This window comes from Dromaius novaehollandiae, chromosome 2 (genome assembly GCF_036370855.1).
Source record: "Dromaius novaehollandiae isolate bDroNov1 chromosome 2, bDroNov1.hap1, whole genome shotgun sequence".
Lineage (NCBI taxonomy): Eukaryota > Metazoa > Chordata > Aves > Casuariiformes > Dromaiidae > Dromaius > Dromaius novaehollandiae.
Window position 1 is genome coordinate 143,770,183 of NC_088099.1, and position 71,840 is coordinate 143,842,022.

Below are 71,840 nucleotides of genomic sequence, written 5' to 3' on the forward strand. Positions count from 1 at the left end.
AAATTCCCTCAGTACACTGTTTTCTCTCTCTGACTATCTCTGTCTTCTGTACTGCTGCTTGTGTACATTGCTGAGAGGAATCAGAGAGAGCAGAGAACCAAATAAAAAAATCCCTCCAGGAATATAGTGTTCGATTATACAGAGAAAACCCACAGTTTAGATTGCTCATCTTTATTTCCCAGAGGATACCTCAAATGCCTTTGTTCTTTGGCTTTTTAAAAAGATTTTCCTTTTCTGGTAAAATCATTTTACCAGTGAACTGCAAGCCAGGCTTTTGGTCACATTTACCTACTCTTCCATTATCAGCTCTTACATACTGGTCTTTTCTATGCTCTGCCTCCGACAAACAGATCCAGGGTGACCCCATTAGCAGCACTCCCTCCCCATGGCTTTGTGCCTGGGGTCCAGGACCCTCCACGAACTTTGGATTTTCTGGAGAGAGCATGGCTTCATACAAACCACTAGCAGGTTTTCCTCACAAAGTGTCATAAATGCATTACTATTGATAACGGTGATGATGAGATCCCTAGAGAGGCCGGGACAGGAATGAAAGGGGGGCCCAAAGCCTCCTCTCATCTCCTAACGTGCTGTACCTGCTTTACGGACAAAGAACAACTTCCACTCCCAGAGCTGTCAGTCAAAGCCAGTTTCCTCAGTGCTAAAGTTACTATAAATAGCCAACAGAATAACTCTTAAAAACATAAATGGTAAGTACAGTAGGAGATATAATTCACTAAGCATTTAAAGCTGTGAGTTTCCTGCCTCTTTCAAAGTCCATACATTTGTATTACTCAAAGCATCATGCATATGTTATATGAGCATGTATACACATGTTTTCTGTATGTACAGTATTTTGCTCTTATCTAAAAATAAAATTGTAATAGGGAAGATGAAAATGCATTTACCCCCTTACACTTTATGCTGGGAACCTGGCATTACTTCTAGTTTGCTGTCTTCCCAGCTGGCTAGATATTGTATCGTTTATGTTGGATGTCCTCCAAGATTAATGGCATCATCTGTATATTTTAAAACTCTGATCTTGCTAAATCTCTTTGCTTTGAAATTTGATTGTACCTGATCTTCATTATTTTAATTGTTTAATGTATGATAATTAAGGCTTAATTAGATCTAACAGATCCCAAGTCAGCCCAACATATTCACATTCATCTGAAAGCTGCAGGAAGCCTAAGACAAAAGGGTTGATTCTATGCTGTTTATTCAGCAGGAGAATACCAGAGACCAGGTATTATTTTTGCCACTGACTTATGTTTGACTGCAGGCAAGTCATTTATCTTTCTGTTTCTCCAAGGGATTCCAGCTTGCTGTGTGTATAGCCTCACTCAGACTCAGTACAGGTTGACATCTTTACACACAAGTGTTATGAAAATAACAGTAACAACCCACAGGCCATCCAGTATGCAGCTGTCTTCTAAATGGAACTGGCTGCTGTTTATATAGAGTACATGAAGTAAGACCATGACCATGGCAGCCTCTAAATACGCATGTTGTCTCTGCATAAAACAAAACATAAAACATCCCTCCTGAACCCCTTCATATCAAGTTCTCGCAAGATTTTGGTACTTCCTGGGTGACAGGCTCACAGCCTATGCAGAAGAATACCTTCCACTTTGGGTACACTACACAGCCCCATCTGAGCCATGCCAGTCACATCCTGAAAATGCTGTTCCTGCAGCATGTGCAGGCCTGGTCTCTACATCCCCAGCAGCAGAACGTCTTCCCAGAGACACAGCCAGGGCCAAAGGTACATCTCCAATTTTGCCAATGTCCCAGTTTCAAGGAAGGATCTCTCTTTGCCTTGGCTTAATTGCCAGTCACCTCTTCTGAAGATGGAGCTTGGACAAGAGCAAGCAGCTATCGTGTTTTCCTTTCAAAGAGCAAATGAGATTGCCTTCCTTCTCTTCTCCATCACCTTAACCCAGTACTTCAGTGAATGCTTAGAGCATTCACCCAGGACGTAGGCAACCCAGATTCAATTCACGCCTCCATCTGAAAGAAGATAGACCCATTTCTACAGGGCATACTCTAGCTACCACGAGGGCTTCACAAGGGGACCTTCATCTCCTGCTAAAATGTTGTCTCTTTGTCCAAAATAAAAATGACAGAACATTGATCCTGAGAGAAATCACAGCTTCCCGTCTCCTGGCTAGGGCTATCACCTGAGAGTGAGGAGACCTGGTTCTCCTCCATGTCCCAAGGACTACTTCTGTATCCTATCCAGCAATTTTTCTGTGTGTGTAAAATAAATAAGTTCAGATTACCCTTCTGAGGAGTATCAAGGTTGCAGCAGCAAGTGGTATGGTGAAAGACTGAGACCACCACACAGATAACAAATCCAACCTTGACTTAATTCATCGTAAAAACAAGATGGGAAGAAACAAACACATGTAGAAACCTGCCATTTTCATATCTAAAAGAAAAACATACATGTTAATGCCCCTCAACCCGATAAAAGCCTTTCCCTTCAGCAGTACAGGCAGCTGTGTGAGGCTACTCACTTGACATTAATGAACATATGCTCAAAGGAAGACATAACAGGTGTGATGAAAAGAGCACATGCATTTGGTCCAGCAAAAATGTCCTGTGCACATGCAAAATGGATAAGTTACAGAACAAGCAGCCACTAATAACTATACTTTTCACAAACACAGCTTTTTGCAGCAGGAATGGTTTTGTGGAGTCGGCAGCCAGCCTTCCCTGAAAATGGTTCAAACAGACTAATTGAAGACCAAAGAAAAATCCCAAAAAAACCAACTCCTTCCTTAAGAAAAAGCCAGTGAAAAAGAAGCAGATAAAGGATTTCTAGCAAACATGGAGATAAACATGGAGATAGAATTTAGATTTTAAGGCCTCAGGAACAAAAAGAAAAAAAAAACTCCTTTATTTCTAAACCCCTTTGAACTTTTTCAGATCTGTAAAAATATTCAGCTAAAACTACTGTAATCAAAATAATAAACTGTATATTTTTGTAACCTAATTTGGACATTCTTTGTACTCCCCAAATGTAACACAGGCTCATTTTAAGGCATAAAAACATTTTTCTTTTTGTTGTCAATTTTTTCGCTGAAGAAAATACAGTTTTAAATTAAGTGCCGGATGGAGTCATAAATCTGAGCTAATTTACAGCTCTTAAAACCTGAAAAATAATTCGAGAGTTTGCAGTGTTCACACTAGTCTCACATCCAGCCTTTTCCATTGAGCCTGTACTGATCACTGAGCACAATTCAGCTGCTGCCTTGCTCTTTGTTATGCTTTCAACAAAGCTGCTGAGCATTTCTGACTCAGGTGGGCAGACCACAGCACACCCCAGTAGCCATGACCACAGACAGGGAGGATCCCAGTGGGAGCTAGTGTTGCCAAGGGAGAATTTGTCAGAGCAAGAAGCTCCATGCGGAGCCCTGGGGAAGGGAGGAGCAGGCCCAAATCACCAGCAACGTGGTCTGTGGGAGGAAGAACATGGTGGGAATTTTTTGGTTGGTGGCAAAGCACCAAGGCAGAGGAAAAGGGCGCTTCAGTGCTGTGTGCACTCAAATTTGAAGAGCCCTCTGAACATCCTTTAAGCTGTTTTGTCTCATTTACTTGGAGAGACAATATGTTTGAGATATAAATTGTTCTGTGAATGCTGGAATGGTGCCAGGAGCTGTGTGAGCAGGGCAGGGGGGAAGAACGTGCCCTGCAAACTCCCAAATCCTCCTGGGAGAGGCACGCTGCACATGTGCCAGGAAAGGTTTCTCATTTTGCAGCAGAGGTACAGGTATGTCAGCTTAGCTTCTTCCCAGAGAATCTGAAGAAAAAATCTTCTGAGTTTGTGCTTAGCTATTCTGAGGGGTTAGTTTGATATTTTAAATTGAGTGCCTGTGCACTAAGAGCTTAAAAGTGTTTCAGCAAAAACTGAACACTTAACCAGGTTTCTCTCATCACCAGATAGCTGTAGGAGATGGAGAAAATAAATAGCTTGGACAGCTTGTTCAGTGCTGAATAGCTGTAGCATATACAGCTCTGACTTGTTGATTTAAGTATCCTCCATGGAGTTCAGTATATTTGGAAAATTTCTTCCTGCTTGACACCAACCATAGTCCTAGCTGGACACCTGAAAATCTTCACCTTGTTTTCTAATGTGCATATGACTCCCCCCCAGTCTGCCTCTCCTTTTCAATAGCTGCTGAATGCAATACAATCTTCCAGTTCTTTAAGACCATCTATGAATTTATACAAGAGATTGAAATTGTAGCCGCAATTTCAACTGCTTCCTTTTCTTCAGACAAATTCTGAAGCTCCATATGCCTCCAACATCTTTTTTCCCCTCCTTCCTTTTTATTTTCACAGCAGGTGGAACATTTTCTACACTAGGTGTTGGGGGCTTAGATTTTTTCCCCAAATCTTGTCCCTCCAGCTATCACTGCACATTGGCAAAGACTCCAAATTCTCTTTACCAAGTCTCTGCTTCTTGCTTCTGCATTCCTGGTGCAAATCATCTTCTCCGAACCTTGGTCTTGGTATACATCTGAATCCGTGGCCTAGCAAGTCCTGTACATTGCTGTCTCCATACAGTTTCTTTGTATTTGCAGGCATGAACTGTAACAAGCTACAGTGACACTTTAAGTACAATAAAAATGGCATTGTAAAAATCTGGAGTAGATCAGCAAATTTGTTTGTGAAATTTAGAGAAACTCACAGCATTCTGAAGTTAGTCTACTGCTATTATTGCTGCTTGCATGCCACTTATCATTTCATAGAGATCATTTGGTCACAGCCTAATTGTACTCTAATTAGCCTAGCCAGAAGCCTGCCAAGTTTGAAAAAAATAAATGTTTAACTGAGAAGTGAGACATTAACTATTTGAGAGATGATAACATCCATAAACTTGTTAGTCTCCTTCAGTAGTTTAACTTTCTTCTCACATAAAACTGATTTTCAAGTCAGGTAATAAAAAACATCATAGAGAATCCAGAAGTTAGTCAAAGAAGAGTAGCTGCCCTGTGAGACCTTAGGCCTGGAGTTTTTTCTTCAAAAATCTTCCCTCAAAGCTTAGGCTTTCAAAGCCTGCCCTAAATAAATGAAGAGAAAGATTGGTTTGGGAAGTCTGGCCCTGGCCTGCAAGGGACAGAGTAGGAGCTCTGTCCCTTCCTTGGCCTCACGTTTTCCATACAGCCACAGGCACATCACGCAGACATTTGCCCGAGAGCTTCGTCCCCACAGAACCTAATCCTGCAGGACTGGGTGTAGATGTCAATTTGCTGCTGACCTTTACACGACTGTAAAACTGTAACCTGGCCACACTGCAAGCACTCCTACTAATTTTACACTTCCTCGGGCTTATCTATTATGCAGAAACAGACAGGTTTCACAAGCTGGGAAGTTGTGCAGAAGAAGCTGGGAAGTTGTGCAGTTTTTATCACAGTACTGTAGTATGTACGTATTTATGTATTCTTTATTTTGACATCAGCCCAATGGTATCCTGTTTAGATAACTGACTACAGAAGATCTACAGAAACTTTCCCGCCTAGATAAGCCACCCACCTTCAGGGAGAACCTGACAGCCAAAAGACAAAAAGGAGACAAGTAATTCTTTTTTTTTCTCTCCAGCTAAACTAATTTGTAAAATATATAACACTCACATTATTTTGCAGAGCAATACAGATCCTGCTGGACAGTCCTAAACCTCCATACATCATAAGAATAGTCTAAAAACTTTGCAATGTTGGGTTGGTTTGAAATGTGTGCATAAATTAAAAAATCCATTTGCTTAAATATAGTTAGCTTCTTTTAAACAGGATTTACTAGTCCCATCACACACAACTGGATCTTTAAAATGTCAGGTAGCTAGGAGGGGGACATATAAGAAGCCACAAATATCTGATGGGTATAAATACCAAGCAGGAGATTCTCCAGTCAGGGGGGAAAAGAGTCTGTACCAATTAGTTTTGTTACAGCTGTTGACATGAGCATATCTAAGAGCCTGGCTGAACTTTTTGGATGAGGAAACAGCCATTTACTGGCTCCCAACAGAGTATATCTGAGACCTCATTACTAAATCAGACAAAACCCTTATGTTATTACATGAATTGATACAGAGCAAAGAGAGCAAGGGGACTGCAAAGATAGTAACAGACTCTGGAGATTCTGAGAGAAAAAGAGGTGTTCAGGGTGGGAAGGAAGAAGAGGCAGGACAAGAGAAATCAAGTTGTTCTGCAAGAAGTAAAACAAGTAAAGTGGTTTTTGATTGATTGTTTTCATGGACTTATGGTCTTTGTCTTCTGAAATCTCCTTTGCCATGATAACTACAGGTTCTCTTCTGAAACCCACCCTCCATATAGGGCACATGCCATGCTCAGTCAAAATCTCTGAGCATACGTTGGCTGGCTGCTCTCAACTGCTATATAAAGGCCAGCCTCCACCTGCCTTTTCCTCAGTGCAGGCATTTAATTATGCTCTTTGTCCTCTGTACAGCTGCAGTTTTTCACAAACCTTATTTATCTTGAGATTTCAGCTCGTCTTTCAAATTGGTTGAAATTGGGTTCCACAGTTTTTAAGGGGAATTGCTGAATGTACAGAGAGATAAACAACACAATCTCATAAACTTCATTTCAAAGGCAACCAGGCTAAAAAATGCCAGTTTTTAATTTCTGCTCCTGTTCATGCCAAATGTTGTCTAACATTTCAGCAGCAATCTGTGGCCCTGAGAGCCTCTTTCAATATCCTATCAAGAATATAAAATAAATTGTGATAAATGTAGTCAGTATAAAATAAAATGAGACGAAATTGGTTGCTGGGGTGCAAAATTGAAGTTGACAGGCAGCTGAGAGGAGACTTGCAAGAAAATGCTTATTTTGTGTATTTCTTTGGGGCTTAGCAGCCTGGAGCTGTCAAGATGGTTTTGCACATGCTCAGCAGCAAAACAAGGGAACTGAGTGATTTACCAGTGGAAAATGTAAGTTCCTACTGCATTAAGGAAATGTTGAGGAGGTGGGAACAAGGTTGGGAATGCCTATTAATACTTGTAAGATGAATAAAGTTGTTTAAATATGCATTTAAGGGTCTAAGCTTCCCTTGTAAAATTACATCCCGAATTTCTTCAGTAGCCTGTTGTAAAAAATTTTACTAAAAGCCTTGTGAAAATCTAAATAAATTAATTAGTTCTCCTTCACTCATATCTCTATTAAACTATTCAGATGACTGTAAGAGATTAATGAGACATTTTTCTACCATAGAAACTGTAGTTCCTTAGACCATCTCATATAATAATCTCTGAGGTGCTATATCATTCCACTTTTAAGTATAACTTGAAATGATTAGTCACATACACAACTCACTGGATTAATAATTCCTTGGATTACCTGTTAAAAATAAAGGCTCAGTACGTTACTTATTGATCCCTGTAACAGCAAAAGTTAAGAGTCTGCATATTTTATATAGCAGCTAAGCTATTTCATTTTTGAGGTCCTCCAGAAATCCTCAGGGTGTACCCTATAGGACTGGTAACTTACATTCTTGCAAATTATGAGTTCACTTTAGCACTTCAAATGCCTTCAACTGATGCCTTCAACTCTAACAGCTATTATTTATTGCTAAAGAATGTAAATAAAATAAATAATTTATTGTTTAAAAAATAGCAGACAAACTAATTCAGGATAAATGCATACAAGACGAGAAGGTATGAAATTAAGTGGCAGAAAAGATTTCAAACAAGACTTTATGGAGCCTTTTTCCTGACAATCAACATTAAAATAACATTAGCTAGTACATTCAAATAAATAAAAAATAAGTCCAAAAATAAATCAAAGTAGATATAATAGAATGATGTTAGTCCCCAGTTTGCTTCAAGACATCCTGTCTCTTCTGGTAACACTTTTTAAGTATTATCTTGCTCACTCAAGAACAGTAACACATAAAGGAAATGAATACAAGCTAAAGAGAGTTCCAAGTTGCCAAATCCCAATGTCTATTGTTTGCAAAAAGAAAAGAACTGTTTTCATTTATCAGCCAAAAGAATTATTCAGGATTTAGTAATTCAGGGTGTAATTCAGTCCTGTGTAGTGGACCAGGATAAGGCCAATGCACAGTTAATTTATGAATGCTGTATTAAATTCACTTAATTAAACTCAGACTTTCAGCCCTGGAGGTCCCATGTCTGGTCAGTGCTCTCAGGTGAGGGGGTAGCCATCACACCTTCACACATCCCAGGACAAAGCATGCCCATTTCAGCACCACCCATCTTGTTTTCTGTAGAGAGAAATGGAGAAGAAAACATATGTGATATGCTTTTTCAATATATCTTTGGAAGACATACAAATACCTCAGCTCTGGGCAACGGGTTTAAAATATATAATAAAGGAATATATATAATAAAAGAATATAATAAAATCTTAATATATAAACATGTATATGCCGCTTGCAGGCCTCTGTCTAGCCAAGTGTTTTCAAACACTTATGTTAAAGCTCCTTTTTGCTGCTGATGGCTGGGGATATTTCATTCTGATGTTTTCATGGTTCTGATGAGTGCAGCAGCATTCCTGAAATGTTCCTTAGCTGAATCTCAAAATAGTCTGATTAATCAACCTTATTCAAGAGTATTGAACTTTGTTCTTCCACGTAGATTTTGAGTCTGCATTTAATATTGTAAAATCGGCTCAGGTACAACACAGAAGTAAACCGATTTTTCTATGGGAAACTAAATACACCCAAAGCAATACTAACCTGCCTGTTTTCAAAATCAGCTCTTGGCTCTTCGAGAATTTGCACACTTTTACACTTAATATATAGGTACTCGAATGTCACTGACACACTCAAACACTATAATGAGAGGAACCAAATGAGATCCATATATGGAATTACATTTTACACATAATAGTTTCATCATCTCGGCCTCTTAAACCCCCCTCCTAGTTAAATTGGCTACTGAAATTCATTGCAACCCTTCAAATACAGCCAGGTTCTGATGTTCTATCCCATTTCATACACAAGTATCAGCAACAACATTCCTTTAGATTATATTAAGCTTTCAGTGACACTTGTGCAAACTTACTGTTTTTCATACCTTTATGGAACTTCTTCTAAACAAGGAAGAACACAATTTAGCTTTCTTTTCAGAAATGTTAGTAGGGAGCAAAAAGCCATGCTAATTTATTTTGATCATTTGATGACAAGTTCTGTGAAAGAAGTTGACATTTTAAATCACTTCTTTTTAGACTCAAAGAGCATGCTACCTTACAATTTATCAGTTCTGTGTTGTTTATTTGGTGAGTATTCTGACATTCTTCTTGGATACCTGTCCCTTTGGTGACTAAATGTTTGCAAACATTTTAAATTATTTTCATGAAAATGACCTTTGCATTTTACTGACAGATAGCAGAATCTGAGGAATCATTCCTGGGGACACTTGCAGTTATGCACTCCCTCCCTCCCTCTAATATATATATTTAAACCAGCCCATACCCAAAATCATTTGAAGATTTTAATCCGAGGTACAGGATTACTTAGGCAGGACTTGCTGGTACTTTGATACTTCAGTTGTGTCATTTTTTATAAAACTAGACTATAGACAGACAGGAGAGGAGCTGAGAGCAGGCTCTAAGGAGAAGATCTTCGATGAAGCAGAGCATGTGAGATCCAATAGTTCAAACTACTTTCCATGCAGTGATGGAATAGCAGCCATATCCACAATTTATATTTTTTTATATTTTATATACTAATAATATTTATATTTATATATTTTTACTGCTGGCACCTGACACACAGTCAGAACCCATCTCATTTTTGACCACTGCAAAAGAAAAAAACAAAGAAAGAAAACTCTAAAATTTATCCTTCCTGCACTAAAATATCTCAGTTTGTCCTGAAAAGAAAGTGTGACAGGTGACTCAAAAGCACAATTAGACTTAACAAAAGAGAGGAATGAAATATATACCTTCTCATCCACTCATTCTATGAGTGAACCTTAAAGTTGGACTTACAATCAGAGGCTGTGGCCAAAGAAAGAAATGAAACTCACTAGGAGATCTTCCTAAAAATTTTGATGGAAGGCAGTAACACTCCAAAGGTCTTGCTTTTGTCAATTAGGACCTGAGCCCTTTGGAAGCTCAAAAAGACTGTCCTATATACAAAATAATCATGTAACCTGAGTATCAGCATGGAAAAGTATATAACAAATTAACAACAGTTAGGATTTTGAGAAAGCAGCTTTCAGAAAAGTAGCTCCTGACAGCAGGACACAGGACAGCAGAGCTGCTAGTTGTTCTTTTTTTCCCCATAGGCTATAGATTTGCAGAATCATCTCCCCGTCTCCAGAGAAATGCCCTTTGATGGACTGCCTTTCCTCATTTTCCCCTTCCCAGGAATAAACAGTCAGTCAGAACATCTCTGTTTTCTAAAAGCAGCCCAGAAAGAAAACAACACTGTGCTTTCCAGTTCCTGACAGGATTTACCGTCTTTTAAGACAGCTATTCCTACTGACTTCCTGGACTGCCTTCCCTGGCCTGTGTCAGGGTAACCCCCTCCCAAGAAAAACCTGTTGTGCTCCTTTTGTGAGTGGATAAACCTTCCTTGCCACCCACCCCCTTTTAATTGGATATGATTAGGCAGAGGGAGGAATAACTAAATACCTACGGGAGAAAAGATGAGAGAGAAGAAAGAACTAAATGCTGCATTAGGAGGGGGAATGAAAGCTATCTGAGGTCATTTTCTTTTATTTCCTTCCACGTCTTCCTTTCACAGAAAAAAGAAAATACAGTGAGAAGCAACGTACTTAAATATACATATATATACTTTTGTATGGAAATGTGTCTAGCTCTGCAATTGAGTTTTTGCTTCTAGATGTTGACAAGTATGCCTGACAGTCTGAGATAGTGAAAGTGCAAGTCATCGAACAAAAAGCTGTGTGGAAAGCAGCAGAGAAAACGCATTTGAAGAAAAGGGAAACTGCTTAAAGCATATCTTTTCAAGAGACTAAATTCCCTGGTCTAAACTGCAATAAGCAAGACAAAACACAACATTCCTCACTGGGGGAAAAGTGCAGGAAATATAAGAATAGAAGACAGCAGGCGAGTATCTGTTCAAGAGACAGCATATGCAAAGGTGAGTAATGTCTCATTCCTTGGATCGGTTTCAAATGGCAGCGTTCATGAAATCCAGAGAAGTGGAAATGGTGTTTGGCAAAAATAGCCTACTTAAAGGAGAATGAGTGCAGATTCTATTGACATATGGGGCTGTTAGCAAACAAAAACTCTGGTTAGTGGCAATTAAGGTTGTTGCAGGAGACATTCCATTCACTCCAAAAACAGAAATAATGGAAAGAAGTGAACGGAAAGACGGATGTTTTTCTTCCACAAAACTATTAATACTGCCTATAGTATTATCAACAGTCTACTTCACAGGGTTTTCACCTGTATTTCCAGAGACATCAAAAAGTAATACATACCTATGCTTCCTCTAACATATGCTCCAGTGTGGATTCTTTATGTACTTTTAAGAATTATTATTTTTCCCATATCAATTCATTTTTCATCATGCTACCACAAAATATTCAAGTAGCACTCAAAACTTATAGTCTATATTTGGGCTGATGCCATTTCAAAGAGACTTTTCTACAAAATAAAGGTTTAAAGCTTATGTTAAAAATGAACTCTGTAACATAACTTCAAGCAAGTTGCAGCAAATGCTGTGCCATGATACCATCTGTGTTCAAGTACAGCTCTCATCCTATTGCTTCCTAAAGTGGAAAATAATGATAAAAAATAAAAACAGATAAGATGAAGAATTGTGTATTGGAATACATTATGAACCTGAGCCGTAGGATGCTTGTTACAAAAATGAACCCCCCCTTTATCTGCATGGCCATACAAAGTTGCCATTGTGGAAGCAGAAAGGTTGTATTCTTCACATTTAAATTAAGCAACAATGGTTTTCTCACCTGACACAACTAGTAAACTATGGTGAGCTCTGCTTTACCTGATATCGCCCACCACTCTGAATACTTTGCTTTTTTCAGCTCCCTTCACAAGTGTTCCAGAAATACTCCACAGGAAAATGACTGAAATTCTTTAATCCCTGGAGTAAATGGAAGGCACTAGAACTGAAGAGAAACCAAAAGAATATCCCACTGTTAAATCGATGTCTAAGACAACAGAAGTTTCTGGACAAAACTCATACAGAGAAAAATGTACATTATGACAAACCTCAACAAAGCTCTTAGGCCATGAAAAGTGTTATAAGAGATCCATAAATGCTACAGGTAAAATGGCACCACAGAAAATGTAACTGTTCTTTGTATGACAAAATTTTAGAGAAAATTTTAAGAGTCCTATTCTTAGAAAGCCACCCTTGCCAAAAGGAACTTAAAGCCTTTCTGAAATTTGGTTAAAGCACAGGATAGTTCTTTTGAAGATTTAGAAAAAAAATATCCCATTTTTTGTGATTTTATCACATTCTGAGGCCTACAGCCATTTCGTTAGTTTAGGGAAAAAGACAGACAAGGAGCATGCCAAGAAGCTACCCAGGAGTGCATAGATGGAAAATACATAGAAAAAGCCATGTAGGAAAGAATAGGAGGCACAACACATAAGGCAGTAAAGTTTACAGAGCCTTCCTACACCGTTTTCTCCCATACCATAGCAACCTATTCCTGACCCGGAGTAGGTCACTTGTCAAGAATACATTTGTATTTACATTTTATTCATAGCTTCCTCTTTCTTTCCCAGAAGCAAGTACCTCACTCTTCCTATGCTATTCCCACATACCGTCTAACTGACAGATTTTTATGACTCTCTCTACATAAATACATGTCCACCCTGTGTTTTGGCTATTTCTGCATGATTTGTTTTTAATGAGTAGTCAAGCAAGTATTTGTGATCCAAGCATGAGTTGCTCAAAGTTACTGCTGACTGATTACCAGTTAACTCTCCACAGCTAAGATACTGTAGCCAACCATGTAACCATGACTTAAGGATTTATTTCTTGCATTAAAAAGGAATAAGGTGGAGTGCTCACTGCAGTCTCCTACAAATACAAGAGCTTCAAATAAGTCCATAAGAGGGAATCTCCCTCTCCCAGAGAAGATGTTCATATTCCATCACATTATCAGATGCAAGATAAATCTGTGAGAAAAGAGTATCCCCATCCCATCCTTTGTAACCCACCATTTTCAAAGAACAGATGCTTTCTCCATCTTCCCCTGAAGGCATATAAACCACAGAAGACAAGCCTCAGCATCCTGAAATTGTTCCCTAGCTCAGGCTACTGTTAACATACCAAATTTACGTTCAGGTATCTCAGTTGCTTCCACTCAGACCCCAGTGTCAAACTGAGGTCTTATTTCCAACTCTGTGAGATGGTGCAGATCGCAAAGTCCAGAAGAAAGCACACGAGACCTTAGGACGCAGCATACCTGAGATAGCTAATCAAGCCGGGGCAGACTCTTCAAAAGAAGTAAAGACAGACTTTTACCACCTTTAGGAAACACTTTAAAACTCTTCTTTTGAGAGAGCATCTCCAGCAACAGCATGCCCGTTTGTCTTCCCAAGGGCGAGGAGCATTTGGCACCCATGGACCCCTGTCTGTTTGCACACCGGCGGCGCCCGGCGCCCTGCCGCCACCCCTGGGAGCTGAGGGTGCCGTCCAGGCCCCTCCGTGCCGTGTCCCGCGCTGGGTCTGCCGTTCTGAACCCCCACCCCCTCCCCGCTCCTCCTTCAGGATCCGCGTCCCCCCACCCCGCTCGGTTTGGCGTTACAGAGCCTGAAATTCCCCATCCCTTTCGTCCCCCCAAGCACACCCTCCACCCTGCCCATCAGAGGACCCCAAATCACGACCGGCCGTGGAAAACGTGCCAGAAACTCAGAGGAAAGCGGGGGGGTGGAGGGGTTGCACTTTTTTTTTTTAACTGGGGAACCTCAGATCCCACAGCCAGGAGCGGAAAACACAAAGCCGCGGCGACGGCTCGGCCCCCGCGCGCGGTTAACGAGCGGCCCCCACACGAGACCGCCTCGGCGCTGCCACCGCCCCCCCCTCCCCACCCCCGTTTCCGCCCAGACCCGGGACAGCTCCGCCGCCGCCCCCCGCCTCCGTGGCCTGCGGGCAGAGCCGCCGCGACCGCGGCCAGGCGCGGGGCTTCCCGCCGCGGGGCGGGCCTGCCCGCCCGGCCCGGCCCGGCCCGGCCCGGCCCCGCCCCAGCCCCAGCCTCCCGGCAGGCAGGGGGTGAGAGGCCCGGGCGGGCGGAGGGGCGGGACGGCGCCGCGCCCCGGCCCTGCGGCAGCGCGGACGAGCCCCCTGACGGGCTCGTCCGGCCTCTGCAGTCGCAGGGCGGGAGGCGCGCGCCCGCGGGAGGGGCCGCCGCTTCTGGGCGTGTCGCCGCCGGCTCGCGCGCCCGCGCGCGCCGCCGGCGCCCGCGGCCGTTGCCGAGGCCTCCGCCCTGTGCAGGGAGCGCCGGGGGAGGCGCGGGCTCGTGCTCGCGCCCTCGCCGTTGCCATGGCCCCGCTTGACGTCACGGGCGGTGCGCTGCCCGTGCGTTGCGGCGCGGTGATTGGTGGAGACCCCGTGTGTGGCGCTGGGAGAGAGGCTGCAGCGAAGCGAGCCGCGAGACAGGCACAGTCCGCGCCGGCCGCCCGCCCCGAGACACTCGCCGCGTCGCTCCCGCCGCGCACAGGTAACGGGGCCCGCGGCGCCGCGCGGCCCCGCCTCCCGGCCCCGCGCCGGCCGGCCGGCGGCGCCGGGCCGCGGCCCCCCGCCCCCGGGCGCCGAGGGAGCCGAGGCGGCCGGGAGGCAGCGCGCACCGCCCCCCCCCCCCCCGGCCTCGCCGGCGGCGGCAGGGCGGCTCCCGCCGGGGCTCCGCGGGGAGGGGGCGGGGAGCAGAGCGAGGCGGCCGCAGAGCCTCCCCCGCGGGGCCGCGGCCCGGCCGCTGCGGAGCGCGCAGGTGAGGCCGCGGCTGCCCCTCCCTGCCCGGCGTCGCCCGCCGGGAGGGGGGAGGGGAAGCGCCGCGGCGGGCGGGGGAGGGGGCGGCAGGTGAGGGCCGTAGGGGCGGTGTCCTGCCCTTGGCGCGGGGGCGACCCCGCCGCCGCGCCAGCGCGGAGAGGGCAGGGGAGGGGGCACCGCCTCCGGGGGGCGGGGGCGGGAGCCGGAGCCCGGCCGCAGTGCGCGGGGCGCGGGCGGCTGCCGCTGGGTGTGGTCTCCCGCCGGGAGCGCTGCCCGGGCGCGGAAGAGCCGCAGCGGCCGCCCCTCCATCGGGCTCGCTTCCCTTCCCTCCGCCCTGCCCTTCCCCCCCGCGCCTTCCTCCTCCTTCTCCTCCTCCTCCTCCTCCTCCTCCTCCTCCCCCCGCCCGCCGCGGCCGAGGGGGTCTCGCCGGGGCTTGCGCGACGCCGGCCGCAGCCCCGCGGGCGGTAGCGGCGGTTCCCCCGGAGCGGGGGCCTCCTCCACCGCCTCCCCCTCGTCCTCCTCCTCGCTGCCGGGGCGGCGCGGCCGCGCCAGCGGGCTTCCCCTCGGCCGGCCGCTGTCGGGGCGGGGACGCTGCATCCTCCTCCTCCTCCTCCTTCCCCCCCGCCGCCCCCCGGCGCTGGGCGGAGGTGAGCGGGACTAACGCGCGCTGAAGTGGGCTGGGCTCCGGCGCCAGTCCGCCATGACAAAGGCGGCAGCGAGGCGCTCGGTGCCTGGGCGGCTGCGGCGGGCGCGGGGAGGGGCAGGGGCGGGGCCGGCCCCGAGCCGCCGCCGCGCGGGGGGCCGCCGCCGCCGCCCGCAGCACCATTTTATGCTGTCACCCAGTGCGCCGAGCAGCCCGGGGCATCCGCCCGCCGCGCTCCGAGCGCGCCTCTGCGCCGTCGGAAACCGCGGCAGCCTGGCTGCCCGGGAAGGATACTGCCGTTCCCGCCTGCGGGCGTCGGGTAGCCTGGTGGCCGCATAAGCTGGCGTTCAGACAAACGTCCGAACCGCATTTGCCCTGATTGCACTGGGTGGTGAAACAACTGTAGCGAAAACCTTTCTTTAAAATGGCTCCTTAACGCACCATTTATAGTGCGGTCAGGACTTCGGCGCGTGTCAGCAAACACTATGGAACAGCCGCCGAGTTTCTGTGTGCCAGCACTCGGGGAAGCAGCTGCTAAAACTTTCACCTTTCAGGTGTCTAGGATGTTAAAACGTGCTTCATTTATTCTTAAATAGAAGATACTGCAGTTACTGCTTGTGGTAACTTTATGTAGAATGACCAAGGTTAAGCTGCTGAATTACTGTGTGTGAGATTGGTAGTTGGAGTGTGTAGAAATAATAAAGCATATATGACCAAAAAAGTCCTGATGTGATACAGGCTACAAAGTATCTCAGCCAGCTCATGCTATCTCAGATGCTGATGGTCAAGTAATATTTTAAATAGTGAGGTCTCTTTTTTTTTTTTTCCCCTTGTGGAAAGCATAGCCTCTCAGGATGAGGAGCACTACCTAGGTGAGAGGGTCTAGCCTATCCCGTTTTGGGAAAGGAAGCTAACATTGTCCAAGGCTGTACTCCTTGAAACTCCTTGAATATTCGTGGAGCTCTGACTTTGTAACATCCAACGCGGGGTTTGATTTGCAGATCCTTATGGCTAGTCTTTCTGCACATAAATGTAAGGTTCTATTAAGGCACAGCATTGTCTGATACTGTTTGACCAGCCTGTATTTTATATGTTTCTATGAAAAACTTAGCGTTAGCTGTTTTCCTTTTTAATCTTGTTATATTGGTAATGAGATGCAGCTGATGCTACATCTTGACTGTAGCCTTATGAGAAAACTGAGTGATGGCAAAGGACTGCAATTGTGCATATGCTTGAGACGTGAACTGAAAGCAGATCATTCCTATTTGGATGCTTATGTTTGTAAATATTTAAAATAATATTCCTATAAAGGTTAACAGTTTCTTGGAAGGAAACAGTGACTTGAAGTCTTCAATCCATGTATTCGAGCATTGAGTGCTTATCTGCTTTGTATTCTAGATTTTGATTGTACATCTTACAGTTTCAAGCTTCTTGGAAAGTGGTTGCTCTGCATATGACATTAACACATCTTTGTCCTTGATAAATGTCTGAATAATACCTCCCTGTTTTTCTTCTTTAGAAAGATCAGCATGGATAAAAATGAGCTGGTGCAGAAGGCCAAACTGGCTGAGCAGGCTGAAAGATATGATGACATGGCAAGTTGCATGAAGTCTGTGACTGAGCAAGGAGCTGAGTTGTCCAACGAAGAGAGGAATCTTCTCTCTGTTGCTTATAAAAATGTTGTAGGAGCCCGTAGGTCATCTTGGAGAGTCGTCTCAAGTATTGAACAAAAGACGGAAGGCGCTGAGAAAAAACAGCAGATGGCTCGAGAATACAGAGAGAAAATTGAGACTGAGCTAAGAGACATCTGCAATGATGTGCTGGTGAGAAATAATGAAACTGTTGATCCGTTTTTACTTAAAGTTACAGTGTAAATGGTGCTAGCCCTCTCAGACTACTTCTAGTCTTTCAGTAAATGTGGTCTCTTGTGCCATTTCTGAAGGACAAGATTTAACAAATGTCTGTCTTTTCTTTCCCTAAAATACATACTATAAAATACATACTATACTTTTTTTTAAAGCATAGTTAGTGCTAGTGTATTTAGAAATATGTTGAAACCTTATTTTATATAAAGGTAATAATTACGAAAAAATTAACATATTTATTTGTGACTGAACAAGATATAGGTTTAGTTTTGAGTCCCCCCACCCTACCCCTTATCCCAGAATGCACTGTTTACGTCCTAGATGGCTCTGATTTCTAGAATTTTAATATGCTCTACTGGTTGTAAGAGGTAGTTCTTACTCTACGGAAACTGTGCCCCTCCCTGGGTAAGATGATGTAATGTTAGTTATGACTCAGCCATGCAGAAAATTGTCTGCAGGAAGAGGCAGTAGAAGTGCCGTGATGCCCTCTTAAACTTAAAATTTTTAGCAGCAAACTGTAAGGGGGCCAGAGTTAGGCATTTTCAGAGGCTTGTGTTTATGTTGAAACATGCATGTATCTGGCAAATAGCAGTATATTTTCATTAGGAGACTGGCTTATAAAATCCAAGCCTCTTCCAAATGCTTAGTCCAGATTGTCAGTTTTTTCAGTTGCATATGTCAGTAGTGCTTCAGTGAGCACATCGTTAATGGTTGTCTAGTCCTGCCACTAGTGTGGTAGATGTTACTGTCAGCAGTAAAATTTTACGCTGCAAAAACATAAACTGCAAACTCTGCTGGTGTGTTGTCCTACATGTTACAAGGGATCAAGTCATACCTGGCAGTCACAGAATGACATATGATACGTGGAAGGTGTTAAGTAGCTGGGTATGTGGTTGAAGCCCTGATGTCAAACTAAAATTAAGATTAGTGACTAGTAGAAGCTTAGGTTGCTGTGTAATATAGCTAAATGAAATGGGTGGTGATTGCTTCTGGAAGACTGGTTCTCCAAGGGTGTGTAAAAGTCGGCATGAATAGCCCTGAGCCTTGGCTTCCAGTTTAGGTTGGCTTCCATGGTTATTGTAACACACCTAGTTTCGTATGTTTTGTTATTTTGGGTAAGGATAACCTACAAGCTTCCACTATAAAAGTGGAAATACCAGTGTAGAGGGAAGAACTAATTTACTAATTCTTAGGTTTTTAAGTGGTGGCTCAGCTATTTAGGCCATGGAAATAGGAATATAAATCTAAAGTTCTACTTCCATGTCTTTTTTGGTGTTTTTTTTTGTTTTGTTTGTTTGTTTTTATCAATGGAAAGTCTTAAGGCAGGGAGGGGGATGCTTTCAGTTCAGTGTGATATGTTCTTTGTAAAACTAAGTTTGGTTTTAAGAAATAATTTTAATTAAGCCATTGGTTTTAGAAAACTTTTTTAGTGGAACTTAACAAAGTGTTTGCAATTAATTTTTTTTTCTGATGGTGGAAACCAGACTGAGACAAAACTAGCTTGTTATTACTGTGTGTGCTAAAAGCAAAAACGAAAACAAGAGAAAATAGTTTTCAAGTCTGGTAGAGCAAGTGTGTGCAAGGGGTGGGAAATCTTGTCTTGGGGTTTATGATACAAAATGGACTCGTATTTCTCTTTGCTGTGCTTAATGAGAAATATATAAATTATTTGAATAATTTATTGTTGTTTTACATGCTGTAACTTTTAGGCAGCTAATGTCTTACTCATTTTTAGTGTTGCCAGTCCAGTTTTTCTTAATGGATTACCATACAGCTGAAACAATGCCTTAGGCAATGATTAATAATAATAAAACTACTTTTCTAGACTCAGATTTTAAAAAAAGCACTCATAACTTTTCTGTTATCCCTTTTGTGTTCAAGGGACAGGATTTAAAAATGTTTTCAAATGGCATGCCCCGCATCCATGTAATTTGATAATTACATTGGAAAAAAAATTTTATTTAAAAACATATTCCTATTTCTTGGCTGGAATGTCCTTTTCACATGCATTTTTTTATTCACCTAGAAATTTGAATGACCATATTGCTTTACTTGAAGTCTACTTCCCTTTACCAGAGAAAAAGAATTGCAATAACATATTTAGTTTTTTCCTGTGAACAGGAATCTGGACAATGCTACATGCAAAGGTAGAACTTTTTTTTTCCCCCCCCCCCGGTATATTTGATGTAATTTTTGTGCAGTGTAGTCTATAACTGATAACAGAAATGAAAAATAATGCTTGCCACATCTTGATTGGTATGAAGTATGTCATTAACAGGATCTGAAGTGTTGACAAACATTCAAACTTTTAGTTGTGAGCCTTGTCAATTTCAGTACCAAAGCAACTGGGATACTTTGATATCTTTCATTAAGAGCGTGGATCTCTTTGAGCTGTTGCTGTGCCTTCAGTTGCCTGCTAGGCTCTTAAGTAATGTTTAATACCCTGGAGTGTTACATCACAGCTGAGTGTGGAAGTGACTGGTGTCCCAACTTCTGCGTTGAAGGGAGGAAACCAGTTAAGAGAATGTGTTTGTGAGTAGCAGAATGTAGCCAAAGCTGACTCCTCTGCAGCTTCTTGCTCTTTTCCCTCAATTCTTGAAAACAATTTGTTAGTGTTTAGGAAGAAACAGACCTTGTAATCCAGGGGACGATGAGTATACTAAACTGTTTCTGGGTTCTGTTCCTCGCTCTTACACTAATTTAAGGGGTAAATGAGAGCAGTTGCTGGACTTCTTTCTTGCTTCATAACTGTTAGGAACTTGGTGATTGAAAAATTTGGTAGTTAGGTTGTCCAGGTCCAACCACTTAGTTTTTCTCTCTATACTAACCTTGCAGCAGTCAAAACCAATGTGTACATCCTTGTCCCTTCCTAAATCTTCCCCCGCTTACACTTGTTTTGAGGCACCTATGTTGCTCTCCAAGCAGACGAACTTTTGCTCCTGCTTACTACAGCCTCTGAGTGCTGCTGCACAAAGAGGAGAGCCCCAGAACCTCTGATGCAGCATGAGATCTATCACCAGATCTGTCAGATATACACTAAGCTGAAAGATATGTCAGTGTAACAGACCCTAATTTCTAGTACTGAAAAACTGCAAATAATTACAACACATCATGCATATTACAAGTTATTTGCAGTGTAACAGTGAAGGTTGAATTACCTAATTCCTCAAGAAAAACATAGCAAAAAGTACAGTGCTATACTCGAGCATCCTAAATGTACTTGAGTATTATAAAAAATTTCCAGCCTCAGAAACTCTATGTTGATACAGGAAATGAAGCTTTTTTAAAGTACTTTTCCTCATGTTATTGAGTGTGTGCTTCACATCCTGTTTCACTTTCTATAGTAGAAGGAGGATCTGCTTGAAATACTGGTAAAATGGTCCTTTTTTTGTTATTTCCATAATAAAGGATGATATTAATCTAACAGGTGTGGATTTTCTTCAAAATGCTTTTTGCAGCTGATGAGAAACAGAACTATAGTTAAAGTGGTTCACATTAAGTCTGTAGTAGTATGAATCTTCCAGCTCATGAGGATTCTGAAATACAAAGAAGAAAGTGTGGAGAGGTCTTTGAATAGCCAACACCTCCTATTTCTTACTGCTTGCATATTAGAAGTTTTCAGGAGCTCTAAACTACTAGTAGCTTTCAGGCAATCTCTGACACAAATACAAACTAAACATTTAAAATATCACTGGTGACCTTCAGTTTACTATGAACATAATTCTAGATAGTTGCACTGTATTCTGTAATCTAGCACATGCAGCCATGGTCCCTTGTATTTCCTCTAAAATGTACCATATGTGATTTTTCCCATGTTCTTCTCCCATACCCAGTCTTCTGGGTGATCTGTCTTCCTGCCGTAAGCCTCCCATCAAAGTCATAGCTTACCTTAAGGAAATCTCTTTGTTTGCAGTGCCCAAGCACTATTTTTTTTCCCCCTTCTGAGCCTGTGATTTTCAGTTGTAACCCTTAAGGTGTGGAGTGCTTCCTGAAACCTTGGCTCTAGTTAGCATTCTAGAGTTACTGTTGCTTATAGATGCTACACAGCATTTTTCCTACTCACTCTCTGTCAGAAAAGCTCAAGGATAATGGCGCTGTTCAGGACCCTCTCAATAAGATGAACTGTTTGCTTGCTTTGCCGGGTCATTAATTCCTCCTAATTTCATGCTCAAAAGCATAAAATGGTACTCCTTATATACTTATACTACTTACATTACTTTGCACTTGTTATGGATGTTACTTTTCAGAAGTGGTAATTGTTGTGGAAAGAGGAGGTGAAGTTAAATCTTAACTTGGTGACTTCAGGCTTGTGATTTGCTTGTGCATATTGTTTTTTGGGAGGTTGGGGTAAAGTTTAGCAACCTGTTATGGGGCTGCAGCCCTCTGGGGGGAGGGGAAAACATAATTCCATTCAAAATGCTTTTAAATGGTTTCTTATTCCTAAAGAGTATACTGCAAGTTTATCCTTGTTGCCTTCACATTCTCAAATTACTTTGCAGGCGACTAGAAAGCAGTCCCAAACACCTGGTAGGTTACCAGGTTAATAACTATTAAGCCCTTTTCTGTGCCAGTTCGTAATGACAGGATTAGGAAATTTAGTCTTCCCTCTTTCAGCAAGTCATGTGCCATTTAACACTCTTGCAGACAGACATATACATGCGTATTTATTTTTTTTTAAAGCCAATCATTGTTTGCTCCATTAAAAATGTCCTCTTGCTGGTGGTAGTCACGAGCAGGTGAATAGATTGCTTGTGAGCCCCAGTAACTCATTCCATACCACTTTGAAATATTTCCATAGCATAAATATTAACCAAAAGAAATGCAATGCTCTGATTTAAAATAGCTGCATTTAGTTCTGTGGCTCCTTCAGAATTGCCTTTTTTTTTTTTGGCTGCAGTTTGTTTCTGTCTGAGATTTGTGTCTTTTATTTGATGATTTTTGAAATACATAGGGGGAGGAGTTTGTGGAAACTTCTGTCTGCAGTATGTGGTTCTTCAAAGGAGGATGGTTCATTTTTTGAAACCTAAGAGGGGGATGTCCAATATCGTTGTTATGAAAATCTCAGCCCCTAATTTTTAAGCTGTTTTCATCAAATAACGTAATTTGGAAGGGGGATCATTTAGTTCAACTCTGCTCAAAGCAAGTCCAGTGAGATCAGGTTGCTCAGTGCCTTGTCCAGTCAAATTTTGAATATCTTGAAGGATGGGGATTCCACAACCTCTCTGGACAGCCTGTACTAGTATTTGACTAGCCTTATATTAAAAGAAGAAAAAATCCTTATATGTGATCAGAGCCTCCTGTGTTCCAAATTTGCTGCTGCTTCTCATCCTTTCACTGTAGACCTCCAAGGAGAGTCTGGTTCAGTCTTCTGCAGGTAGCTGTAGGCAGCAGTAAGATCTCCCATTTGATCTTTTCTTCTTCAGGCTGAACAAACTAAGCTCTCAGCTTCTCCTTTTGCGTCATGTGCTCCAGCCTCACAGTCATGCTGGTAGTCTCCGCCAGACTCATTTCAGTACATTCATGTCTGTCTTGTACTGTGGAGCCTGAACCTGGATATAGGTCTCCAGATCGCATATCACTTTGTTAGACTTCATATAAAAGATGGTAATATGCTAGTGACAGACATGAAAATATGTTAGTACCTCTGATTTGCAGATATTTCTATGAATGTACTTCTATATATTGCAGAGCAAAATGTAGCCAGAGTTTACTTAGTTCTCGAGATGGTAATAGTTTAACCGTTTGATCAACTCTCCAAATCTAGCTTTCCTAATTAGGCTTTAGCTGGTATAAATTCTCAAATATGTTGAAGGTAGGAGGCAATTTCCTTAAACCTCCTGATTCAACTCTCTTAATCCTTTAATCACTTCCCTTGTTGTAACTACACCCCTTTGCAGTTTATCTTACTGTAGTGGTGAAAACACTGCCTAAACTAATTTCCTGTATTTACTAACAAATATGGTGTACTGGGAGTGTTGAAAAGCTATTGAATCACAGAGAATTGAAAAACTATTCATGGATCAGTTCAAATATGAGATGGCCTGTTAGATATCAGTAATGGGGAATTAATGTGTTATTTTTATTTATTCTACGTTGTTAACTTAATTCTTTGTGAATGCATGAAACTTTAGCTCATGTTTGAAAGGGTTTTAGATGCCAGCATATATGATATAAATAATTTGCTGGTAGTGGAACTTCATGAACAAAAGTGAGCCAGTAGTCATTAATCTTAGCAAGAAATTTGTCCATAATGTTGATAGATATCATCATATTGGCTAATGTGCTCTGCAGGAACACAAACAGAAACATTTAAATAGAGTTGTTAGTGATACTTCTCATAGCTACACATGCACACACATGTACACTTACTTGTCCTCTTGTATTTGTTGGAACAAATCTTTATTATAACCAGTTGTCTGCTGTCTTAATTTCACTTGACATTGATGCTTCACAGTTGGCTTTGGCAAATAAGAACTACACATAGTGCTTGTACTGTTCAGAGTCATCTGAGTAACAACTTGTTTTATTTGAAAGCAACCTCTGATGTTCGAGAACCTTATGTGCTTGCCAGTGAGACTCAGTTTTAAGCAGCAAAATAAGTTGATCAGTTTAGTCACCTAACTATGATGGATACTCTCCCTGTTCCTTGCTGTTGAAGAAGCCAATGTTTCATGCTTGTATGTGTAATTTTTTGGAGCTATTAAGTATATTTATTTCACTGGTTACTCAGCAGGGTACTCGTAGAAACACTGCTGTGGTAAGATACCTGCTTTTACTGTGCCTGTGAGCAGTGGAAGTATGAAATCTAGAACACAAGCAGAGTTGCTGTATTATCCCTATACATCTGTGTAAACAGATGCTAAGCTATCTCTGGTTTTATCTGGACATTTCTGTCTTGTTACCATGCGCTTGACAGTAATGCACATTTCTCAAGCAGGTTCTCAGACTCTTGCTTGGTTTTTGCTATAAGCAGACGCAGCAGCTCCTGGCTGTGAACCTGAAAAGGTGATGATCTGTTCAGACCATATTTGACTACCATTTTGAAAGTCAGTGAAAAAGCTTGTACTATTGGAGTTAATCCTTTGCTTCTGGCAAACAGCCAATACAGTGAGGAAAGAAATACAGTAACTGGAAGAATAGTCTTAAGAGTGTGATTGTTTCTTAAACTCGTTTCTATTGAAAGTTAGCTCTTGCATAGTTGTTTATATTTCTTATAATCTGATAGGAGCAGTGCCTCCCTCTATGACAGGCAATGATAAGACATGCATGCTTCTGTTGAGATGCACTGTAAATTCTTAATTTTTTATCAGATTCAGTGTGGATCAAATGAGGTAGAAACAGATTTTTTTTTCTGAATGTTATTGACCTTTGAATATGATTACACAGCTAACAAAAAAATATTTAACAACAGGAATCTTAAGTTCTTCAGTCTCTTACTGAACAGATTCCCCCAGCACAGAGTAGGCTTACTTTGCTAAAATAGCGTTTTTCAGCAGGTTTCAGATCTTCTCAAGAGTTCAAATTGCTAAGGATAAATGGTTGCTACTTTTGTTTCTCATTGAGTAGAAGAAGTGCTACAGCATGTTTATCGGGGGTTTAATATTATTTCTTCAGAGATCAAAACTATAGAACCTTAAGATAACTAGAATATGTCTTCTGGTTTAGAGTACAGCCACAATAAGCTTATTTAAAACTACCTGTCTAGCAGGAAATCCCACCCAACTGAATTAGTTTCAATTTTATATTATCACAAACTTCTCATAGATGTTCTGTTTCTTCACAAAATAATGACCTGTGGCATTTGGTACCATTTTATCTTGTCACAAATCTCCAATGATCTGTTATATTCAAGAAGTACCCTATGAGGTGATGCTAACAAAATACGTAAGTGTTGCACCTTGGCTTTGTTTTTCAGTGAAGTGGAGACTGTGTTTTGTTTATTAATGTTTATAACACACAACAGAAGAAATAATAGAAAAATAATTAGGAGTAAGTGGCTTATTGGCTGCTGTCTTATGTATGAGTTTTCTCAGAGTTGGTTTCTAAACTTGAGAGGTATTTTTTCCTATGCATCAGAGCTTGACTGCTTTGCTGTCAAGTGTTGTTTAACATACTTTGGTGAAACCTGTAATAATTGGCATGAGTGACTTTAAAAGTCTTTTGAATAATCTCCAAGAGTATATCCTGATATGAAAAATATTTGCTTCACTTGCCCTAAATACTAATTGGAAAGCAGAGTGGAAGAAGGACCAAGCTAGTAGAGGGCATGATAGTCTAAACCAGGACTCTCTATCTTTCTTTGAGGAGGGGAATAATTGCAGAGGTTGATGTGCAAGGAGAGCTACATATATGCCTGTAAAAGTGTGCAATGGGAAATACTTCTTTCCATTGCTTCAGTTACCATTCTTTTCTTTTTATGCAGGCCAGTAGTGTGTCCGTAAATGCACTATTTTTTCCTCCTTTCTCTTCACTTGCATATTAGTGCACATGCACACTCCTCTTTGACTTAGTTTTATCCCCCAGCATATGCGTGAACGTAGAGATGACTTTTCTGCATGTCCTACTTTTCTCCCGTGTTTTTCTCCAGATCTGATACTGCTTTTGTTCCTCCCTGCTAACAAAAAAAAAAAGACAACAAACCAAAACACTTAGTTACTGTTTATTCACTGTATTTTTTTTTTTTTTTGCATAAGCTAAAATTTCTTGCCATTCTTTGGATTCCCTTTTCTCCATTAGTCCTTTAGTTCTCTCCTCAGTCATCCCCTGCTACCTACTCAAGCCTTGTTTCCTCCTCAGTCATCCCCTGCTACCTACTCAAGCCTTGTTTCCTCCATTTTTCTACTAGATCTTTACCAGATTAGCAGCCTTGTGGACTATAGTCCATCAAGTGTACCCTTTTCCTGAGCTTATAAATCCTATGTGTCCCTATGCGTGTCACACCTCCCACCATTGCATGAACTGTGCAATTAAATTCCTTCCTCCCTACCCTCTGAAAGTCTGCTCTTCTTTGCCCCAAATTCTGAACTGCTTCCCTGGCCGGGCTGGTGAGTCTTACCTCGTCTTTTCCAGCCAGCCTTCTCTCCTTGTCTTTTTCAGACTTCTGCTGCTGCCTGTTTGTGTGGACAGCCAGTTTGATGGGAAGAAAGAATAACTGGTACTGAGAGCAGGCAGCAGGTGGTTCTTTCTGGGCTTGTATGCTGCCTCAGCAGCTGTTTTACCACAGAGATCACTGGTGCCGCAGCAGCCACTAGTATTTCACAGATTTTGTGTACTCCTGTTTTAGTGAGGAAATAAGTATGTAGGAATCTGTAGCTAGTTTTAAACAAAAGGCTTTGCTTTTGGCCAGAGTAGAAGGCAGACAGCAGAACGCTCCCTTTTCCCCAGGATGGTTGGATGTCTCTGCAGTTGCAGAGCCCTGATATTGAGGTAAAACTGTAGTAATTAACTGCATGATGACATGCCTGTCCCAAAGAAGCCTGAGTTTGAGGAAGAGATCATCTAAAAATATTCTCCTTAAAAATACAAATGTTTGTCATTTTCCTCAAATGATTGACATAGACTGTGAAAAGAATATTTCTGTTGGCGGCAAATTACTTGGTTAAACCCTTTGTAGTGTGTATGCAAATGTGTGCAGTGTAGCTAATTGCATGCATCATTTTATAGTCTATTTAACTCTTCTAACTGCATTGCTGAGGCAGAAAGACACATGCATGGAAAATCAAACACCAGCTTTTTGTAGGAATGATAGGTCTCTTGAACTTGTCCAGCACAGCTGGCCTGCTTTAAATAACTTAGATGTTACCAAAACTATTCCTTTACAGACTTCTATTTAACAGAGGTGTGCTACAGTTACCATGCTAGTAGGTTAGTTAGTTCCATTTGAAACTAAGTACATGTAGTTCTTCCTGCATTGTGTGTCATAAGAATAAGATCTGGATCAAGATTTTTGAATGTCTACCTGAGTACACCTGATACTTTACTTCTGTAATTCTTTAGAATACTCATGCTCAGCTGTGCTGCTTGGTGGAAAATATTAAGTAGACATTGGGGAGGGAATCTCAGGAGAGTTTTGTGCCTCGTACTATGGATGAACAGTTGTCACCCTAGGAGCACTGGAATATGAGTAGTAGCTTGGTACTCTACTGGATTGTAATTGCTAAGCATATCTTGATATATCTGAAAAGCTGTATCTTAAGATTTGATGGACTTTCACTGACTATAGTGTTTCATCTCTTGTTCTACCATAGTGCTTCAGATGGATGTCCTTGTTCTTAATATCCGTCACGTTTGTCTTACTCATTTTTCCCTCCTCCCTCACTTGCTTTCTTCCTTTGCACCGTAAAAAGCATTTAGGGACCTGGATGGTGTAAAAGCACAATAGGGACTTCTGATTTTGAATTGGCATTGAAATTATTCAAATGATCTGAAATTATTGGACAGTCTGCTGAACAGAAATGCAGACTTTAGTACTAATGTTTTTATAAAATAAAATCCAATAAGCAAAAATGAACCTTTTTTTTTTTAATGAAATTGGGAAGCAAGTTCAATACAAAGGTAGCACTTCCCTGTGCAAAGGTGGTCAAGTATCTGCAACTTCTTTGCCATAGTATGTTATGGGTATTAAAACTTTATGTTGATTTAAGGGGAGTCTGGACAAGCATGAGGCATGTGGATGAGAAACCTGAAGTTCTCTAAATTCACAGAAAAGACTTCTGGTTCAGGAGGTCCAGAAGTGTCAAATGATGGAAGCTATAAGAAGCATAGTATTTTGTTGCTTTCCTCTTGTATTCTTCTAAAAGCATCCTCTTTTGGGTGTTGTTGCAGGTGGGATAGTAGACAGAATAGACCTGTCAGCCAGTGCAGTCATTCTCGTGTTCTTGTGATGTCTTGAAGGAAGATAATGGAACACTTTTTACATCATGAAAATATTAGGCCATTCTCACTTAATGTGAAATGTCAAAGAAATAGGTTTTCAGGCTGAATTTAAAGAAGTGTTCTTTCACGTCTTCTACATCTTTGTGCTGTATAACACACAGATGGATGACAAGTGAAGTAAAATTCAGCAAATATTCCCAGGTAGCTTATCTTCAAAACTAGAAATAATGTCATAATTATATGTCAGGTGGTTTTCAATATTTTCTGAAAATAAAAGGCCTGCTCTATTAGCTCTGAGCAGAATTGATATTGTTTAAATTAGGTAATACTTATCAATGTACTCTTTTGGACTCTTGCTGTTCTTAAGGGTTTGGGGGGGGGTTTTTGTGCAGGAGCAAAACCTTTTTCTCTCTTCAATATTTCTAGAGTTTTTACTCAACTGTGTATCTTAATAGTTATTTTTTTGTATTTTAAATAATATTCCTTGTTCTAAATACTTTAACTAGATACTGCCTGCTCATTTAGAACTGTGTGTTTCTAGAAACAGATGATTGTATTTCTTCTGACCTGTTTGTTGGGAGGAGAATATCTAAATTGAGCTGTTGATGCAATCCTCAAGTGCATTAGTAATTATCTAAAATTTCCAGGCAGTAACATGTGCTGACACTGAGCCCTTATGTATATGTATAGGACTAAATGGAACTAGGCAAAATAAGGCATTAATTTTAATGTACTTGTGTAAATTTGGGAATAGTCACCAGCCCACACAAGTCTCTTGCCAAAGATGTAAGCAAATGCTTTTATAGGAAGGGTAGTTTTAGGCCTCAAGTGTCAGGAAAAGACTATTCAAGTCTTTATGGGTTGGCTTCCTGTCTTCAACTGAAGTTCTGACCACAACCTGACAAACTCTAGTATGTATAATTTTCAGTAAGAAGCAGGGGTGTTTCATAGTTGTTTTTTTGTTTTTTTTTTTACACTGAATTTTACACTTCTTTCACTCTCCAAACTGAATCTGATTAACTTTTATCTTTAAGACTTTATCTTGCAAAACTATAGGAACAAGTCCATAGGGCCTTTCATCAAAATAGTAGGCTGTGTAGTGCTTACAAAACAATTCAAAATGCATTGTGCTTATGCTTAATGTTGCCAGCTGTTGATTGTGTGCACTTCTGGCTTTTGAACAGCAAAAGAACAGGTCTAAAAGCAAGGACAAAGTGAATCTTCATTCAGTGTTTAATATAAGCCAGGATTGAAGTTGACTGGTAGAATAATAAAAGTTTGTGCTGATGCAGTCTCTGTTGCATCTTTGGAGACAAAGACTGTTTCTCTAGTGCAGACTTTCTGGGGGTGGGGGAATGTACCAAATTCATGACATTGCTTATGTATGGTATGTATGAGCATAGCTAACTAGCATCTCTTGAGTTTGAGTGTGCTGCCTTTCCCAGTCCAGAGTACCAGAAGGCTGTTGACTAAGAGTAATCACAGTTGCAGATGTTGCGTTGATGTCTGATCTTTTAATGGCTAGCATATTAATAAAAGTTGGTATTCAAGTTTAATGTATGTATGATTTAAAAAAAAGGGTTAATAATTTTCCAGTGAAAATCTTTCCAGAAAGGCTGCATATGACTTTATGATGAAAGGTATTAGAATAACTTGTACAATCTGGTACAGATTTTGGCTGAAAAGTGCTCTAAAAAGCTGCTACTTCTCCATGTACTTGACTGCAGTGCTTTGGTTTGTTTCACAGAAGTTGAAAAAACTTTGCCATTGAGCAAATTAGAAGCTCTGAAAATTACAGCTAAGGAGTTGGGGGGGGGGGTTCCTGTTTCGTTTTTGCTTTTAGCTCTTTCTACCAGATTCAAGCACTGTAACTAACTACCCGTGAAGTTACAGTCGGTGTGTGTTAATATATGTCAAATGTGGATGGGAATTTGGCATGATACCAGGAATGTCATGAATGAGCATGAGAGCTTAGCTACATGCCATGTAGCTTTAATATACTCTTGCTGAATGGCCTTCCTTCTGTTGTCAGGATGTTGTATGTATTGCAGTGATGTGGTTCACCTAAAAGACTTCTTAAATTACAGATTAGTTTACTGGTCTAGTATTATGCTAGTTGTTAGTTGAAGTGACCCATGTGGTGGTTAGTTCTATACTTGTAAAAACTGTCACATCAACTGGTAAGAGAGGGAGAAGGTGGATGTATATGGGTTGTATTATTGAAATAATTCTTACTATCTATGGGAGCTTTGTTTTACATAAACAGAACACACATCAATGGATTTTAAAGGTACTTTGTAGTGGCTCCTTGTAGAGTATGTGGAAAAAGTGCATCCTCCAAAGAAGCTTTACAGTTACTTATTTAAAAAAAAAAAGACAGTACTCTGTGTTCTTCAGAAGCGGATGGGATTTAACCATCAAACAAAATATAATGTGTCTTATGCCTGTTTCAGTTTTATGTTGTCTTTTGGAGTTAGAATCTAAAAGGTCAATCATTTTAATGGTTTCAGATCTGTATGACATTCTGTAGCCGCACCACCTACATGCAGATTGCTGCTTTCACAGCAAGTCTCTAAGACAAATTACTATCCTCTGAAAGGGTGTTTATAACTTCATGTTAGTAAAGGAAAGTGAATCCTGAAATAAAAAGACCAGTACTGACAGGAGAAACTGACTATATAGAATAGTAAGTACTATTAGATAAAAGATAGGGGAAAATCTCCTTTCAGTTATTTTATATGCTAGCTTTTAGATTTTAATCTGCTTTCTGGTTTTCTGGTTGTTATTGTTCTTAATGTTTAGTGGCCTGTGGTGGCTTATGTGGCTACCAATCCTATGGGGTGTTCAGATAGAATAGACTTCCTTCCTCCAGACACATGAGCAAATTACCAGTGCAGTCCAGGACTCCAAGTGTGAGAGAATTTTTCCATAGGCTATATTTGGCTTGGGTTAGAAACCCTTCCCCCACCCCAATACAGGGTTTGCCTACTGTCTGAGTTGCTACTGCCCTGCTAGAATCTAACTAATTACAAAGATTATTATTATTATTATTAGACATTCTTAAATGACGTCTGCTATTGCATATCACCCGTTCAATCTGTTGTTTGCGAACAACTCTACCTCAGTTGTGACTTAAGTGCAGTTTAGGTCTGAAAGTTTGGTTGGTGCTGTGCTAGTGAGTAAAGTTGTACTTTTCAGTCAAACTTTCTGTACAGATAATGAATAATTTGTGTCTCTGGAATCATTGAAAATATTTTGGTCTGATCAATTAACAGGGAGGGTACCGAGGGAGAGCTACTCCCCTTGGTACTAGAAGGTTAGGTGCAGACCAGCACACCTCACTTAATTGCACTCCTGCAGGGAAAAACTAATGAACAGCCTTTATTCTTAGTAGTTGGAAACCTTCAGTTGTCATTGAAGTCAGTGTTTCTTGGCACTGATGAAAAATATCATAGCTGTGAATCTTGATGTTCTCTAATGGTGAGAACAGAGCATATAAGTAGTTGAGGAGAACTGAAGTACGTGATCCATGTACCTTACGGACTCCAGCTTTGTTCCAGCAGCACTGAGTCCTTCTTGCATAGCATATGCCCTTCAGAAGGGTGACCTGAGCGTGAGGCAGCTCAGCAGCCCATGTGGCTGACTCCATAAAAATAATTCTGCTGCTCATTTGCTTGTGCTATATCTTTGCTGAAGGATTTTCTCTGCTCTCATTCAGACAGGAAGCTCAGGTGCAAGGTGTTCTAGATGTCATCTTGTATAAACATAAAATGAAGCTGTATACCAACCCCCATAGTACTGAAAATATGTTAAAGATGACTGAATAAATATCTTCCATTGTGTTAAGCTAATTAAAAGAAAATCCACTAACAGTTTGAATCTCATTGGAGCATAGGCATAGGAAAACCTTGTCTGACTTCTTTCTGTCAACCCAGCTTTTTTGCCCTATCTGTTGAGAGAGAGCGAAGAGAGAGAACTGCCATAATAGGCCACTTCATTTTGACAGGTTTCATCCAAGTTTGAGTCATCTAGGCTAAATATTCATAATTTATGTAAACAAATTAGCAATACTTAAAACAAATTGTTTACTCTTCTTGCTCCTTCTGTCGATTACAAACATAATTTTCTGTAACTTTATGTAGGTTGTCTTACTTATCAGAGCTGGTGCCAAAGGTCACAAACTACCATATCCAGATTATGCCAATCCCAAGAGTACATCTTGTAAGATAATTCAGCTAATATGCAGGTCACTATCTTGTACAAAAGTACTGTAAAGCAGTCATAATTCTGTGGTTTTGAACTGTATTTGTTCATCTATTTCTGCAAAGCAGAACGGAAATGTCAGTCATGTAATTTAAAATGAAAAAAGCTGAAAATTTTACTGAAACCTTTTTATAAAAAAAATTAATGTTTGCTACATAGCCTTAGCAAAGTATATGTAATAGCTTCTGTTTTCACTTTGAGTATTCAAGAGCACTTCTGCACATTTTTTTTGTCACTTCAATAAATGGCTTTTTGGAAATCTGACTTTAAACACTCACTATCAAAAAGTTTGACAAGCTTGCATTTTAATTGTGCTAAATGTGTTAAGAGTTAGTGATTTCTTTTCTTTTTACTTTTTCATCATAATAGAACTCTTGCTAAATTACATGACTGCCTCACCTGGGAACTTGCTGTATTAATTTAATAAGCAGTGTGAAAAATCTAGAAAAACCTGGTCTTAACTGGCAGCCCACAGGTAGGATTTGGTGGGATGACTCCAGGCAGCCACCTTAGTTTTGGAAAAGATATGTGCTGCCCTAACAGGTGTTTCCTGAAGTCAAATAGCTGATCCTCTTCAGTGTTACATAGCTGTAGACTGTAAACTGTCCAGAGAGGCAAGAATCCAGGTTCACCTTGCAGTTGCTTGCCTTTGGTGATGCCAGTATGGAGCTTCAGCAAGTAAGCCTCATTAGCCTAGTTCCCATTTCCTGTGCACATAAGATATTAGGATCTCAGATTTCAGAACTGGTATTTTAGCTATTTTTGTTATTTTCTGTGGATGTAGACTTCTGTTGCATACCGTCTGCACAGACTCTTCAGATTCCCTTATTTTTGTCATAGTACCACATGACAGCATACAGAAACCCTTCCTTTGGTCCCTCAATGCTCATCAACTGAATTAATACAGGCTTCCTTCCTGTCCTCCCCATGGGCTCACAGCATGGAGCATTCCTGCTTGTATCTAGAACTGTGATCCAGAACAAATTCTCCTTAGGTGAATGTGCTGTGTAGGATATTTAGGAAAAAAAGGCGGGGGAACACAAAAAATAAAGCTTTCTTGACTTTGAATCAATAGTTCAGTTATACTACAACAAACTGTAAAAGTGTGTTTGTTCAAAACACTATGTTCTTTGTTTCCATTTTAGTCTCTGTTGGAAAAGTTCTTGATCCCTAATGCTTCGCAACCAGAAAGTAAAGTTTTCTATTTGAAAATGAAAGGAGACTACTACCGTTACTTGGCTGAAGTTGCTGCTGGAGATGACAAGAAAGGTATTGTATGTCAGCTTGTTGCTAAGATTTGTCAAATTAGATTGCTTTCAGTGGAACAGTGACACTTCTCGAATTTTGGAATACTTCTCATTTGGATGTAAATTTCTTTAGTAATAAGCTTTCCTTTTTCTACAGAAAAATCATAGGTCAGTGGCTTTCAAATTAGTTACAAAAGTTTCCAAGTACCCTGCAGTTTGAAGCAGAGAACAGATGTTTAGTCACAGAATTTTGAAGTCAACTCTGATGCATGCGTGTATCTGCCTTATCACTGGAAGTACTGTTTTATGCATCTTCTCCCTGGCTGAGTATCATTTTTACCTCTTTATAGGGCCTGGAGTCTAGCTTTTTTGAAGGTTTTTCTTGCCAATTCTGCTGCATTTCTACAGCATGCAAAACAATCTACATAGATTCATTGGGCAAGGAGACTAGAATCCACCTGGAAAGGAAGACTAGTACCTTACTCCTAGGAAAACTGTCTTCCATAACTATGCCTGGTTTAATCTCCAAATGTTCTTTGTTGCCTAAAGTTTCTTAAGTCTTCATGTAAGCCGCTTGTCCTAATTGTAGGTAAGTTGGCTTCACCTGAATTTCAGTAGAAAAGTTGAAATGAGATACTTAATATTTATGAATCTGTGATACAGACTATTCTTAATTATATATTAGGTGGCTTAACTGCTGTAGTTGGAGACACCAAAATCATGTGCTGACTCCTCCTTTTTTTAAACCTATATTACATTTAGGTATAGTTTGTTGTGAACGGTGCTAAACTGTTTCCTGGGGCCAGCTTAGAACTGGGAGCAGCGTAGCAACTTTAGCACAGAGCCCAGTCTAATATTCTGCCAGCCCTGAGCTGCTTTCTTGCAGACACAGGTTAGATAGCCTGCAGGAATATGGGATACTTGGGAATGTATAGACAGCATCTCTGAATGTATGAACTTGAATCCCCCAGGGATTATTGGAGAGCCACTGAGCTGCACAGCTGATGTTCAGTGTAATTTTGCTGTCATAGAGCTTGTTAGATTCCATGTAGTGCTATATGAATGTGTGGCACCCTGTGGTTTAATGCTGTTCTCAAGCTAGTAAGTCATCCCAGTAGTATGAGATATCTATATGATTTCTGCAAAGCCGTATGAAGCCATTTCTTCATAGAAATCAACTTGATTTTGGTGAAGTCAGTATATAGCTGGAATGTCCTGTTGAACTTACAATAATTTCAAGAGGCTAGGGAGACAGACGTGTCTGCTTTTGCTTTGTGGCACATCCAGTTATACCCACGTTACCTAGGGTAGCTCAGTTCCCCGTTATGCTGGATAACAGAGAGTTGAATGAAGTTTCTAAGACTTAGGGGAATAGGCTTGGTTTGACTTCTGACTGCTTACTGCATGCAAATTGACCCATTCTTGTTGACTACAGAATTGCACATGTAACCAGTATTTTAGAACTGTCATTGTAAAAAGACTAATTATTTTCCTTTTGGTAATCTCTAATTCACAGACCTGGAAGGCGCAATACTTAGAGTCTCAAAGTTTATTTTTCTGTCTGAGACTAAGCTGTAGGCTCTAAAATTAGACTGTACAGATATTAAACTCATTTTAAAATTAATTTTTATTCAACCCAGTCTCTTGGCTGAGCATTTCTTCTGCGGGTTTTCACTTTCCAGGGAAAGAAGAAAATCTTTTGAAAACCTGTCCAGTTTGTTGCTATGGCTCCCAAACTTAAAATTTCTTGTAAGTGTTTAGTCTTGCAGGCTTTTCCTGCATGCTATCTGTGACAGCTAACCTTGTAGTAGAGCACTTGATAATTGTGGTTTAGGAAATAGTAGCCCATTAGTTGGACAGCATTCTATCAGCCTTTTCCAATGAATACCAGCAGCAGTGTGAAGCTCCCAACTCTAGGGTCTGGATTCTTATCTTCATAAAACAGATTGCTTATTGTATCAAACGGGTTTTCTTGTCTGCTGTGGAGTAACCCTATACTGCTATTTTAGCCTGGAACTTTAGAATTATGTAACTCTTTAGAAAGAGCTTAAGGTTAAAATTATTGCAAATAGTTTATACTGGATAATTTCACAATTAATAAATGCGTCAAATTTTACATCAAATGCACTAAATTCCCTGTATTAGTACTCAGAAGGTAACTGTATTTTCTCAAATAAGGGGGAAAATGCTCAAATTTTTTCAATTAATTTGTTTTAGAAAAAAGATTAAAAATCAAATGCTATGCTTCATTCCTTGAAGCAACCTATTTTTCATGCTGCTTGTTTTAGCATTCATAAATGGCAGCATTTTCTAAGGCATTTACACTCTAGCATTACGGAAGAGTAGAGCACTTCTCACTCTTTCTGAAATCTAAAATCAACTTCCAGTAAAACCAGTCCTTCTCAACTGTAATGTATCAATTTCTGGCAACTTTCAAGGCACGATTTTTTTCAAGCACTTCGTTATTACAATGATAAGTGATGTGAAGCCTGTAAGAAAATGAATTCAGACATCAAAGCAAGATTTGAAGTCAGTTTGTAAATTGCACGTAAGAGGAAACAGGAATAGTGAAGGAAAAAAAACAAAGTGCTGAATAGTTGTCCAGTAAGTGAGCATCCTTCTCTTTCATGCCAAAGAGGACAATATGATGCTATAATTTCTGTGCATGTTTAAAGAAGAACAAATAGCAATTGCGTAGGCATCCTGAATATTCATATTCAGGTATTTTTCAGACTTTAAGTACTTCCTGCTTAACTACTGAGACATTTTTGGGTCCTTAGCCTAAAGATTTCTTTTTCTAGTATTTCTGAATGCATACAATTGGGCAGTCTTGCAGAGGTGATACTGGATGCGTTTTCAGTCTGATCCAGAAATGTTGTGATTTGAATCCTTTTGCATCTGAATTGAATAACTTTCTCCCTCCCTTTTTCTCAGATGCTGTTAACAGTCTTTCAGAGTTCAGGAACAACGCTTCCTTTGTTCTCAGTGTCTAGCACTTTCTTACCTCCTGCAGTCATCAGGGGCATAGTTTAACTTTTGAGCTGTGTTGGGCTATGATCTCCGACTTGTGCAGGCATAGTCTGCTCCTAAGTTCAAGTGTGTTCAGTGAGAATGGAATCTGTTGTGCTCTTAGATCTTAATATATGCTATATAAGTGGATTTTTTTTCTGCCAAATGTTTTTAACTTACATAACTGAACAGATTAAAAGAACCGCAGAAAATGAGTTTCTGACAAAAAGACTAACTTTTATTTCCTAGCCCTTACTTCAAAGCATATGAGTACTAGAACTTTTAGGTAAAAACACTTTCCATAGCTGCACTGGAAATGGAACTATGTTGGAGGCTTTTAAAAATGTTTATTTAAATCAGATTGAGGGATGCTATGTATTACCTTTGCTAAGCTATTCGAACGCAAATGTATGAATGACAGCTACTGGAAGGATCAGGCACGTTTAACAGACAAAGATCATCAGTGTTTTTTGTGGTTAAAATGTGGATCTCAAATGCTTTGCAGCGTTTAAAGATGTTGAAATTGTGATACTGTATCAAACCTGTGTGTAGCTAAAACTTTAATTTTTTACATTCTGATTTAAATGGTGTTTTTCATCTCAAGTGCTACAGAAGTGTTGCAAACACTTGATTGTAAATACAGGTGGTCACAGGGTAGCAGGGAGGCATTCGAACCTATGATTTGATCAATGAGAAGCTCCTTTTTTAGCCATTTAAAAGTTTAATTTAATAAAAATCTTTGTAGAATAGTGACATGTTGAGTAATGTGCTCATTCACAAGCATTCACTCTTGACATACTTCTGTCATGCCAACATGAACACAGCCCCAATTGTATGTCTGAATACAGTATCTGAATTACTTGTGGTTTTGTGTGTGTTTGTTCTTTGCCCTAAAGGGATAGTGGAGCAATCACAACAGGCATATCAAGAAGCTTTTGAAATCAGTAAAAAGGAGATGCAGCCAACGCATCCTATCAGATTAGGTCTGGCTCTAAACTTCTCCGTGTTTTATTATGAGATTCTCAATTCCCCGGAGAAAGCCTGTTCTCTTGCAAAAACGGTAAGTCTAAGGGGAAAAAAAATATCCCAGTTAAATTATTTGCATAACCTTTAGAAGCCTGGCCAATGAAGTTGTTTGTTTCTTAACTCTAGGCTTTTGATGAAGCAATTGCTGAGCTTGATACATTAAGTGAAGAGTCATACAAAGACAGCACGCTAATAATGCAGTTACTGAGAGACAACTTGACAGTGAGTATCATTAAGCTCTGTGTATTGTTGATAGTGGGACTGGTCTTTATGGAACAGAGAGTTGTCTTGTTCACTGTTAGCTGTGTGTGTCGTTTACTTACAGATGAGTTTACAATACACTATATTTCTGAGCCGCATCTTTTTTCACACTTAACCTTTTGCCTTTATAGGCCAGTTAATACATTTTTCTGACAGTAGCCAAATTCCCAAATTATTCAGTAATTCTTTTTTTATTCAAGGAATTTAGCCTGTTTAGAAACAGGAAGTGAAATAATTTGAATTGTGACTAGCAAAGCTATTCTCTTTCAATATATCAGCAGTTGAGAATACAGTCACATTTGCATCTTAAAGTCGTTCAGTCAGATTTCACATAGCTTGGCCTGTTTGACTGCATATGCAAGGAATGGACCCTACACGAAAACTGCAAACAAATCTAGCAAGTCCTTTTGGGGACCTGTTTTGTTGTTTGGACTTTTTTCAATTCTGATAGAAACTGAATTTGGTATCAGTGTTAGCCAGCATGTTTCCAGAGCAGTTGCACAACAGCTATCTTAATTCCTTTTTACTTGGACTCATAGGTGTCCCCTGGTAAGTTAAGGTTCAAGACTGTGTCACTTTATCGGAGTAATCAAAAAATTGAATCTTGTGTGTGTGGCTTTTTTAAACCTACTTTGAACTTTAAAGCTGGCAAAGGTAAACATCTAAAGTAAACAAAGCGGTAAATACAAGCAAACTGAACGTAGTCATGTAATTAATGGTATAGTTCAGTCCCCAGTCTTCTGGGGAGAGGGGGAAAAATGTAAGCAAGAACTGCAAAACAAGCAGCACCTCTGGTTTGCAACTTTACTGCTATGCTCACCTGTTCTATGCATCTGAGGTCAGAGAGCTCTACAAAACATCTGCACTGCTTTTAGCAGAACTAGAGGTAAGATTGTACAGTTGTGTAAGATCACTCAGCGTGGTAAGACCTCAAAATTTCATTAGTAGGCTCTCCTCATAGGAGTTCCATATATTTTCTGCTCTTGCTTCTAATGTTTTATTTGCCTATTTCTTGGACTCTTTTCTACTAGAGTGGCAACTTAATGCTGCTGAAAAAGCTACTTGAGATAGTTCAAGCTGTTGCTTACAAAACAAAGGAAAGAGGAATTTCTTAACCTCTGTAATGGAAACATTGGGATAAGCTTTTATGCTGTCAGTGCCTGTGTGTACTGTCCCCTTGAGTGAGATTGCTCAAGAGCTGACCTCTGGATGAGAGATGTATTGAAATAGATGGAGAATAGAAGTTGACTTTGCTCTCTAGCTTCCCAGTAAAAATAATGAAAAGTTTGTCGTAGCAGCAGGAAAGCAAATTGCTCCCTACAAGGGCGAAAGCCAGTGTGAGCTACTGTAGTTGGCCTGGTAGTTCAGATGAGTTTTCCATTATAAAGGAGAAATCTGTAGATAGTTGCAAGATTACATTTTCTTGAATAGATGGATACATTTTGCCATCAGTGTTTCATGTGAGCTGTGCCAGTCTTGCTCTTAGGTTGATCCCTGGTTTTCTACAAGTTCTCTAGGTAAAAAGTAACTTTTGATGTACATGCTACTGACAAAGACTGCAAGGAGTATCATAAATTGAAAAAGGTCTGTTTTGCTACATTTATGCAAGTCTATTACAACCTTTTTGAGGTGGGCATTTTGACGGTGATTCTGTGTGTTGATCAGTTATGTGCAGTGGCAGTTTGCTTAGTTGATGATTCTTCTTACATTCTTTCTGAATTTTGCCTGTGGCTCGGGAGGAGTCTCTGATCATTCTCAGTGGGGATTGAGGGCAGTTATATGTTCAGAGGAATGTTTAATAGATGAGGTTGAAATTTATTTCACCAAGATTGTTAGATATTCCTCCTTTTGTCAGTCTGTGCTGAGAAATTACTTTATTTAAAAAAAAAAAAAAAAGCTTATCCCCATTTCCCTTCCCTTAAAGGGTTTTTCCCCAGCAGATTCTTTGAACTGTGTTCTCTATTGGTAATCCTCCTTTCAGATCAATAAGACTTTTTTTTTATTTATTGAATAAAAGTATGTACACATCTGCAGATATTCTAGAGGTGAGGATTTAGGACTGGAGCATTTTCTGTTGTCTTTCTACCAGCTCCTTTCACGAAAAACTGTTCCTATAACTATTCCTTACAAATGTATGGAATAGCACTAAAATTCAGAATAAAGGATTTGAACACAGTGCAGGTGCTAGAAATAGTATACTGGTGTTTCCAGTAAACTAACTTGTGGCTTAGTGTCTTCAGCAAAGAACATTTAATGCAGATATTGTGTGTTCAGAGCCAGAACAAGGCTATAGATCTTGTTACTCGGCTGTCCTGGAGAGGTAAAATGTTTCTGATACTGGATTTTTAGCATCTTGTGGGACCTTATTGGTGTAAGCTGTAGATAGACATAGAATTAAAGTTCTTCTTGACTTTTGCTACATAAGGCCGCACAGCGTGAAATATTCAGTTGGAACTGCTATCTCTCCAAAGAGAGAAAACTATTACAAAATATACTGGACTGGTAGTATGGTAGTAGTTTGGAAGCACCCAGTGTTGAGAAACACTGGCTTCACAAAAAAGAATTTTTTTGTTACGTTTGTTGCTCTGCAAGCGATGCTTAGTTGTACTTAATCTTGATATATGACTCCTTAATATGATGTTATGGAGCCAAAAGTTGGATTTTATGCATATTCTGTTTTTAGGCTGACTTACCTCCCATCCCAGGTTTGGAATTGCTGTGTATTCGTTTTCCCCTGCAGCAACTTCTGAATCCATTGACTGGTCTCAAATTTAACCAAAGGATAGAGATTTTAGTGAAATGGTTGGGGAGTGATGAGAGGGAAGCAGAGCCTGTTAGTGCCTTTTCTGAAGAATGGCAGCATCACTCTAATGTTGGATGTTGAGAAAGACCTTTTACTGAAGATTTGCCTTTGGAAAGATGCATAAAAGTTGTGTTCGAGGAGAAGGTGCAAATCCACAGGAAACCAAGTATTGTTAGTTCCTGATTCCCATGTATCTGTTTTGTAAGTCTGATTCTTACAAGCTTCTAATCGTAATTTAGTAAGCCTTGTGGATATGAGGCTCTGGTTTTGGCTGTTTGTGAACTTCCTCATTAAATGTAATGTGAAGTTGGGTCACCTAGGACTGGATTTCTGTTTTGTCTTGTGTAGGAGTTATAGCCATTTACTTTTTCTACTTTTCTGCAAAGAAAAATGTTTTAATGGGCGTGTTTTCTTCATGATACTTAGTAGGATTTTTCCTAAAACTATCAGAAAGCCTATTCGTTAAATGATAATTCATTATTAATTATAAGTTATAATACTAATATCTTAAATATTGTACTCTATTTTCTTTCCCAAACAGTTGTGGACGTCGGATACCCAAGGAGATGAAGCTGAAGCAGGAGAAGGAGGGGAGAATTAACCAGCCTTCCAACTTCTATCTGCCTCATTCTGAAATTTACACAGTAGACCATTTGTCATCCATGCTGTCCCACAAATAGTTTTTGTTTACGATTTGACAGGTTTATGTTACTTCTATTTGGATTTCTATATTTCCCATGTGGTTTTGTTTAATATTAGGGGAATAGAGCCAGTTAACATTTGGGGAATTTATCTGTTTTCATCTGAGGTGGCCAATATAGGGTTGTGACATTTTTATACAAGTTTTACATGTTTGGCATAGTGCTTTTGGTACATTGTGGCTTCCCACAAGGCCAGTGTTAAACAGCTTTCTATGTCAAGCAAAGAAGACTGCTTGCATATTGGTCTGTCATGGTGGAAAAAAGGGATAATCAGTTGCAGCCACAGGTGTAGTTAGCCTGAGTACTCAAGCTGGAGCACACAGGGCTGTGAATAAACTGGTGTCCCATAGATATTGCATGTCAAGCAAACATGTGAAATCTGTGGAATATACAATCAAGTGTACATCTTTGATTGCAGCTGAAGTGTTCCTTAAGACAGTTTGATAACCCAGTCAACTTTCTCTAGAGAAGGACAGAAACGGTTCACATTCCATTATTTGTAAAGTTACCTGCTGTTGCTTTCATTATTTTTGCTACACATTTTATTTGTATTTAAATGGTTTAAGCAACCTAAGAACAAATGTACAAGTAAAGATGCAGTAAAAATGAATTGCTTGATATCCATAATGACACTGTATATCGAGCACAGCAGTAAAACAAAAACCCATGTATTTAACTTTTTTAGGTTTTTTGCTTTTGTGATTTTTTTTTTTGATACTTGCCTAACATGCATGTGCTGTAAAAATAGTTAACAGGGAAATAACTTGAGATGATGGCTAGCTTTGTTTAATGTCTTACGAAATTTTCATGAACAATCCAAGCATAACTGTTCAGAACATGTGTATTAAGTTGATGTAAGTGGAATAAAAGTTTTATGAATGGACTTTTCAACTACCTTTGGTGTAGATTTCATGTGATCTGTCTTCCCACGCTTTTAGAATACTGTTATACAGGATTTCAGTATGGAAGTATTTTTATTAAGGAAAATCTTATTTGAATAATACTTAGGCATTTAGTTAATTTCATGGAAGTCAAGACTGAATATTTCATATCCATTTTAAGATTGCTGTAATTAATTTACAACTTCTAGAGCTTTCTGACTGTCCAGCTGGTATTCTGGAGATACCTTAACAAGCACATGGTCCCCAGACTTCAAGAACTTTATATGCATTTTGCTGTAAGAGCTGATCTTTGCAATAGTTCTAGCCATATGGAATCCTATGGCTCGCTGCAAGTCTGAAGTAGAACTGAGCAGGAGCCTCCATAGGATTCAGATATCACAGCTCAATCTGTGGAAAAGATCCGCAAAGTAATGATGCTCCTTTCTTCAAGCCCAGTAAGGTCTGCACTGATGTTATTTACAGAATAACTAGCAATTTGGGTTATTTGGTTTGAAAATAAAATAACTATGGGAAAGCAGAGACTACTTTTCAGACAGTATCTCATCTCTGCCAGGAGCTGAGACTACCTTAAATGAATGAAAGTGATGGAACTCTCTTGAAATTTCCCTGTTGTAAAACGTTTATGCAGTGAACTTAAAGGGAACTTGCTTGGGTGGGTTTTGTTTTTTGTTTTTATGGAACTGCACATGTAAGCACTGTCTAAGTGTTTTCTAGCTTTAGATAACTTCCCACGCAAATAAAAGGTATCTTAGTGTCAACAGGTTAATCTCCATACCTGGAAGAATAAAATGAATCAAGTGAACTTTATTGCCTCGCACTTCTGAGCAGGACAAAGGACTTAAGCAAATTACAGGTCTGACTGTGTAGAAGCTCAATATAAGAGGCTTTTTCTTTTGTTTCAAAAAAGTGTCGAAATGCATGATTGTTGCATCCAGAATCTGTTGCTGCATTTCTAGAGACAACCTGAGCCCTCTTGTCCCAGAACCTAAGGATCAAGATTAGTAGAAAAGGTGGGTGGAATAATCTTAAACCTTAAAAAGATATTTAGGGACATTAGTAACCATTTCTAGAGCTGAAAGTTAATAATCTATCTGTCATAATAGTTATAAAAAATTATAATCTGATTAAGAGCAGGAAGGAGAGGAGAAAAGGGAGGGCAAAGGTTAATGAGGCTTTGTAGGGGTGAACTTAGTATATCACTCAATTACTACTTAAAAAAATAATGATTTCTTTAAAACATATGAAAGCACTTGTCAAAAGGAAGAAAGCAGTAATCAAATACATTTGCAAAACAATTAAAGGGCCACATTCCAGTCTGGAAGCAAGGCAAGTTGGCTGACTGCGATGAAAAAATAATTCCTTTGGGGATATTGGATCCACTTTTAGAAAGGAAAAAGCTATAGCAAATGTGTGGGGTTCTGTTTCTTAGGTTGTAATGAAGATGTTGCCTGCGTGCCTTACTGAAAATATTCTAATTACATGCTAATTAACTTCCAACTTGCATGATAAACTACTTTTATTCTAAAAATTTAAATTTAAACCATACCAAATAACTTCAATGGAAATTGCTTTTATTTAAATTTTTATCCAACTGTTTAAGAATGTTTTGATTTAATAGGATTCAGGATGAACTGTGTAAACTTACTGCATGTATCAGCAAAAATCTTATATTCCTGAAAATTAAAAAAAGGACACAGCCAAATGGGGTATAGTGTAAGAAATACTTAACTCTTGTACCTTTAATCAATAAATAGTAAGGTATCTTTAAAAAGAAGGATTTTGGGGGTTTGTTTGTTTTTTAGAAAAGCTTGTTTTATTTGAGAATCTAAGCTATGTTTTAAATATCAAGAAAGGTTCACCCCTCAATCTTGATTTGCTTCCCTTCCCCCCACAGAAGAGTGATCCACAGTATTCGATGATGAAAATTAGCTTTATTTCCTATGTGAATTATTAACCTGCTCTTATTAAAAACATATCTTCATATAGCCTTTGTTCTAACACTGAAACCCTCCTAAGATGTGACAGTATCACTTCATATATAGTGCATATCCTGTTCTGAAATACTTAAGTCCTCCACTTTGTTGAGCAGAAAGATCTTAGAGAGGTTTTGAATTCTGTGAGCCTGTTGTGTGGTGTTAGCATTGCACATGTCTGCAATACAAAAGGCTATTTTACAAAAATCATACAGTACTTACAAACTATAGACTGGACAGCACAGGTTAAACTGGCAAAACAGTGCAAGAGATCATAGGTGTTTAAAATGAAGCATCTGTTATGCTGAAGACTGCCTGCAATCCACCCGCAGCGTTTTAGTCCTGAAGGGAAAGACTTCCAGAATGACAAGGCGGGCGTGCAGAAGCTTTCTCTCAGAGGGGAAAAAAAGGTGCAAGTTCAAGATACTGCAGAAGCAATTTCTGACAGTCCAATTAGTGCCTCCGTATTGCTCATTATGCCTTTTGCTTCAGGTTCTTCTGGAAGGCAGGTAGCTAAATTAGCTGCTGCTTCTATTGTTAATATTTCTGTGTAGCTGGCGGTACATGATTGGATATGCTTCCTTATTTCCGTAATTTGCATCTCAGCAAGATCCTGGCAAGCTGATATTTCCAAATTCTAAATGGAGGAGGGAAGGACAGCCGTGTGGATGAGAAAATGCATTGGAAATCAAGATCTAGCTTCTACTCTCAGCTCTTTTTTTGGTAAGTAGGTAGGTAAAATCCTACCATATCCTAGGTAGGACTTTATGGTAAGTAGCTTTTTTTTTTTTTTTTTTTTTTTTTTTAAAGATGTAGTTAAAAGCTAATGGAATATGCGGAATTCATGCTTTTCTGAAAATTGTTACTCAGTACCTTTATTAAAGAGGGGAAATTGCTGCTACTGAGGTGGTGTGAGGTTAACAAGTGTCTCAAAATTCTTGCAAGGAACCTGTTGAAAGTGAGAGCTATTTTAAACAACAGAGCTGTAGCCTTTGAGGTGTATTAAAAGGCCTTGCACTAATCTTGTGGGTATAATTGAGAATAATTTTTCCCTACTCCACCCTTAGAAAAATTAATGTTACCTGTGGGCTGTAGTAGCAGGAGCTGCTAGGTTTGATGAGCAGGACTAAAGCACACTTTCTACTCTAGAGGCTATGAATTACGGGGTCAAGGTCATTTGGTTAGTTTATTCTATCTTAATGTAACAAAATTATTTGCCGTAAGGATTCGTTTCCTTTTCCTATCCTCTTGTAGCCTATCTGAAATAACAAAATCATTTTAAATCTGCCAAGTGCTAATTGCCATGACAACTATTGTTATGCTGCTATTTAAGAAATTTCAGAAATGTAACATGATATAAGCCAACTTCAATAGGAATCCAGAAAATGAAGTACATTCCTTGTTCTTTGCGTTGTGCCCTGATGTTCCCAAACTTTGCTTTTGACAGATGAATGACAGGAAAGTGTTCCAAAGAGTTGCTATTCTGAATAATTCAGTCTTCAGCTAGAAGCAGAAAAGCAGAAACTGCTCTCTTAATAGGTTTGCAGTAATGTGGTCTCCGAGTGAGAGGTCTGTCTCAGGTTAGTGTGATTTTATTCAAGTCAGCATTTTGCGTTATCACTAGTTGTTTGACTTGTGGTTCGAATTATATTCTAACTTCTCCTCAGCAAAGCTGACTTGGAGCTTCAGTAGATGCAAAACACAGCAGGCTTTTTTGTTGTTGTTTTTTCTAATGGGAGCTTTAAGCAGAGTGAATTATACAAGAGGTAACAACAGGAGGTATAGATTCCTTTTGTAGAAGAGGGGGGATATTGGGGTATATTAGTCATCCCATTAGCACTGGCTGGGTCAGGATGACTCTTAGATCATGGGGCGAGGCTGTAGCTATGCAGCCCTTATCCCCGCTGTTTAGATCAGGGACGCATCCACTCTTGAAGACTCGTTGCCTGGAGATGTTCACTGAGGGGAGTGGTTCTGGCACTGTCATGGGCTAACAGTTTGTCAGTGAAATTTTTACCGGATAGAGCCACGTCTATTGTGATAGGTATCAAATTGCTTATTTAAAACTAGAGAGAAAATGGCCATTTCAGATTCAGTTTCTGAGCAAAATATAGCAACAGTTACAGCTTCGAAAAAGAAAGTTCTGAAGTGCTTCAGGGGTTCACTGTGCAAGCAGTACAGCACTATTTGTCCTCTCTGGAACCCGTGTTTTTGGAACATCTAAGGTTGCTGCTGTGTGTAGGATGGTTTTAGCCATGTTTTGGAGAGCTTTTTGGTAAAGCTATTCTGTAGAAAAAGAAATTTTAATGAAACTTTTTCTAATGCAGCTACTTAGATCAGTGGTTAAGTTCTACAGGCAAAACCTTCAGAAGTTTGAGCTTGTAGTGACTGAAAGTAGCCTTTCAAGGACGTTGAAATGCTGGGTCCCCCAACTGAACTACTAGATGTGGATCTGTAACACTGTAATTCATTACAGACCCATAACTTTGTGATTAACTTCAGAGAAAAGGACAAAATGAAAAGATTCCAAGGACAGTACTTCAAATATGTCACATCCATTTCAAGAACAGGAAGAGACCTCTTAAAATCTAGATTTGATGTACTTGCACTCATCCCAGCAGAATTCAGAAAGACTGGCAAGCATAAATGGGCCCCTAGTGACTGTAAGGCAGACATAGCAGTTGTCAATATGTAAAATTGCAAAGCCAAGTCCAAAGCTGCTGAGTGTTTTGGGATCCTTAAAGAGGAAAGAATCATTTAAATACAAATCGTTACCATAATAAAATGCCCTCATTCATAGATGAATGTCAAATATAATTTGTTTGGGTTGTTTCTTTACATCTCAAAAATAATATTTAGATATGTTTTGATCTAGCTTGACATTTTCTGCTGGCTGTACAGCCACACACAGCAGAGAAAAAGAAAAACGATCCCCAACTTTGTACCACATAGTATGGTGCTTGTCCATTGCACTGAGCATTTTTAAGAGGCTCATTATAGTTTAACTTTCTGGGACAGGGTAGTTAAGCTGTTTGCTATTAATACTAAGCCATTTAGCATCAGCATGTTTAATTCCAACTCTTGTTGCCAGAGGGAACTGGAGAAACCTTCTAGGTCAGTAAGGTCACCTCTGGAATGCCAGCAAGTGGCATTTCATGAATGAGAATTGCTCTGGTAAAAAATACTGACGTACCATTGCCTCTGGCTGCTCAACAGGTCCTGGGACTAACAAAAGGTAACAGGTTGTATGCTTCATAGAGAAAACACTAAACTTAAGCAAAACATCTGTATGCATACTTTGAAACCCAACAGTATTCCTGTACTCAGTTTCACAATTGGTAGGTGATCTATTTCTGTTCAATGTAGAGAAAGCTTAACCCTTTAGTGCATAAAGATGAGATTACTCCTAAACTAGAAGACGTGAGGCATTTGAGCATTCACCTCCCATGTTTTCATCCTCCAAAATGTGCTGAATTGTCCGTGGATGTGTGGAAAGAAGTACAACTGTAGAAAGATGACATTTCATATTTTAAAAAAGTTTCATGAAAAAGTACTACGGCTTTCCAGCTTCCCCAGTTTCAGCCATGAAGAGGTGACAGAATCTTACATGAGAGTGAAAAATTATTCAGTTCCTGAAACCGAGTGGTTACCTTTTGATTGTAGGAAAACAGTAACATAAGTCTTTTATCTAAAGCAGTGACCATTGGCAATAAATGGTTCCCTCAAAGATAAGGCAGGTTGATGATCAGTCTACAGTTCCAGCATAGCTTGAACTTTAGTCCTGATCTGCCAAGGCTGCCCATCAGTAGCATTACAGAAAACTAACTTTTGCGTAAAGAATTTTGCGTACTATCCTTTTCTTACCAAGCTATTTTGTTAGGCTTGAAATTAAATGCTGAATCGCAGGCAAAATGAAAGGTTGAATCACTGAGGCTATAAAAACAGCTTATATTTAAAAGTTAGAGAAGGTAAGACATAGCATTATGTATTCTAGAAGATAGTTATTTTATAGAGAATGCAAACATATACTTTGAGGTGAGCAAAGAACGGTCTAATAACAAGACTACAACGAAAGCTGGGAACTAAGGAACTAAGCAGACATGCTAAGAGAGATAGGGAAGTGAGGCAGCAAGAATCAGACCTCAAAGCACATGGTAGATTACACCACCCAACTTCCGAGCCAGACATTCTAGCATTTCAGTAAGGACAATTACAATAGTGCATTCAATGAGACCTTTCCATTTTGTAGGACTGAGAAGTATTTCACAAAATACTCACATATGGACTTGTTAAATGAGAATTTTTATATAGAACGTGACCTACAAATGGTCTGGGCTTCTGCAAAATGGGATTGTATTCATTAAATATGACCTTCAGAGATAAGCAGAGTTAGACTTGTATCTTTTTTTGCCTTTTTCTATCTTAAGAAACATTATGTTAAGCATATGTCAGGCCTGTGTCACCTACAAAACTGATGAGATTTTGATTAAAATTTGGTTTTGGTTTTACTGCTTTCCTTCTTAGAAATTCAGGTCCTAATTATAGTCATAGGGGAACTTGTGAAATGACAGCATCACCAGAGTGAAGACACTGAATGCTGCACAGATAAAGGTTTTAAAGGGACTGCTTAATTGGTTTTGATTTTTCTTAACAAAAAACCCTGCCTATGCCTTATGAGCACTGGGGCATATCTTTAAAAGCTCAACAATCTTTCCTTTTCCATTATTGCAGCAGCTTAAAATTACTATCCTGAGGGGTTGGTCAGTAAAGGGAATTTTTGCTTCAGGAATTATTATGGTGGTGTAATATGCACAGTTTTTTCCTGCCATTGAATCTGTAATATAAACAAGGCCCAAAAGATTTTGAATACACTTGGAAAGTAAAATCAAAATCAGCTAGGTTTGACATCCCGAACTGCAGTCTTTACCTGCCAAGGACAATCTCCGGCCATCGTGACAAAGCTACTGGTGTGCCACCTTCCCAGCTGCAGCCTGGCTGCAGACCAGAGGCAACTCGTTGCCTTCCTAAAATCCTACTATTGGCAGGAATAACCGTCAGATAGACAAATTGCCTGAAGAAGCCCTTGGAGTTCCCAGATAGCTTAAGCAGTTTGGTAGAGGTGTGTGGAATTGGCAAGTAAAAAGTGGAAGGATTGATGAACTTTCAAGGAGGGAAAAGAGTGTAGCTCTGATAGGTGGGATGCAATGGGAAGTCACTTTATGATGGGATAAACATATTGGTAATAATGGAAAAATTCTCTGAGGAAGTCCTTTGTTAATATTTTGGTAGTGCATCATTTCCCAAACTCAAGGCAATGCAAAGGATGGATCCAGGATGCTTTCCCCAGTCAAAATGGGCTTAATTAGGAATACTGACTGAAAGTAAAATAAAAGGCTAAAATGTATGGCTTCAGAAACATTTTGTGGTGGCAGAACATGTACGTGTGGAGGAGAAGGGTGATTTTAATGGCCACAGTCATGAAGTTCATAATGAGCTTGCAGCCTCACCAGATTGTGCCTTATACTTCAAAGATCCAGTGATTCATGAGCCAGCTTCTCCTTTATCCCAATAATACCTGGCTATCAATAACAAAGGGAAGTGGAACAAAAAAGTTGCTGTGCTGGTTTCAGCCAAGAAACTTTCTTAAGAAGAACCTTTACTCTGACTTAAAGAAAAAAGAAAAGAAAGAAAATCTAGATTTCAAGATTTTTCTTTTTTTTTTTTTTTCCCTATCAGATGGATGAAACAAGATAACCAAATACCAAATGGTTTGTTCATTTTCTTCTGGTAATAGTGTATGTGTGATATCTTGTTGCAAAATAAAGAGGAATCCTTTTCTTCCCAAAAGAAATTCAAGAGTTCAGTGTCTCTGTTCTGTGCTGCACCTGATTTTCAAGCTGTGCTGGTTTCCTCACTCTGTAATCATGTTGACTGGGTAATATACATGTTTAGAGACTGTTCAGCAACTGCTGAACATAGCAGTGCTCAAAGGGATGCATCCCTATCTGTGATTAGCTTCTCTGAAACACTGAACAAACTGATTTCCAGGGACAAATCATGGTGATCTCTTCTCTGCGACCTGATACGATGGAAGTCAGAGTCACTTTTGCCAGCTAGTCAATTAATGCATTATGGTCATTAAGACTTCGTAACATGAAAATCCTGTCAGAGGCTGCAGATATGGATGACAAATGAACCAGTGAAATGAAAGCCACTTTTGAGCCTTCGGGAGCTCTTGTCTTCATTGCTATTATCACTGCTGCAATATTCCAAAATTATTCCCAGGAAATTCAATTCGTTTGAACTTAGGAAGATGATGTGACCAACATCCTTATCTCCCTGTCACCTCCTTCATTTGAAAATGCAGTGTGACCGATAAGCCTCCAAGGAACCGGATGGATTCGTTGCAGATGTCCAGTGCAGGCTGGTGATGACAAAGTGCATCCATCAAAAGCTGAAGGAACAGTCTGGCTTTTTCCCTGCAGCAATCACACTGTTTATCATAGGTGGTTTCTAGGTTTTATGGTGTGGAAATGGAAATTCCATTTTCTTGGAATGATAAAGATGAAGCCTAAACTCTTCTCTCCCTAAAAGCTGTCCCTAAAGATCAAGGCTGAAACAGATGAGTGGAGGAATTCAAGATAGCTGCCTACCTTTTTCCTGTTCCTATTTACTGGCTAAAGGATGGACTTCAGACTTCAGGGCTGCCAGGTTGGACTTAAATTCATAAAAGGTATGTTTTAATTGAACTGTTTGATTGAAATATTTATTCTTCAAACAAGAAACTTCAAGATGAAATTTAAACCTTATGAAAATCACTAATATTTCTGAGGAAATGAGAGCTGAATTTGGAGCAGACTTCATATCACATGCAATATATAAAACCTCCATCTCACTTTGCTAGCAACGTTCTTGAGACAAATTAAAGAATCAATTAGATGCCTTTCAAAAGGAAATAAGATTTCCAAGAGGAATGAGCCAGATGACCTTTTCTTAATTTTAGAAATGTCTGTTACTCTCTGATGCCTTTTTCTTTTAGCTGTTAACCCTACAGAATGAACTGCAATATTATTTTTGTGATATTATATTTTCTTTAATTATGTCTTTTCTTTCATGAGACATGTAGTAAGATTTCCCATTGTGTCACTCCTTATGCTAAAACCACATAGAGCTGAAGGTAAAACTCACAATTAGAAAAATCAGATTGAAAAATTGTGAGATACTATAAGGCAATTTCAGTGGCACATTACAGCAAGAAGAAAAATCTATCTTTGAAAAAATGAAAATTTTGTTTATTCTGCTGATGGGAAAACAGAAATATTTTTGTAATTACTTAAGAGTTGGCTGCTGAAAGTATCTGACATCCATCTCTATCTAGCTGCATCCCTGATGGAGAGCCTGAGAAGGCAGCATAGAAGTCTGGCTCTTCTGTAGCTGAGGAAGAAGCCCTGAGTGAAGGGTTTTTTGCTTTGCAGAACTGCCAGAAGATGCAGAATTATCTGAGAAAAGAGAGATCTCTTAGGAGATGTTTATGCTGTTAATAATGGAAGTGAGTGGGCCTTGTAAATGGGCATATAAAACACATGCCCTGGAGGGGTCTGTATTCTCAGTGAATCTGTAGAATTCCCCCACAGACTGGATTTGGTTCTGGAGTTCCTATCTCTGGTCCTAACTGCCTGGTACCTCCATCTGGCAAAGACAGCCTCAGTGGACAACTGGCCAGTTGTCCACTGTACTAAAACCTTGGCACCTGCAACTAAGTACTGTTGGCAGTTCACACTGAAACTCCATTTTCCTTAGTAAATAATGAACTCAACATCTCTTAGCAGAGAGAGGCAATGTGTTTTCTCCATCCAGACATCTCTGTACACTTGACTTTCGCTGAACTCATAAGGCAGCATCAATATCTGTCTCATGATGGCAAACATCTGGTGCCTTGGGCCACACAGGGGAGAAAGATGCCAGACTCCCTCAATTCAAACACCGCATTCAGCCCAAAGGTGTGTTTTTAAGCATGAAGCCCACAGAGGATATTCTTCAGCATCAAGCCACAGCATAGAAGAGGCCAAAATGTACAATGTCTTGAACTTGATAGTGTAGAGGAAGACTGCGAAGAGCAAGCAGTGCTCCGTCAGCCATCCGTCTACCACCAGGAACAGGCCTCCCAGTAGCTAACACTGGCCATCCGAAAGTCCAGTGCCTAGTGCAGGGTCCTAATCCCCTAAAATCAACAGAAAAGAAAGGGGCCCCTCTACAAGGTGATTAATACTCTGAGATGGATACAGGATGGTCTGGACCTCCTGGAGATGCTGCTCTCTCTCTGTTGAAGGGACAGCAAGCCCCCGTTTGTGCTGTCTGAAGTTGGAGTAGCTGCCCCTCTGCACTCTGACTCGGGCCTACGTTTCGGCCCTGTCCTTTCCCCCCCATGTAAGAGCACAGCTGGGTATGTTTGAAGGTTGAGGCCCTGGAGGAAAGCCAGCTCTGGCAGCACCAGCAAACCACCAGAAAGGACTTCCTTTGTGTGGCTGGGGGAGCCTGAGCAAGCAGGGAGACTCCTAACCCTGACGTTTCTGTAACTGGTTCCCTTGCTGCCACACAGCCAGGGAAGCAGTTCGTGTCAAAGCCATCCTCTAAGTTACTCTTGTTTCTGTGCTTTGTGGTCAGCGTCAGGACCTGTTTCTAGATAAAGAGTCCTGCCATGGGAAGAGATGGGCATTGTTTTTCTGGTATAATCCAAGTGAGGGACTCGTATGTCTTCTGTTGCCCTGCATTGCTCTCTCCTCTGGCTCACACACACGCTTCCCCACCCTTCACTACTGAGAAAGAGGCAGAAAGCACAGCTGGGGATGAGGGGACTTCTCAGACATAAACACCTCCCTCAGCCCTTGGCACAGGTGTGGTTGTATCCTTCTTTTTACAAGCCCTCCTTGTAAAGAACCAGCAAAAGCTATTTCTTGGCAAAATGATGATCTCTGAATAAACACGGGAGCTGCACAGATAATAAAGCCTTGATGCTGCAACCTGTCACACACACGAAGCAGAGCACTGAAGTGAAATGGCAGGTGGAATGAGTATTCGAGCAGAATAAGTATTGAAGAACACCACAAATGGGAACTGGGCATGTTTTTTTATCATCAATTCAGAGCTGTCTGTAGCACAGCGATCCTCTCTGCATGCAGTGGGGCACACCACGACATGGGCCTCGTCTTCACTGTGAAGGAAAAGAGCCATATGCCCCCAAATGCACCCACCCATCAGATCAGGTCCCTCTATTTTTGGAAAGCTCATCCTTTCTTGCTGCTCCAAGGCATCATGATCCAGACCCAGCAAAGAGCTTGCTGTTTGCAGTCAGCAGGGCGCTTTCTGTTGCCTTTCAGAGAAAATGGATCAGAGGCTCAACAAGGCAGAAAGCATGTTGCAATTAAAAAGCAAAAGCTCATACATTATGATAAAATTTGTGGCTTACACTGGAAGGAAAGATTTATAGTTCCACTGCATTTCTTTCCAGAGAGTACTGGGCCATCCTAAGAGCCTCTTCATGTGGTTTCACAATTAAAAAATTGATGCAGCTGAAGACTAATCTTTATTTTCAGCTAGATCAAGTCCCTGATCACAAGGCCACAGCAACACCAGTGTCAATACTGGGGAGGTGCTGGTAAAGAGCAAGGCTGCCCTTTGCGATGGCAGCTTGTTGTGAAACCACAGCATTTGCTAGAGCTCGAGCCTGCAAACTTGCAACAGCCACTGCAGTACTTGGCTTCTCCATCCTGTGGAGCAAAGGTGTGCTGGTTGTGGCTTTTCTGACCTAAACCGGGATGGTTCACCACTGAGCCACTCCTGCATAAAACTGGAGTAATGCAGCGTCAAATCCCACCCTGCATGTCCTCTATTTCTGTGTAAGGTATAAATAGTTGTAGAGCCTAAAAATGTTTATAATTTTTATGTGCCTAAAAAGAAACTAGGTTAGACAGTAAAAAGTACATTGCTCAGACTTTTTTCTCTAAGGAAATGGGGAGGGTGAACTTTCTGCTTATAGACAATACGTGAAAAGTGATTTCATCTGAGAATTTATCTCGTACTCATGCCACATTGTTATTCGACACTAAACAACATCTTATGCCACAAGATTATGGTTTCAGTAGCATGCTGCTGCAACCATCATGTGCTAAAGATACAAGCCAAGAAAGGTTTGTAGGGAGTTACCGATACATTTTATCAGACCAAGTTTAGACCATAAATGTTAGGCACAGTGTTTCTCTATGTATTTTCACTTGAGACTCTTTCCATCTACTGTGGTCAATAAGCAGAGTGAATACAGCAGTTTCTAGCAGTTACTGACTCCTGCCAACTCACTTAGAGGAGTAGCAGGGTGGGGAAAGGACGAGACTGGAGTTAATTTGGTTTTCATTGCTCTGCATGAATTCTTGTTGTTTTTTCTTAAAACACTCACCCACCACTCGCCCAGCATGGAGCTGCACCCAGTGATTCTTCCAGAAATGGCACAGGATCAGTCCTACTTGATCTAATTTCTCCTTAAAGCTCATGGTGTTGTCAGCGGCTGCCTGCAAATGAAGGTATCACCTGCTTGTTAAGATTAACCATGGCAACAAGATGGAAGAAAGTAGTCTCTTGGGGTTCTTCATGTTTCAGAATTTCTGGAGTACATGTACAGTAAGATAAAAAAAGCCTGGTTCATTATGCATTTGAGTAACTCCTTCGGCGAAGAACTTTGATTTCCCTAATCAGGAAGACTGGCAACAACTGCCGAACCAGTGTAAAGCAGCAAGGTTGTGCCAGCTGTGCGGGTCTGCGTTAGGCACGCAGTCTAGTTCCTATGCAGGCTTGAGCTGGAGACCCAGATCCTCTGCCTCTGCTTGCCACCTGCTTATACCTGACATTGGCCAAATGATTCCTCTGTTTGAGCACAATCGTGTAAAATTACAGCTATGGCTTGAGAGTGCATTTCCCCCACAAGAGATGTGTTCTAGACATGGTAGGCGTTATTTAGCAACGTGGAAAATTTAGCAGTCCTTCTCACCTGCGATCCAAAGTCAGTGTGAGAAATTGCCTTCAAAAAATACAGTTCTAGAGGGAAAGGGACAATATAGATAGCTTTTTCACTTAAACATGATCATACAGCATCTTCAGAAGTTGATGTCCTCATTGCAGCTGCTTGGAAGACTAATATTGGAAAACAAATCAAGACCACAAAATAACAAGTCCTCTGACACAAAAGAAGTGGCTGTTCCACAAAAGTAAAATAAACCCCGTCACCCAGTTGTTTACAAATATCAAGCGCAGCAAGCACGGACAGTAAACGTGGGTAGCCCAGCCAGCACCCAGGGTGCAGGTGATGACCACAGCCACCGTTAGCAGCACAGGAACAAGAAGAGCTGCTCAGCATCTCTCACCCGGCCTCAGAGAGCGACAGACGCCCCATCATCCGCACGTGGTGACCTGTCCCTAGAGAAAGGGTCTTTCTGAACAGAGGCCATTAGGGGCTGGTTTGTGAGCTCTGGTTAGGTTTATAATTCACTGTTGTTACTCTGAGCACTGCTGTTAGCCGTACAGCTATGGCCTTTGACCAGTCCTCCCTCTGAGTTTTTCTGAGGGCCAGGCCTGAGTTTTTCAAAACGCAGCTTCATTCCCACTTCCCCAAGAAGGGCCTGTGAGGTCGTTGCTGCTGCCTTCGATGGGCTCTGGAGCAGCCCTTGAAATATGAGGCTGGCAGACAGTGCGTTTCTTTGAAGCCTTCAGCCTCTCTTGGTTTTATGTAGCCTTACAATGTTTTGCCGAATGCCAAACAAATGAGATAGACAAAGATCTGAATAAATCTCAGTATTTCAAAAAAGCTCATTAGAAAGTTTGCAATCCATATATCAAATAATTATCAAATAAAAACCAGTCAATTCAAGTGCCTGCAATGCTAAAATGCTATAACTTTCAGCAAGAACTGCTTTAAATAGCCCTTTCATGGCATGCACTTCCAAGGCACCATGAGGAGAGAACCATGCATTTTCTGGTCTCCACCGTTTGCTCTGGTAAAGGCACAGGCCCACAGAGGTGGGTGGGACAGCCGTGTCCCATGGTGGCCATGCCCCACAGCACCCGTGCCAAGGGGCTGCGCAGGGAGGCACTTGGGGCTGGCAGCCCCTGGGTGGGGATGCCCAGGCCAGCCGGCTGCAGACCCAGGCAGGCTGCCCACGCAGGAAACAGCGACCCACATCTGATCCACAGTCGTACAGTGATGGGGGCTGCGAGGGCCCCCGGGTCGCCTCATCCTGCCCATGCAGAGCCAGGCCAGTCGGGCAGGTGGATCCAGCTCTGGCATTGGAGCGGGTCGCTCAGGACATCGTGCAGCTGCATGATGAGTGTACCCAAGGTTGCCAGCCCCCTTGGCGAGGGGAGATGTCTCCCAGCTGGGATTTCTGCCATGCTGCCTCGCACCTGGGGCTCTTGGCCTTTGGCTGTGCCCCAGAGAAGGGCCTGCTCCATCACCCCCACAGCTGCTGATGAGGCAACTGCAGACAGCAGCAAGATCTCCCCAGCCCAGTCCTTGTGGGGCCGGCCAGCCCCGGCGCTGCTGTAGAGGTTGCTGCGGCTCTGGCTCTCTGCAGCTGCTTTTGCCAACATGAGCTTTGAACAGCAGAGCAGCACCTCCATCAGCCCCCGGACAAGTCACCCAGCCCACAACACCAATGGGCAGCTGCTCCCGCATGCAGGCAGCAAGCCATGCCCTGAAACACCAGCGTGGAAGAAGCTTGTGCTGCCTGGAGCTGAGCTGACAGGTCTCGGTGGCTCTGGGTCAGGGGATGTGGCCTGTTGCAGCGTCAAGTGCAAAAGCCCCTCTCTCTCCCACTGCCAAAGCCCGACCTCTGCTCTCTGGGGCCTGGGGAGACCCCCGGGAAGCAGCAGACGGGGTGTCATGGGGCTGACAGGGCCAGGGGGCGTCTGCATGGGGCTGCGGGGCACGCAGAGCCAAGAGCATCAGTAACCATAAAACAGCAGCACTTGTTTTCCCACTGAATTTTAGGAAACTGGATGGCTCTGAGCCCAAAATGTTTTTCATATTGGAAATGAAATCCAAAGTGCCTTTTAGGTGTTAGTGATAACTTATACCTTTCTAAAAAGATCATGAGAACATTTGAATTTGTCTTGGGAAGAGGGCTTAAAACTACACAGTTTGGGATGTTATGAATAATTTTCACAAAGATTCAGATTACTACCCAAGAGTTAATATGATTAAGATCTTTTTTTTTAATTTTATGAAAGCTTTCAGATTCATCAAGTGCACTGTTCCTTTTATCCCAAGATACGTATACCTATTAGCGCTTGCTGTACATCATTTTGACAAAGTAAGTTTTCTGAGACTTATCTGTATAAAAAATCCAAATTACTATAAACATCTTTATTCACATCAAAAGCATTTTTATTTTGCAAGTATTTCCGGTTGTTTCTTGCTTAGAACTCAATGCTAAACTATAACTGTAGAGGGGGAATCTAGCCCTGCTGTTCAGTCTCACCACCTGCAGATGCTGAACTACAGTATTTCCATTTTTGTACAGTGATGTCAGGCCTACAGCCTACACCCATGGATTCACACAGGCTGAGAATGCCTGAATCCTCCAGGCTGGGAGCTTTAGCCACCACATTCTCACCAAGGAAGTCAAGGAGAGCCACGGCATCACTTTTTTTCCACATTGCTCTGCAACAGTTTGTCTGTGCATCCTGCCCCACCTCAGATGCTGATGACCGGAGATGAGAAATGATGGCCAACGTCTCAGGCAGGGACCTGGGAAGGAGCACAAGAATAGGGCAGCCCCCAACCCTTATTGAGGTACAACTTGGCCTGGTGAAATGCCAAATCCACTGTGTGTCCTGGCTGCCGCCTGACAACACACCACGGCAGAAGCACCAGGGCGAGGAGCTCCGCGAGCTGCCAGGTGATGCTGGCACCAGAACAAGGGATACAAATGGACCACAAGTGAGAAGACAACATCTCACCATGTGAGCACTGCAGTTTGGGGACAGATCCCTATTCAAAACTTGCAGAAATGGGAGAGACAAAAATTCCTGGCTATTTTTAAGAGGAAGCTTGCTCAAACTATGGCAAGAATTAGCCAATGTGGCTGCTGGGACCTTGCATGAGAGAGACGGGCCACAGCAGGCCGGGGCTCACTCCGCTGTGACACTGGCACATCTGCAGTGTGCATGCACCCCGGTGTAACTGTGGCAGCGTTTGGCCCAGTAAGTTGATTCCCACAGTTAACCAGGTGATACAGTGGGACCTCGACAGCCAGCAAAAGTTTAGAAGTTTAGGTAAAGGCTCTCAGATTGTTTCTTCTTACTGCCAGAGCTTCAATTCACTGAACCATTTGTACTTGGGGTCTCGAGATGTCCTCGTCTTCGTGGCAATTGTGAGTGGTCAGGGTAAGAGAACGGGATGGTTCTTGCCTGGGATCCCACCAGCCCACGTAGCCTGATGGCTCCAGCAGGCATGCGAGCATGTCTGCAGCATCAGTAGCGATGTAATAGCTGAGTAATCTTACAAGGTAATTACAGGGTTATTTTTGCCCTCTAAAATAAAGTGCTACCTCATAATTAAAAATAAAGAGAATGGCAATTCTAATTATCAGGCTTTAATTAGGCTGACAGGTGTATACACGGTGCTGCAAGGACTATTCTTACTCCCTGCTCTCCGTCTCCACCCACATCTCCCCATGAACCCTAGCCACCTCACTGCTACTGCGGCTGTGGCAGAGGACGGAGCAGTGTCTGCTCGAGCCTCCACTCCTCCGTCGTTCCAGCTGATGCTCCTCGGGAGCAGGGGTACCTTCCCCATTTCCCAAGCAAAGGCACCAGGAGCTCCTGCTGGGCTTGAAAGCCTAGAGAGCTGCTGAGTGACCCTGCCTGCCTGGTCTGACCAGGTTCTCATGCCACCGCCACCATTTGCTGTCCCAGGGCCCTCCACACCGCACACCTGACAAGTCTGATTCACTTGCTTTCTCCACTTTGTTTTCCAAAGGACAGATTGTGAAGCGATTTTGCTTTGTGCCCACTACACATGTTACTGAAAGCCATGGCAAAGATGTGCACCTGGCCCTTGGAGAGGAAAGTAATGATTTTTCAAATTCACTCTTCCGCCCTGTGAGAGCTCTGCCTCAAGAAAGACCAGTCTCACGCTGGACACCGCGCTTCAAGAATCAAGTCAAATACTGAGCATGGCACTTATTACCTAGTGCTCAGATTATGGAGTATTTGGATGATAAAGAGATGAAATTCTGCTCCCAATGAAACCAAAGACGAACTCTCCCACTGAAGTCAGGTGCAAGACTTTCATCTCTGAATAAACCTCAGCAAATACCATGCAGGTCTGAGGAATAAGCCCTAGAAACAGCCCTCAAACTTTGATGCCTACTGCAAACCAATCTGAGGGCTGGTGCCTGACACTTGATCTTTAGACACCTTAGCAGCTCATACATTGCAAATTTAACATAAGAAGCATAAATTATATTGTGTTTCATCTGCTCACATACTAATGGAAGATAATCATAGCCTGGTATCTCTTCATGCTTAAAATATTGTAGCAAATACACTTCATTGTTCTTTCTATTTTTCACCTAGCAGCCTTGCAACTCAGGGCTTCTGGGGAAGGGTAAATAGGGCCCATATCAGAGACTGATTATGATTAGGCATCTACATACAGGCAGCTTCTGCTGCAGGTAGGAGGTCTTAAAAGTCTCTCTGAGTTCAAGAATGCCTGTAAGTGTTGCTCACATTAAAACTTCAATAAAGTGACCACAATATTGCACTACAATCTCCAGCCCTGGAACTAAAAAAGAAAGCACCTCTGTGCTGCTGGTAAAAGAATGTTGAAGAAATATCAGGTTATTCCTTTTCAGCTCTTTTTTTTTTTTTTCTTTTTTCAGCTCTAGCACAAAGCAGCTTTGTTTGGTTTAGCATTTTGCAGTTGTCAGACTCTGCAGACCATCCTCTCCATGCAGACACAGTCAGTCTGGCTCTAATCTCAGCTTCCTCAGGAAAAGGACAGGGAGTAAGCCAACACTCCTCCTTGACATTTCTTCCTCCCTGGTGGCCAAGAGGTGTGAGAAATCTCTGCTGTCTCTTTTCAAGAGGAACAGAGAAAAAGCCTTGAGAATTGCTACTAGCACCATGATGCTTAGAGGACTCAGCACCAAACAGAACAGATGGATAGATTCATGGAAATAGAGAATAATTTAGGTCAGTAGGGACCTCTGGAGGTCATCTGGTCTTCTGTCCCCAGTTAAAGCAGGGACAACTAAAGTTAGACCAGGTTGTTCAGGGCCTTATCCAGTCAAGTTTGGAATATCTCCTAGGATGGGGATGCCACCTCCCTGGGCAGCCTGTCCCAGTGCTTGACCAACTTCACTGTGAGCAATTTTTCCCTTGTATCAAATCAGAACTTATCTTGCTGAAACTTGTGTTTGTTGCCTCCTCTCCTTTCCCCATGTACCCCTGAGGAGAGCCTGCCTCCATCTTCTCCATGCCCTCCCAGGAGGTAGCTATAGGCACCAGTAAGATATTGTGTTGGCCTTCTCTTCTCCAGGCTGAACAACAACAGCTCTCACAGCCTCTCCTCATATGTCCTGTTCTCCAGCCCCATAATCATGTTCACAGCCACCACTGGACTGACTCCTGTCCATCCGTCTCTGTCTTGCTCTGAAGGCCCCAACACTTGACAGAGTTTTCCAGATGCAGCTTCACGAATGCTGAAGTTATCTTGCATGTATAAGATCCCACTATTATTTTAAGGACTCTTTTGCAAGCTTTAGCTCTTCCTTTCCCTTGCAAGGTAAGACATTGCCCAAGCCTTGAAAGGTCCAAAAGGCTGACACACTGGGAAAGACCCTGCACAGCACCAATCCTAGCACCACCCTGAGCTCAGGAAACATAGGTAGGGCTTGGATGAGGAGCAACTGTTATCACTCTCAGGAACGAACAGAATAGCCCAAATAACTCTTGCCTCTGTGCAACCATCCTGCTGTGACTGAAGACGTCTAACATATCCTTCAAGGGGGAGTGTGGGGGTGGCTGACTAGGACTGGTTGTTAGCAGGACAGATAACGATGAAGCCTTGGGCAGAAGGAGAGACAAACGGCAACACGGTAATTGGTCAGTAACACAGCTCTGTATCTTCTCTATTGTGCCCCATCCCTCAATGCACATACATATGCCCCTCTGTCCATACGTCCACATCTAGAACCTACCTATCCATTTCCTCCTTCGCAATCTGGCCCCAGAGGAGCCAGCATCAGCAGTAAAACCTGAAACAGGCCCCATGTCACTTTGGCAGTGTTTTTCAGCATACCTGCTGTGGTGCTCAAGGCTCAGGGTGAGAAGGACTTATGTCAGTAAGCAATCACAATACAGAAGGAAGATAACAGACTTCAGAGCACACTGGGGAAGGCAGTAAAGAGGTGAAAATTGGGCTCTCAGAGGCATCTCAGTTTGAGCAGTCAGCACATTTGCCCATATTTCTTTCTGAATCTATTTAGAAGTGTATGTTGGTCCCTTTTACTGACACTGTTGGGTGCCTTCCATCAGTAAATACAATCAATTACAGATGAACAAAATATACCAGAACTCCTTGTTGATTAAACCAGAATCCTTGTCCTTACTCTATTATGAAGCCAATCGGATGGCCCAGAACAAATAGGGCAATTCTGATTTCTGAGAACATGCTGAATATTCATGGTCTGAGGAGCAGCCCATGGGTTTTACACTGCAGCCAAGCAAACCCTGTCTCCACAGAGGAGCCCAGGAAAACAGCCCATGCTCCGGCCATCCCCTCCCTGGCCTTGTGAGGCCCCACTGCTGGCTCCCCAGTCTGCATGCTCCCCAGCTGTACAAGGAGCAGCTCCTCTCGGAGGGAAAAGCCTTGCTTGCCCATTGCCTTGGGAAGGTGAGTCTGAAGTTGCGGAGCGCAGCGGCAAGGAGCGTGCTTGTCCCTCACTCAAACGCCATCAGCCCTGCGCAGCAGGCGTCCCACCGTGCAGGGACCGCTGCACGCTGCTGCCCACGCCTAACCATGGAAGCCATGGCAGCGGCCTGCAAACTAACCTCCTAGTTTAGAAAAAGGTTCCCTCCCCTGAATGTATGCTGTTTTTACATAAAGCTTTCCTGGCAAAATAAAGTATATTTAAACTACGCACATAAATAGCTCTGCATGCTCACACTTCAGTGCCAGGTGTCAAACAGAGATGCCCCAGGCTTGCCCATATGCTGGTTCCTCTGGTGCACTGTGCCAGCGGCAGCCCGAGATGGGGAGCAGCCCACGCACCCAGCTAGGGGCTGCGCCACACACGAGCACCGTGCTCTGTTTCTCGCCGGAGCCGGCCCTTCACGGCTGGTCAAGAGCAGCAGCGTCCCGGCCGGGGCGGCCTGGGCACGGTCTGTCGGCAGGCAGAGGCGCTTGGGTCCTGCAGGGCTGTGTTTGCCACCGCACTGCCATGGAGCAACGCTGAGATTGCTGCAAACCAGGAAACAGAGAATTAAAGCGATGACATGCAAACGTTGGAGAACCAGAAAGCGCCGAGACGAGGTGCACCGGAGGCAGCCCCGCGCGCCGGCCCCTGACGGGGCATGTGTGCCGTGCCTGCCCCGAGGGCCCGCTGCCTGCCGCCCCCGCTCAGCCGGGCCCTGCCGGGAGCTCCGAGCCCCCGGCAAGATCGGGGCCCTTAAGATTAGCCTGTCCAGACAGACCCCGGGCTCGCGTCCCACCGCGCGGCTCCTCCCTCCTCTGCTCCGTGGCTCCCCCAGCCCTCCAAACGCTGTCCTCTTCCAAGCGCAGCCCCCTGCCCAGCTCCGATGCTCTTGCAACATATTTGCTGCTTACAAGGAGCTGGAAATGCCAAGACACCACTTGTGTCTGGGGCTGTAAATCAGGAGCACTTTGACTTGATGTACTCTCCGTCCCATGATTCAGGAAGCAGGATTATATTATCTGAGCCAGCTTTCATCTCCCTTCTAGTTAATCAGTGCTAATTGATTGATCAGGGTTCACCCACTGCTAGGAAGACGAGTGGCAGCGCAGCTCTAGCTAGATAGAGTGCATATAATTTATTTGCTTTCAGAAAGTCATTAGCGTCCTTTCTAAAATAGCAAGGCACATTCCCCAGCCTAACAAGAAATCAACATTTAACTGAGATAGAGAGCAGCACCATGCCTACAAATTAGTGTTAGACTTGTGCCAAGAACAGGCCTTATTTTCACATATAAGATGCCAGAGCATCCCTCTGCTTTGGTAGCCACATGCCGTCCCCTGAAATGGTCCATGTCACATGAGTGCCTTGAAACCCTCTTCCCTGATCTTGTGCCACACTGAGGCTTCTTGGTGCACCTGGATTTAGCACGTACCATCTGAGATGGGCAGGAGCTTTTTCACTTGTCTTTCCTGGGGAGGGTGAGAGGGATCAAATGCAGAGACCATGAGCACAAAAATGTGTAATCTTATCGGGGGCTGGAGGGAGACTTGAGGAAACCCTTACTTGAAGGACCCCAGTGTGAAGCACTGCCCATCACCCTAGGAAGCACTCTCCCAGCTAGCCCCGGGAACAACGTGACATTTCACCACCTTGCACAACTGTAGGGCTCAGGGGAAAACTCAGTTTTCTGGCTGCGAGGAGCTGTGTCCAGACGCTGCTGACTCCACGGCACAAAGCTGTGCCGAAGGCTCACCCATCCCCTCAGAGGCCCCAGTCCTGGTGAGGGCAAGAGGCAAGACAGACGGTAGCAACCAGGTACCCAGGCCCCAGGTTAAACCCACTCGCCCTGGGGGAGCATCCCGAACCCTCCTGACACACTTGCCGCCAGCAGCCCCCGATGTTCATGAGGACCAGGGCATTCTTCACTCCAAGGCGGCAGTTTGCACTGCCTCGATGACAGGGGATTGGAGCAGTGCCCAGCACCGTCCCATTCTGTCTGTGAGCAGAGGGGGCAAAGGGGCAGAGCTGAGAGCCGGGGAGGGCCCCCTCCACGGCCCAGCAGCTCTGCTGCAGGTGCATGCAGCAGCGGGGGAGCACCAGGCATGTGGCAGCAGGCCAGGGAGGATGGCCAGAGGCACCAACCCACCTGCCGGAGAAGGAAGTGGTGGTTTTCATCAGGGGCAAAAGGGGAAATCCAGCAAGACTGCTGCTTTGTCAGTGCCTGAGTGTCTGAGAGGGCCACATGATCTTGGTAAAACAGGGCTCATGTCTGCTGGGAAAGCTAAAAATTGAACTGAAGTTAATTAGTCATTGGCCAAGAGCTGGTAGAGGCATTATGGGCTTGAACTTGGTGGTCCCCGGCACCTTCACAGCTGGGAGACCCTGCTGCTTTCGGGAGGCAGAGCTCTGCCTTTGCTCTTGGCACCTCCAGCCTGCAGCAATGCAATAACAACTGGGCATGCAGCTGAGGGCCTCAAGAGGCAACCCCAGTTAGTGAGAAACACTGACTATCCGCTCGCCACGGAGAGTTGCCCCACAACCCCCGAAGGGGCCCAGGAGCTCCACTGACCACAGAAGAAGCGCAGGGTGGCCCCAGCTCCTGCCCGAGGTGCTCCAGTGAGGCGAGATGGCCCCAGCCTCCACGTCTCCCAGAGGCACTCGGCAGTCGGGGTACAGCAACCAGCTGCAGCATGGAAAAAGGACCGTGCTCCGCTCACTTACGCGGGACAGCACCTCCTGCCTCCAGCATCGGGGCATTTTCCGGTTGCCTGCTCAATGAATTTCTGCAGGAAGCACCGGCCTGCAGCATGCACCTCACCTCTGTGGCCCCTGGCCCTCCTGAACACAAGTCCAGAGCACAGTGCACACTGAAAATCCCCCCAACCTCCCAAAATAAAATGTTGCACTGCCCATGTCATCTCGCTCCAGGAGAGGGTGAGACACTGAGGCATGGGGGACTGCCTCATGATGCCCCTGCAGCCCCCGCTGCCGGGCACCAGGGCGGCACAAGGTGCGAACAAACCTCCTGGCTGGTAGGGGCAGACTGGTGCTTTATAATTTAATTATTCCCATCCAACCAGGAGCGATCTTAGACATCCATCCAAGGCACTGCATGATTTTGAGGTGAGACTGTCCACAAGTGCCACAATTTTGTACGCTTTAACGTAAGTGAAAGAGCCCTCACCCCAAACCCACAGGCCACAAGGAGGAGCAATCCACTTCTTTTTTCACACAAAATAAGCTATTCTGTGGTCATCTGCACGGGGCAAGATATCATACCACAAAAAAATGTTGAGAGAGAGGACTTTCTAAAACTCCCTTTTAAAGTCACATATCCCAAGTCTGACTTTCTACTCCATGTTGTTTTGGGGTAACAAGCTGCCCACAGCAGAAGCACAAGCATATTCACAAGGAGAATTACAGTGGGAAGAAATAGGCTTGTATGGGCAGCTTGAATTCAGTCTCTCTGTCAAATAAGTGCAGATTAGGCTCAGGCTAAAGTAGTAGTTGTACAGATGAAATAAGAGAGGAATCTACATTGACATGAGCTCCAGGGAAAGCTGAGCTCATCCTGGAACGTTCAGTCAAGATTTAGAGAGGCAGAGACCAGCAGCAAATTTTGGACATGAATAAGACATTCCCAAAAGCATATGTGACTTTTGAGATCCTGGCTTCTGGTTCAAGCTCACCTGTAATTTATAATTCTGCTTTTCAAAAAAGAAGGCAGTATTTTCAGACAGAGTGCTGAACTGGAACAACTTCACACTCTACAGCAGGCTTTGTACGAACCTGGGCAAGTTTCCTGTGACCTTGCGTTTCAGAAGGGCTGCCTTCCCTCCTTGTCTTCAGCGGGTGCCAACACTTCTGAATATAAGTTGGCTCCCTGTTCGCATCTCTGTTCTTAAAAGTTTGAATCTGAAACTTCAGCTAGGACACATAAATTGTGCAAGAGCATATTGCTATGGCAAAGCCCATAAAACTGCAGGGAGTGTTAATTGGCCTATAAAGCTCTTGAGCCAACCTTCCGTAAACGGTGTGATAGGGCCATAATTCTCCATTCAGCTCTCTGGGACACTATCCAGATTTCATTCTCTTCTATAATTTTTACTGAATTCTAGAGAAGTGTTTTGAATCCTTGCTTGTTTCTAGAGAAACTAACAACTAGATAGGGCTATCCGGCTGGGATATCTGGGCTCTGCTGTACTGTGCGTCAAGCCCTCCAGCCCCAATACAATGTGCCAAGTATTAAGTATGTAAAGAATCCCACAGAAGTCAATATAAGGGGTCTGCACCAGCCAGATCAGGCCACAAGTAACCCATGAAGGAGAAGCCATCAAGTGGCTAATACTGTCATCTCTGGAGCTGGTTGTTGAAAGTAATAAAGTGGTGAGCCACAGTCCAGGTGATCAATTCCCAGCTCATACAGCTCTTGTCTATACAGGGGTTTTCATTGCAAACATTTTAGCTTGCTCCAAAGTGTGTCTCACTCTTTTCTTATTTACTGGAATTTGTGAGGCATTTCAGAAAAAAAAAAAGGTCTTCCTATTAAAGCAAGCAAATGATGACAAAGCAAGAGATTTTTGTGGCAAAAAATACAGCTTGCCTAGCAAAACAGCCATCCTATTATCTCATCAACATGGCACAGACAGGAGAAATTATAAATAGCAGCAGTGGTAATGCCTGGGAGTTGCAACTTGGCACTGCTGCTTCTGGCCACTTCTTTCTGGCTATAGTTCAAAGTCACGTAAAAGGGTAGGATAGTAGCAGTTAGACGGAAAATACCCATCAACTCACTGATCCCATGCTTCTGCAGGGGCAGGACTTGAGCCGCACACAGAGGGTGCAGCAGGACTTGACCTTAGTCAAAAGAGCAGTGGAGAACAAGGCTCTTTTGTCAGCACACAGATCTTGATGCAAATGGCTGAAAGACACAAGGGGAAGAGCTCAGAGATGGAGAAGGTAATGGTTTTCAATTGGTTATCCTGATACTTGAGACAACAGTGTATAAAGCAGCCTTGGTTACGATAATCCCTGTTCACAATAGGAAGAAATTAGTACAAAATTAGAATACCAATTAGTACAACAGAACTAGCAATTAGTACAATACTGGAATAAAGAAAGGCTGGAGGAGGGGTCCCAGCCTCTATGGGCTGGCTTGCTCCCTGAAGTTGAACAGGGGGTATAATTTATTCATTTCTAATGGAAGGATTTGATTAACAATATAACTATATTTTTGGAGAATAGTGAAGGAAATAGCCTGTATGCCATCCTGTTGCTTGTACAGTTTTTAGGAGATGCTGTAGACATGTATGTAAGTGAGCATTTCATTGCATGAGCCTTGAGGTATGGGACAGACACGGACTCCCAGATCCAACCTGGAATTTCAGAGTGGTTGTGATGGGCTTCCATTTTCTTTTGGGTTTCAGACCAGCAGACATCACTGGGAGCATTGGCAGTAGGTCAAACCTAACCAATGGCTCAGCTGATGGACAGTAACTTGGGAGCTAAGGTAACACAAAACATTACCTTGTTCAGGATCAGGTCAAGCTCAGCTGACAGATAGGAACTTGCTAACTTGATTGAGTGCTTCAAATTTGCTGTCCCGATGCTAAGATCTATATTTAGCCAAGATCCCACTCCCTCTTCCATATCCAAGGACAACCCCCACCACCACCTCCTATATGCAGGTTGTCTGCACAAGGCATAAGGACCTCATCCCTGAGGTTACTTGCTGATTGAGTGAGAAGAGCTAAGGGAATCTCCTGCAGCCCACTAAAGGCTTGTCTGTACCGAGCTGTGGTACATCCTGGAAGGACCCTAACAGTGTCACTCAGCCTGCAGCAGGGTCTGGGCATCTGAGGCCTGGCTGATCACCTGCCTCTCAAGAGAAAAAAAGGTAACTGGGCCAAAACTATAGGGCAGACCTTATTTCCAGTGTGTGTCCTTGCTGACAATTTAGTTGTGATACTACTTAGTATTTAGTACAGAAATCATCTTTGTCTGCTAAGGTATGAGGCTCTACTAGGATGACTGGCATGATGAGACGGTGTGCTCAATCCCCTCAATGGGAGATGGGATATTCTGCACCAAATATAAGATAGAGCTCGGCCTATCTGAGACCAGATCAGTCTGAGACCAATCTTCAGATTGGCCAGACCTCTCTGCTCCCATTTTGTCTCCAGTGCTAACTTCCTCAGTGACCGAGGGAGAAACCCTGCAGAAATCCCACCTCACTTTAACCACCTGCAAAATGTGACAATCCACACTACCTACTGCATGACAGCTAGGAAACATTTTAAAAACATACTGTGACTCAAAAACTCTGCCCCAGAGGCTGCTTCCAGGTGCAGGGCTGGGGCACGGGGGGCCGGGCGCTGAGAGGCAGAGTTTCACACTGCGCAGCCAAGTCCCAGCCACAAACCTCAGTGCCAACAGAGTTGGGCAGCGACTGAGAGGCTCTGAACAACCCAAGCGAACACTAGAGATCTGACAGGAAGCTGAGGGAGAGACAATCCAATAATGAAATCATGTTAAAAAAAAAAAGCAACTCTCAGAACAGGAAACTCTTGGCTGGGGCTTTTTTCTGGCCATCTTCCAAGGGGAAAAGGAGGGTGAAGAGAAGCAATTTGCAGATGTCTGCAGCATGGGCAGCCCAAGGGGAGGGAAGGGAGCGTTGCAGAGAGCCCCGCTGTCATGAGCAGTGGCGACGGGCAGTGGAGTGCACAGATGCACTTTCCCCCCTAGCAAAACTCTCCCCATGGCCCTTTGGCTGGTGTCAGAAGACTTTCTGCAGATTACCCAGAGGTGCTCAGAGATGGCCCAAAACCGCACCCTGCATCGTGCGCCTGTAGCCTGTTGCCTTAGCCAGGACTCCACCGTCTATCTCCAGGGCATCTCTCTTCCCTGGTGGTTTGGTTCCCTCCTGGAGCAGGTGGGGAACCCCATGGGGAAGGAGTGCAGGGCACTTGACTGCTCTGACTTGCTCTGCATAGGGTAACTACAAACTATTTCCTCAGGGAAGGGAATTGTACAACCGGTTGTGTATTCCTACCTTCTGCGGTTTCTCACCATATAACCTTGCTTTCTGATCAACTAAGCGATATGTGTCAGGGCCCTGTTTGCTCCCCAGCAGCTGCAATTGTCAGGCAAATCCTGGCTATGAAATCACTGGCTTTCATGGGGGCTCTGAGATAAAAACAGAGGTGCAAAGAGGATAGGCAGGAAAATCAGAGAATTGCTAAGATGGGTGACAGGCCGGTGTGATTAGACATCCGGTACAGCATGAAGATAAATCACTTTCCAAGATAAAAAAGACACAGAAGAGAAAGCCTTTTATCAAGATACTCCACTCCTAAATAACCACTCTCTGATGACGAGGACAGAAGGCTTTATCTATTACAAAGAAGTGAAGGTGGAGCAAAACAAAGAATTTTACAGCGAATGACAGCCAAAGCTAACTAGCAGCAGCAGAACTTTCTGTGGATTAGTCTGTGTTAGGACACTCATGCCTTATTGGGTTGGTCCTTCTGGAGCAAAATAAAGGATTGTTTTCACTCAGGAAAGTGAGAATCGAGACTGTCCGGAAGCCAGTTCTGTTCTTGTGTTCCACTTCCCCATAGCCCTAGGGTAGTGGCAGGAGTAGAGGGATTCTCCTTAGTTTTTGTGGAGACTTTTGCAGTGATTTCCACCAAGATTTCAGGGCTCTGGGATTCTACTCTGGCAATATCCTGGCTGTGCCTCTGTGGAGAAATTGAGCTGTCTTAAGTTTGAGCTGCCCCACTAATGATGGAAAAGGGGAGTTGCTTTTATGCAAAATAGCTAAACCAGTGATAACTTGGTTTCGAAAATAAGTAATCTGGCTGCAGTGGCACTGCTTGCAGGAGATGGGGCTATCATTATTCTTCTTTTCATCCCAGGGAGACTATGCTGCTGTCACTCATGCGACAGGGCCATGCAGTATGGGGAACGCTGACCGTGTGCTCCACAGGCTGGGTGTGAGCTCTGCTGGGCAATGCTGCTGGAAAAGGTGAGGAGGAGTTAGAGCCCTCTTAGTCCTCTCTGGCAAGCCGTGCTAGTAACAATGCCCTCAGGCATTGAGTACAAGTACTTACTTTGCTAGCAGAATATTGAAGATGATTTGGGATAATTGTGTTCACTGTTTATTGCAGATCCCTTGGGAATCTGCCAGCGCACCACATTGGTACCTGCTTATTCATGCCCATGTAGTGCGCACCACAGCCAGGCAAAGACCACAAAAACAGCAGCAGCACAGCTAGAAGCTGCAGCGGGATGGAACATCTGCTTGTTCTTAAGAGGAAAAAAATACCAGGCACAACGAAACGAGTAGAAACCAGTCTATATCCATGTGTTAGCCAGATGCATGTGGCTCTCAAGGCCCTGTTGTTTGCTGTTGTATTTCTGCCTATCCAAATGAAAGTGCATGTTTCTGAGGACTCCTACATTCAAGTCCTCTGAAGTACCTGAGCACTGCTGCTTTCAGCACTGAGGCATCTGACCTGGGAAAGATCTTCACATCTTGTAAGAGGCACAGACCTTGCTGAAAGCAGTGGAAGATGGCAGCAGTGAATTCCCATGGAGTAAATAACACCTCCGCTAGAGTAGCTGTCTCCTGCGCCAGCTGGGTATTCCCTTTGGTGTTGCATTCTCAGCTCAGTGTCCCATTTGACAAAGATGCTGTGTCCTTCTGTATTTCTTAAAGGCAAGGGGCTTGTATAATCCTGAGGCCTGTCTGCCTGTTTCTCTGCCAGTGTCCCCAGAAAACCTCAATCAAATTTAGCAAAGGGCTAGATGCCTCACGTACACTGGAGTTCCTACAAATTTAGCAAAAATTGGTGGCTGGGCAAAGAGAAGAGATGGCCTTGCCCAGAGAAAGGGAGGCAGAACTCACAGGATAAGAGTCTGCTTTGGTGGCTGACAACGAGCCACTCAGCCCACATCCCGGCCAGCCCACCAGCATGGGTAGTGCTGGGGTAGCTGTGCCATGTCTTTGGGCCAGTGATGGCATCACTGGCAGTGAGATTTAGTGGGCTGGGCAGTTCAGGGGACTTTAGGAGCCCAGTTTTACTAGTTCCGCTGCTCAGAACATTTCCTAATTCTTTCAAAGACAGGCAGCTCACAGTGCCCAAAGGACAGTCCCTTTTTGAGTGTTCACATTATGTGACTCGTGGTTTTTGGATTGTTTTCACAATGACATTTTTAGTGTCCTTTCTTATTTTTTCATCTCATTTTCCCTCACTTCCTCTGGGTTTAACTGCATCTGTGCTACTGCAGTTAAGAATCACTGGCCATTTAATGGTTAACTTTATCTTAAACAGCCACATTTTGTATGGCTTGTCCATAGGATTTTGCCCCATCTTAGAGGGCTGA

At 42.4% G+C, this 71,840-nt stretch overlaps 1 protein-coding gene and 1 long non-coding RNA gene across 3 annotated transcripts; one reads left to right on the forward strand and one right to left on the reverse strand.

The window, feature by feature from the left end:
* Positions 1-7,596: 7,596 nt before the first annotated feature.
* Positions 7,597-14,151, reverse strand: LOC112994915 (uncharacterized). The gene is made up of 2 exons (XR_010388014.1): positions 14,043-14,151; positions 7,597-13,429 (listed from the first exon to the last, which is right to left on the reverse strand). It is a non-coding gene; the product is annotated as an uncharacterized LOC112994915 (long non-coding RNA).
* Positions 14,152-14,495: 344 nt separating this feature from the next.
* On the forward strand, positions 14,496-42,506 carry YWHAZ (tyrosine 3-monooxygenase/tryptophan 5-monooxygenase activation protein zeta). Of its 2 annotated transcripts, none has more exons than XM_064507645.1 (6): positions 14,496-14,653; positions 17,082-17,385; positions 33,711-33,834; positions 37,718-37,881; positions 37,974-38,069; positions 41,453-42,506. In XM_064507645.1, the coding sequence occupies exons 2-6, from the start codon at positions 17,092-17,094 to the stop codon at positions 41,510-41,512; spliced, it is 738 nt and encodes a 245-aa protein (XP_064363715.1). In that variant the 5' UTR covers positions 14,496-14,653; positions 17,082-17,091; the 3' UTR covers positions 41,513-42,506. The 2 variants fall into 2 exon arrangements, with proteins under 2 accessions (XP_064363715.1, XP_064363716.1); XM_064507646.1 differs by lacking the exon at positions 14,496-14,653 and adding an exon at positions 14,792-14,920.
* The last annotated feature ends 29,334 nt before the right edge of the window (positions 42,507-71,840 follow it).

What these genes read in the sequence shown, in the direction of transcription:
- YWHAZ (XM_064507645.1), top strand. Translation starts at nt 17,092, where the DNA reads ATGGATAAAAATGAGCTGGTGCAGAAGGCCAAACTGGCTGAGCAGGCT. An exon ending in TGCTGGAGATGACAAGAAAG is followed by an intron (nt 33,835 to 37,717) that starts GTATTGTATGTC and finishes TTTGCCCTAAAG; the next exon opens with GGATAGTGGAGCAATCACAA. An exon ending in CCTGTTCTCTTGCAAAAACG is followed by an intron (nt 37,882 to 37,973) that starts GTAAGTCTAAGG and finishes TCTTAACTCTAG; the next exon opens with GCTTTTGATGAAGCAATTGC.